This window comes from Cricetulus griseus, chromosome 8 (assembly GCF_003668045.3).
Source record: "Cricetulus griseus strain 17A/GY chromosome 8, alternate assembly CriGri-PICRH-1.0, whole genome shotgun sequence".
NCBI classification, from domain to species: domain Eukaryota; kingdom Metazoa; phylum Chordata; class Mammalia; order Rodentia; family Cricetidae; genus Cricetulus; species Cricetulus griseus.
In genome coordinates this window covers 14,044,434-14,115,498 of record NC_048601.1, presented here as the reverse complement: position 1 = coordinate 14,115,498, position 71,065 = coordinate 14,044,434, and the positions used below count along the sequence as shown (strand labels likewise).

Genomic DNA, 71,065 nt, shown 5'->3' with positions numbered 1-71,065 from the left:
CCGTCAGCCTCGCTCACTCAATGCCCCATTCATAGCATCAGTTCAGCCCCCTCCCCCAGCCCCTCCCGAGCTATTTCCCTGTGGTTGGTTAGAACCCGAGCTTAGCTCCTGTTGCTGTCTCTGTCCAGAGCCTGTAATCTAACCTCTAGAAACCTTCTTTAAGAAAAACAGCATCCCCCACTCCCCCTTTTAAATATCCAGCTTAGTGTTTCATCTCCAGCTGTGTTTTAATCTCTAGCGCGCGTTTGTGATTATAAAACAGTGCTCGTTACGGGTTAATTAATAGATTTGTGGTCCTATCTTCTCCTATTACTCTTGCTTCCCATTTCATGAAGATAGGAGTGGTCAGAGAGTTCCTTATTAATGTTTTATGATGTCTGGGAGTTGAGCCTTTTTATTTTAAGGAGTCAAACTTTTAAATTTGTCTTTGTGGAGCCAGGTCTTGTGTAGCCCGGGCTAGCCTCAAGCTCTGTCAGTAACAGAGGATGGTGGTCTTCGGTTGATCCTCCTGCCTCTTCCACCTGCCAAAGGCTGGGATGTCCAGTGGGAATCTCATGCCTGGCATACATTTTGTCAGTATTTAAAGCTTTCTTCCCTATGCTTTTCAAAGTCTAATGATTCATAGTCTGTTATATTCCTTGGGAGAGCTTTTCCTCTAGGACCACTCCCCCTCATTTTTTCCCTCCGTATAAGAACAAAATTCAGTTGGTCTTAATTTTTTTTTGTTTCACATATCCTCTGGCTGGTTGTTTTATTCTTTATTGGCGTTTCCCTTTTATTGTGGAAGGCTCTAAGAAGAGTGATAGAAGGGAGAGCCCAGTACTGTAATCTGCCTCCTGGACACACCTAGAAGAACCAATGGCTTATGAAATAACAAACCCCTCCTCTGACAGGAAGTGGTATTTTCAAAATAGAAAGGGAGAGTTCTGAAAGTTTTCCAGAAAATATTTTTCCAGTCTTTGCTACCTTGATCTTTCAGTGTTGATTCTGAAATGAAGTCTGTAAACTATATCCATTATCTTTCCCAGAAAAATAATCTCAAGGATGCTGAAGGAATGTAATATTCATCTTTCTCAACTGGAGTTTTCACGGGATGTAATTTCCAGTTGTATTTTTTCCAGACCTTTGAAGTATTAACAGCTTTTTTAAGGTCTCTGATAATTTCAAACAAAAGTACACACAATTTTTAATTACTTTACTTACCAAAAAAATCACATACAATTTTTCGTTTGTTTGTTCTTGAGAGGAGTGTTTCTTTTTAGAAAAAGAGTCTTGTAGCCGAGGTTGGCTTCCCAGTTTTCTGTGAGGTGAAGAACAACCTTGAAGTTTTGATCCTCCTCCCTCCACCTCTCCCGTGCTGGGACTGCAGGCTTGTGCTACCACACCTGGGTGTCTGTGGTGCTGGAGATTGAACCTGGGGCTTTGTGCATGCTAGGCCAGCACTCTACCAACTAAGTTACATCCCCAGCTCCATAGAGGCTATTTTTAAACTAGCACATGGTAGTGGGGTTAGGGGCAATTTAATTTAAAATGCTAGGTAATGGTGATTGTTTGAAACAGTGGCACTGAGATGTACTCAGGCTTCATTAACTAATATGCCCCAGGTGTGTTCACCAGCCAGCACAGACATACTGTTGCAGCTAGGAAAAAAAAAAATAGATCATAAGCTAGAATCTAGCTGCTGGATTGAACACCTAGGAAGGGGGGCTTGGGAAAGTGCTGAGCAATAGACTCAAATACTGATTTCCTAGAGTCCTATTAGGTTAGATAGGAAGGAAAAACTAGCCAGGTGGCTGAAGCTCTCTGAGCTACCTAGTGTTTTAAATGAGGCCAGTCCTTCCGTGGAGACTTGCTCAGGCAGGGTTTGAGATGATACACCTAAAAGTGGTTAGTACTGACTCTCAAAGTCAGTACTCAGCAAGCACAAACTTATCATATTACCAAGAAAACACATCTGTGGGTTCTGAAATCCTTGTTTTAGTCATTCCTAAGTGGCATTTGTAGCCATGTTTTTACTTACACTAGATAGTACCCCTAACTATGCCCCAGACAGGACAAAAGCAGCATGATGGGACATAAAATGAACTTGAGCTCTGTACATTGTGTGACAAAGGGCACTTTCCAAGGCCTCCAGTGCATCTTCCACTAGGAAGGTTTTTGGGTTTTGTTTTGTTTTTGTTTTTTGAAAGCCTCTTTTGACCTGCACACTTGAAAGAAAATAGAGATACCTTATTTTAAATCACAGATGTTCTTGTTTTATTTTTGACTTTTATGTTTACTGAATGAATAAGCTGAAATATTCTAAAACAGATGTGTTCTTGCCAGTCTGAAGACTGGCTAAAGATCTCTACAGAGTATTGCCCAGTCCAACACTCATCAAGAGCAGTTTCAGCAGAGTGATAGGGCAGACGACAAACCATGTCCACTGTGGAAGAAATGGATGGCAGAGAAGCACACACAGTAAGTATAGACCATTGAACCCAGGCAGGCATTGCTAAGGTCTACATAGTGTTAACTGTACAGTACTACTTAGCTCCAGGGTCAAAGAGAATAGCTGTGTGTGGCCCCGGGGTAGACCTGAGGTGGAAATCGGGGTGTGGGAGTTAGAGATGCCTGCATTTTCTTCTTTGTCCTGATAGGAGAAACTGGCAGAAAGGTTAGCAACAGGAAGATGTGGTTACATTCTCTTGCTCTCTGAAACTCTCATTTAAAAAAAAAAAAAAAGTCCTAAGCCACACAGTGAGGGAAGTCCCTCAGAGCTCCAGAGAGAGACACTCTTCTGCCATTTCTTGAAGGTGGAGAAGGGCAGTGGCTAGGACACAGCTGTCTCCTTTAGCCAGCAGGTGCTGTGTGTTTCCAAGGGAAAGGTGAAGTAAGGCCCCTTTTCTCTCTTGGTTGAGGCTGTGACACCACTTCTCTTAACTACTAATCTTTAACGAGTTGCCTTAAAAATAAGCATTATAGTCAGAGATGTGATTCTAGCACTGGGAAGCTGAGGCAGAAGGAATGCTGTGAGTTCAAGGCTATTCTGGGATACACAGTGAATTTAGGTCAGCCTGGGCAATCTCAAAAAGCAACCAACCAACCAAAAACCACTAGAGCATTTGAATGTAAATAAATGCATAAAGGATGACAAAATGAGAGTTTAGCAGTATTTGGTCAAAGTGGATATTGAGCATAGAAGTAAATTTCTGCCTCTTCCTGTAAGCCACCTGAGGTGATCTGTAAAATGGTTCACTGTTCTCTTGACCCAGAAACCTTACAGGAAAGATAGTTCAATCGGTTAAGAGCACTGACTGCCCAGCTGGAGCACCTGGGTTCAGTTTCTAACATCCAAAGGATGACTTATAACCATCTGTAGCTCTAGTCCCAGAGTGGCAGGTGCCTCTCCTGGCCTCCAAGCCTCTGAGGGCATCAGGCACTCATGTGGCACACAGACTTACATGTAGGAAAAACATTCATACTCAGAAAAAATAATTAAAGCAAAAATTTTTAAAGGTTCAAGTTTTTCACATTTACTTTAAGATAACCTGTAGAACTGCCCAGGTTATTAAAGATTTGCATATCTGAAAAGCCACCAAGTATCTGAAAGATGTCACTTTAAAGAAGCAGTATAATAGTAGAGCTAGCTGGTAATTATGCCCAGGCTAAACACAAGAATGCACACAGGGTCAGTGGCCCCAGAGAGGGCTGAATTTTTACTGCACATGGTTAAAAGGACAGAGAGCAATGCTGAACTCAAGGGTTTGGATAGAGATTCTCTAGCCACTGAACACAAAGCACCCAACATGTGTCATTAACCCATGAATGAGCTCCCAGCTCACTGAGGTGATTCTCACTGAACATGAACAAGTTATTCCAAAGCCAGAAGAGGAGGCTGCACAGAAGATATTCCAGAAGAAACAAAAACTTATGGCACAGAAACAAATTTGGCATAAAAATATGCAAGTTGGAGTTTTTTTTAAAAGGATTGGATTTCTCCTCTTTCCCTGAAAAGGAAGAGGATAGAGGCGTCCATGTGAAGGGTGTGGCGTCATGGGGGGGGCGGGGGACTCCTCACTCAAGTCTCAGTCGACAAACAGTGCTTTCTCATGAACAACCTGGTTTAGCCAAGAAAAAAAAAATCATCCTCTTTCCCCAAAAGACTGGAGGTAAAATACTCTAAGAGTCTTTGGAATAGGATAAGGGTTTCTTACTTTGAAAAGGCTGGGAAGTTCCTACAGAACACACAACTACACTCACAGTCTGGCATTTGCAGAAGTCAGAGCTGTCCCCTGAAGCCTGAGCTATCTTTAACAGCTTCAGGCCTTGCAGACTGCTTTCTTTCTGTCTCCCTCGCTGGATCTTAATTCCTGGCTTATTTATTTATTTATTTATTTATTTAACTATTTACTTATTTATTTACTTAGGGTTTTTTTGGTTGTTCTCCTCCCATCCCCCCCCAAGACAGGGTTTCTCTTTGTCACAGCCTTGGCTGTCCTGGAACTCCCTTTGTAGACAAAGCTGGCATAGAACTCACTGAGTTCCTCCTGCCTCTGGCTCCGGAGTGCTGGGATTAAAGGCATGTACCACCACACTTGGCAATTCTTGGATTTTAAATCTCCTAATTAGAACACGTAGGGTTCTCCTGGCCATAGCATTTGTTCTCATACATTTCTTTGTCTATACATCCTGTAATGGGGATGAAAACTTTGTGCATGCTAAACAGTTGCTCTGCTAAGCAGTGTTCTCATCCCATGTGCCTTTTTTTCTTCCCTGTGTAGCTGAGGATGACCTTAAACTCCTGATCCTTCTACTTCCACCTCCTACGTGCTGGGATGACAACAGACAAGTGCACTATCCCAGCTTCGTGCCCTCTCTTGTTTCTTCACTTTCTACTGTTCACTTTGCTTTAAAAAGTTACTGCATTAGTGTAGAAGAGGGGTGTGCACATGCCACTATACACTGATTGAGGTCAAAGGACAACTTGTGGAAAGTCCTCTCCTTCCTTCATATGGGTGCCAAGGATTGAACTCAGACCCCTGACTGGTCAGGCCTTGTAGTCCGCCCCAATGTTGTTGCTTTCATTTTAATCACAGCTTTATTGAAAGGTAATTCATGTATCATAAATTCACTTCATATACAAATCGAGTAGTTTACTTTTTAGTATGTTCACAGTGTTACATGACAATCGCTACTAATTCCATTGTATTTCTGTCTTATGAACGAACTAAAGCATCCATACAATGCAGTATTACTCAGTAACAAAGAGAAACATACAATGCTATGAAAGGTTCCATGGAGTCGTTTAAGGCTCCAGGAGCCTTAAATATGAATTACTAAACAAGAGAAGTCAATTTGAAAAGGCTGCATGCTAGGTACTTCTGTGTGACAGTCTGGAAAAGGCAGAACTGTGGAGAGAGGAGATCAGTGGTCCCATGGCTTCAGAGAGAGGAGTAGGTGGGGCACAAAGGCCACTGCTCTGTGTGACACGGCATTGTCTGGCAGTGGTCCTGTGCCTTTGTCAGAACAGACATGCACAGAATCGTGAACTCAAGTATGGACTCCAGTTGCTGACAGTCAGTCAGCATTACCTCGTCAGTGTTAACCAGTGTCCCGTCCTATCCCATGATGCTCTGAATGAGGTTACCACCCTTTTAATTGGGTTGTCTTTTCATTATTGACTTTGGAGAGTTCTTCAATGCACTGGCCAGCAAGATGGGTTAGAAGGCCAACACAATTCTTTTTCGTGTGTCTACCCAGCTATCCTAGAACTCTATTAGTATAACTGTACTTTTCCCTTTAACTGTTTTGGTGTCAGCTGGGTATGGTGGTGCATGTGTTTAGTCCCAGCAGTCAAGAGGCAGAAGCAGGAAGATCTTTGAGTTTGAGGCCAGCGTGGACTCCTGGAACTCTGAAGTTCCAGACCAACAAGCATTGTATAATGAGACTCTGTCTCAAAACAACAACAATAAATAACAATAATAATAATAATAATAATAATAATAATAATAATAATTAATAAATTAATTATTTTGGTATATTTGGGGTTAGGGAGCTAGATATTAAACCCAAGGCTTTACACTTTCAAAACATATACCTGTGCTAAACTGGTGTGCTACCTACCTGTACATTTTGAAAATTAGTTGACCATGAATGTGAGTATTTTAAGATTCCTAATTGTTTTTCATTGATATATCTGGGGTTTTATTTTTATTTTATTTTATTTTTAAAACAAATTGTGGGCTGATAAGGTGTCCCAGTGGGTAAAAGCACCTGCCATCAAGTCTGACTAAGACCAATTTCCAGAACTTTCATGGTGGAAAGAACCAACTCCTACAAGTTGTCTTCCCATCTTCACAGATGTGTTGTGGTACATGCACATCCATACATGTAAAGAAATGGATAAATAAATGTGTGTGGGGGAACAGGCTTTCCTTTTGACTGAAGCAGCTATCTTCCAGTAACTCACCAAAATGACAAGCATAAAGGGATAGAGGAGGGGCACTTGATAGATATTCACTAGCCTTTTAGGAAACATGCAGTTATTCCTTTGGCCACATACATGTGAATCTACAAGAAGGGTGACATTGTAGATATAAAGGGATGGGCACAGTTCAAAACGGAAGGCAACATAAGTGTAAGCAAAGCAAAACCGGAAGAGTCTGCAATGTCACCCAGCATGTGTGGGCTTCAATATAAACAAGCAAGTTAAGGGCAAGACTCTTGCCAAGAGAATTAATGTGCAGACCGAGAACATGAAGCATTCTAAGGGCAGAGACAGCTTCCTGAAGTGGGTGACAAAGTGATCAGAAGGAAAAGGAAGCCAAGGAGAAGGGCACCTGGGTTCAGCTGAAGCGCCAGCCTGTTTCACCCAGAGAAGCACACTTTGAGGATTAATGGGAAAGAGCCTGAGCTGCTGAGCCCGTTCCATATGAATTCATGGCCTAATGTACAAAGAGATACAAAGGACCTGACAGAAAAAAAAGAAAAAAATGATAAAAATAAAGAAGTGGGTTGCTGCTTTACCACACTGCAGAGAGCAGTGGGTATGGCAGTAATAGAGTTGCTTGCCCATCAAATTGCTTGTTTGCCTTTTTTTAGATTTATTTATTTTATGTGTATGGGTGTCTGCCCACATGTGTAGCTGTACACCATGTACATGCAATGCCTGAAGAGACCAGAAGAGGAGGCTTTATCCCCTGGAACTAGAGTGGCTCACATGTTAAGGGCTGCCATGTGGGCTCTAGGAATCAAACCTGGGCCCTCTAGAAGAGCCACTGTGCTCTATCTTATTTTCATTTTCAGATTTTCCTTGATAGTGAATAGAAACACAATGGCTCTTGTTATGTAGATCTTGTATCCTGCAACCTTGCTGAACTCATTCATTTGCTCTAATAATGTTTTGTGGGGATTCTTATGGATTCTCAACGTACAAGATTGTGTTATCAACAGACAGACAATTAGGCTTTTTCATTCTCTATCGGAATTGCCTTCTGTTTCTTTTTCTTTCCTGTTGACTAAGAGTGGTGAGAGAAGACATGATCCTTGTCTCACTTCTAATCTTCAGCAAAAAGCTTTCGGTCTTTCCTCACCAACTGTGGGTGTTTTGTAGATGATCTTTATCAGACTGAGAAAGTTCCCCTGCATTTGCTATATAGTTTTATCATGTAAAGGCCTGGCACTTAAAAACAATAGAGTTGCACACCAGTGTCTGAGAGGAGCGTGAGGAGGTGGCAGGAGAGTGCTGTCTTTGGCCTAATTGCAATCGATTAGGGATCTCTTCTGAGACTTGAGTTAGACATGGGAGTTCAGGTCAGTGAGGCTGTGCGGCTGCGTTGAACACTTCAGAAGGAGATATCATGGATTTATCAGGAATAAAGAAGAGCTTTCAAGGAGTCAAAAGAAATAAAAAGCCCAGCACTAGGGCTCCTACCAAACCCAAGGACTGCTCCAGCGATGGCTGTAAATCTGGAGGGGCTACTAAGACATCAAGCGAAGAGGAGGTGCACGGATAAGACTGAAGAGGCTCAGTGCTTCGGGTGCAAGCAGCAGCACCCCGTCTCTGTCCAGCTCAGCATCCAGCTGCAGGGGCTCAGGAAGCTCCAGTATGACCCACAGCTACTCTGCTGGCTCATAGACCTCCTTAGTGCTCGCCTGCACATGGCAAGCATTCCTACCCTGAATCCAAACCACCTGAAAGAGGACAAGGCGGAGCCCTTCCTAAACCCCAAAGTGCACTCTGGGAGGCTCAACAGGAATGTGACCAAGGCTCACGCCACAGAGATGTATTCCATCTGTGGGAAAATGAAACTGATTGATGTGCCTGTAGAAAGGGTGCATCCTCATCTTTCCAAAGGCTACACATATGTGGAATTTGAGAACCCAGGTGAAGCTGAAGAGATGCTGAAACACACAAATGGAAGACAGACTCATGGCCAAGGGGATCAGTGCCACTGCTGTCTGCCTCCTTGGTCTTAGCCACCCCTTGGCAATTCAGCCCTTCAGAAAGCTGCCACTGCCTCCCATGTGGTGCAGATCACCCCGTGGATGAAGAGAAGTTCTGCTCCTCTAGGCTCAGATGCCCTTTGTGCCAGGTCTTGCTTTCCTAGTCATCAGTGTCACAAGAGCTGGTGGTAATCGGGGTTACTGAAGCTCTCCCTGTCACTTAGGTTGTGCTCAGCTCAGTTTCATCACTTCTCCAGCCAAAGAATCAGTGAGGAAGGGTCCCTCGACTGAGAAAGCTTCTCTGTCTACAAAGGTACTGTGTGTGTGTGCTTTTATTGTATAGTCTATACTATAAAAAGTTTGTAACTTTACATCATTTTAGATAAGGCTGTGTTTGTACTTTATATAAAGGAAGTGAATAAGTATAATTAAAATGAAAATTGAATCTTGAAGAACACTTGAGTATCTATGTAGGATTTTGTTTGTTTTTTTGAGACAGTTTCTCTGTAGCTTTGGAGCCATTCCTGGAACTCGCTCTGTAGACCAGGCTGGCCTCGAACTCAGAAATCCACCTGTCTCTGCCTCTCAAGTGCTGGGATTAAAGGCCTGTGTCACCACTGCCTGGCCATTTTGGGGGGGAGGGGAAGGGTTGTCTATTTGACATTGTGTCTCACGTAGCCCAGGATACCCTTGAACACTGTTCTGACACCTTTCCTCCATGTTGACACAGTGTTTTATAAAAGATCTCCAGATATTAAACTGTTCTTTATTCCTAGGGTAAATCCCTCTTGGTCAAGGGGTAGAGTCCTCTTTTTATGTCACTGAATTCACTATTACAAGTTTTGTTTGTTTTCTGTTTTGTTGCTTGTTAACATCCTCTTCTGTCCCTCTCCATCTAGTCCTTTGACTCAGGGTTAGGGTTCCTTCTGAACCTGGGATTCATATTTTCTCAGCCAGGCTAACAGCTGGTGAGCCCCGGTGATTTTCCTGCTCCTGCCTTCCTTAGAGCTGGGGCTTACTGGCCTATACTAAATGCCTTGCTAATCCCTGGGTGCCGGGATCTGAACTTTGATACTAGTGATTGTGCAGCAAGCACCCTTAACCTTTGAGTTATCTTTCCAGTTCCCCTTCACGATTTTTGTGAGATGGAGTCTTATGTAGCCCAGGCTGACCTAATACTCCATATGTAGATAAGGATGATCTTGAACTTCTGATCCTCCTGCCCCTACCTCCCAAGTGCTGGGATTACAGGCATGTGTTAGCACATTTAGTTTATGTGGTGCTGGGAGTTGAGCCCAAGCTTTATGCTAGCTAAGTGCTCCACCAGCTGAACTGCATTCAGAGACAGAGTCTTTCTATATAACTCAGCCTGGCCTTGAACATGTGATCCCCCTGCCTCAGCTTCCTGCAACCTAGGATTACCATCCCTGGCTCCTTCTAGTGTTAGCCTCATTGGAATTGGGAAGTGTTTTTTCCTATTAGATTCCTTGAGAGAGTTTGTGAAGGGTTAGTGTTAATTCTTTGGTTTTGTGTTTGGGGCAGGGTCTCATGTAGCCCAGAATGGCCTTGAACTCTGACCTTGAACTATACTGAATAAGTGCTCAGGTTATACACATAGGCCACTCTTCCCAGCCCAAGTGTTCACTATTTAAATGTTGGTATAATTTACTGGTGAAGTCACCTGAAACTGGCTTTTCTCTGGATTTTTTAGAACTAATTGAGACTACTTGTTAGAGGTATACCACAAGCACTCTGGTCTTGAGCCTGCTTTGCTGCCTTGCTTAGGGCTCCCCTATACATGTTTTTACCATCTGCCTTTGCTTTGACTCTGATTTTCTGCTCTTTCTCTAACTTCTGAAAATGGAAAGTTTGTTGATGTGGAATGTCCTCCGAGCACCACTTTCATTACATTACATAAGATTTGGTATTCTGTTTCTCATTCTCATTCATCTTAAAGTTTTTTTTTAATTCCCTTATAATCACAATATAGTCTGTTTTCTCAAAATAGTTTTTTTTAAATTTCCCAGTCTTCTCTTATTATTAAGAGATATTTTTATCACACTAAATGTGCATTACCATGTACTCAGAATTATGATATTGTCCCAGGTATTTAGTTTCTAATATTCATGACATTTTAATTTTAGCTTAACTTAAAAGAGAAAAAAATGTTTTGTCTTCTGTGACATGGTTTCTCTGTGTAGCCCTGTCTTGAAACTCACTCTGTAGACCAGACTGGCCTGGAACTCAGAAATCTACCTGCCATTGCCTCCCAAGTGCTGGGATAAAGATGTGTTCCACCACAATTGGCTAAGAGAAAATGTTATAAACAGATAGTTAACAGACATGGGTCTGTAAATCCTAGCACTCAGGAAGCAAAGACAGGAGGATCACTTCAGATATGAGGCTAGTTTGGTCCATATAGTCATCCTAACTAGCCAGAAAGAGAAAGAAACAAAGCCAATCCTTTTTTTAAAATATTATTTTTAAAATTTTGTGCATGTATGTGTGTGTAGGGGTGTGCACATGTGTGTCTGTGTAGGAGTGTGCACATGTGTGTCTGTGTAGGGGTGGGGTGTGCACATGTGTGTCTGTGTAGGGGTGGGGTGTGTACATGTGTGTCTGTGTAGGGGTGTACACGTGTGTGTGCAGGTGCCCACAGCAGCCAGAGGCTGCTGTACACTGGTACAGTGTACACTGTACACTGGTATACTTAAGTACTATACCGTGGCTGCTACAAAAAGCAGACACTTTGGCCCAGTGCAGAAGCAGTTACGCTAGAGAAGTAGTGGTTATATGACATTAAATCTAATTGTATTGATAACGAAAAGTACAGAGTCTCCCTGTTAATTCACTGTGCCTTTCAACTTTAAGAAAGGAATACCTGGGCTGGGGTTGGAGAGATGGCTCAGCAGTTAAGAGCACTGGCTGCTCCTCCAGAGGACTCAGGTTTCATACACCTGCTTCTAACTCTAATTCCAAAGGGACCCACCACCTTCTTCTAATCTTCACAGGCATTGGGCACATAAGTGCTGCACAGATATACATGCAAGTAAAATGCCCCCACACACAAAAAAAATAAATGAACTACAACAATTGCATATTTTGCTATGAAAGTGAAATAGATATGATTTGTGTATTGACTGTGCTAGATATAATTCAGAACTCAAAGAAGACTGCTGTACACTCTGTTGTCTTGCAGCCACAGACGGCTGTTCTCAAAGGCAGCCATCCCTGAATTAGCTAGAACAGCAGTGGGTGAAGGAGTGGATATAGCACGGTGTGATTGCTGACTAGCCTACACTGTAACATAGATTGCCTTTTTTAAAGGAATTTTTGTGTGTATATGAGAAAAGACTTGTGACACTTGTGACATGACATGCATATGAAGTTCAGAAGCCAACTTTTTAGGAGTGGATTTTCTCCTATTCTGCCATGGAATTGAACTCAGACCATCAAGTTTATGGAACTAGCATCTTTACTCTGTGTCATTCATACATTTGGAGATAAGGTCTCACTATGAAGTAAGCCCAGGCTGCCCTCAAACTCCTGAGCTTCTTGCTTAGTTACCTGAGTGCTGAGATTATAGGCATATGCTATGTTCCTCCTCTCCGTGTGTGTGTGTGTGTGTGTGTGTGTGTGTGTGTGTGTGTGTGTGTGTGTGTCTGTCTGTCTGTCTGTCTGTCTGTCTGTCTGTGTATATCTTTTGAGACAGGGCCACATTTTGTAGCTGAGGTCGATCATGAACTCAAAGCCATCCTCCTGCCTCAGCCTCCTGGACACAGCATGTTCTACCATGTATCTACCATGTATTGCATATGCATATTGGGAAAGTTCTGTACCTCTAATGCTTTGTCAAACCTAGCCCTCCATATTGCTTTCTAAAAACTGTAGCAATCACAAATTGAATGAAGGATGGTTTCAAAATACTGCTTTTAACTTGTATAGTTTATGAAATATAAACATAATGCTGAGGTCACTGAGGCCATTCTGCAATTACTAACAAATATTCTGCTCTGGAAAGATTTCTGGTTATACTGGAATATAAACATGAGGGTACAGACCAGAAAAGCTTTCAAAGGCCAATTTTTGACAAGTTGAAACTTACCAGAGGTAAGTATTAGAGTAGCTGGCTTTTAAAATTTTTAAATATTTGTGTTTTGCATGCATGTAAGTATGTGCATCCAGTGTATGCAGTGCCCATATCAGCCAGAAGAGGGCATTGGATTCCCCAGGGACTAGAGTTACAGCTGGTTATAAGCCTCCATGTGTGTGTGTGCTGCGAATTGAACCCTGATCCTAGAAGAATAGCCAATGCTCTTAACCACTGAACCATCACTCCAGTCCATAGCTACCTTCTAAAATGGTAGTGGGAATGGCACTATTTCCCTACAGCTATTAAGTAGCCTGTCTCCTTTCAAAGCTATGCTATAAGACTCTAGAAGCAGAGAAGTGTAATTTGATAACGGTGTAAAAGCGCCGTTTGTTTTTAAAGTATGGAGGGTGTTTGTTTTGGTTTTTAGGGCTAAGGCTTTGGGTTGGAGCTCCAGAACCAATAAGCAAATAAATACGGTTTGGTTTTTTGTTTGTTTGTTTGTGATTTGTTTTGGTTGGTTGGTTAGTTTTTAGTTTGTTTTGAGTCAAGGTCGCTATGTAGCCCTGAAGTTCACAAAGGTTCACCTACTTCTTCCCCTAGTATTCAGGGGTTAAAGGTGGGTGCCACAAACACTGGCCTTAGTTTTTTAAAAAAATGTAACCATTATATTCAGTGGTCTGTTTTTATAGTGTGCCTGACATTGTTTGTATGTGACACTGTTAATGATCTCAGATAAACAAATGAGCACTGCCCTTTCGTTTTATTGCCTTGCAGGTTTTACATTTATTGCAGTGATTAACTGCTGATGTTTCATTTTATACCTTTGCTTTTAGAATTGCCTTAACAGCATTCTGTACATGAGAGTATGAATGTGCATTCTTGAGAGTGATTGTATGGGTGGTGGTGAGAATCGAACCTAGGGCTTTATACAATGTTGGATTCTATCACTGAGCCCCCACTCTGTCACTGAGCTCCAGTGCCAGCTTTTCTCTGAGGTGGTTTTCAGGGGAAATGGGGCATCATTTAGTCTTGTCAGACAAAGAGATGGACAGTCAAATAGTGGAGAAATTTAAAGAGCTCTGAAGTAGTGAAGCTTGTAAAAACTGTATCCAAACAGGACTTCCCCCCAAGAAAGGTATGAAGGGTGGCATTGCTGGACTGTGACTTGGTTTCAGAGCTAAACAGTGAAGAAGTTTAAATTTCTCTGGCAGCCTCCTAATAATTGCACCTAAGCAGTTAGTGAATGCAGATCTGGAGTGCAAGTCTGTGACACCAGTGGGAACAAACAGAAACCTGAGGTAGTCTGGGGCAATGATTACTGACTTCTAAAGGCAGGAGGGAAGGACTTCTGAAAATTTCAGGGTCTTTCTGATTCTTCCTATGGACTCAATAAATTTGAAGAGGAAGCTTATAGCTAAGCCACTTAAGATGCATATGAGCTTATGTCTACATGCGATTTAATGTAGGGTTATGTCTACATTCGATTTAATGTAGGTTTATATATTTTATCTCATTGTAAAGCTAAACATCTTGAGACTAGAGAGTGCGTAAGTATGCATGCACAGGTCATTCAGTAGCACACGCTAACCCCTGCAAACCTGTGATATCCCCAGCCTGCAGGCTCCAAAGCATGGCAGCCATCCCTTCCAGGGGCTTGCTCCTGGTTATCCGTGGCCAGCATCTGCGATGCCTGGTCTCCTCATCCAGCAACAGCTCCTGTAGAAATGATTAGTGCCCTGGGGACACCTTGCCCCTCCACTGGTGTCTCCCCAAGGCCAGTGTTAGAGTTTCCTGAGCACTCAGCATGGTCCCCACCCCCTACCCCAGTCCTTCAGAATCGGGATCACCTGTGCCTGGTTCCTGAAACCATGAAGGAGCAGCCAGTTATCTGGCCAGGCCCCATCCTGACATGGCAGAACCACCAGGCAACCAAGGCGTCAGTGGTGCTAGGCCAGGGCCCCATTCACCCACCCCACCCTGTAAACTAGGCAGGCTGCTACAAGGCAAGGGCACCAGCAGGAACTGGAGAGAGCCCCTTCTTCTCTCACAGTACTGAGCTTTCCTGAACCCATAGCTCTGCCTTGCACCAAGCAAAGAATAAACTCCCAGCAACCATCCTCAAAAAAAAAAAAAAAAAAAAAAAAAAAAGAGAGAGAGAGAGAGAGAGAAAGAAAAGAAAAAGAAAAAAAAAATCTTGAAAATGAACACGAGATAAAAACCTGTTCATAATCATACATACCCAGCAAAAGAAGTCCTCTTTTGTTAACTTTCTTACATTGAAGTCATGATAAACTGAGCTGGAAAGCCGGCTCTGTGGTTAAAACCACTTGTTCTTACAGATGACCCGGGTTTGATTCCTAGTACCACATGGCAGGCAGCACACAACTGCCTGTAACTCCAGCTCCAAGAGATCCAGTACCGTTTTCTGACCTCAGCAGACACCAGGCACACATGTGCTATACAAGGTATGCAGGCAAAACACCAATACACAGACCACTTTAAAAGATGTCATGATAAACTTATTCTTATTTTTTAATTATTTTGTTATTTTCTGTGTATGTGTTTTACCTGCATGTATGTCTGTGTACCACATGCATGCTTGGTGACAGAGGAGGCCAGAAGAGGGTGTCAGAGCCCTTGAAATTGGAGTTACAGATGGTTGTGAGCAAACCATGTGGATGCTGGGAATCCAACCTGAGTCCTCCACAAGAGCAGCAAGTGCTCTTAACCTCTAAGCCATCTCTCCAGCCTCAGATTTTGAACGTTTTTACTTATTTTGCTGTAGTCTTCTCGAAGCAGTAAGCATTGCTGAGATGGCTCAGTGGTTAAGAGCAGGTACCGCTCTTTCATGGCAATGAGTTCAGATCCTAGCATCTGTGCGAGAAAGGCCACAGAGCTCCTCTTGTTGGGATCCAATGCCCTCTTCTGGTGTCCATGCGTCACTGCTCTCATGTGCACAAACCTACACACACACATAATTTAAAAACATAAAAACTGTAAAAATATCCAACTTCATATGGCTTACAGTATTTATTGTTAAACTATTTAAATTTTATTATTATTGAAGAACTAATAAAAGCTTGCATTATACCTGATCTCACATTCATGATACAAAAAGTATGAAAAAAGTGAGGACCCAGAAAGATTATGAGATAGGATTATGCTTTCTTGGCTCTGTAGGCTTCACTTCCTTATTATTTATGAACATTCTCTTTGCTAATAGGCAGCCATAGTTGCTTTTTCATAAAGAAAACTAAAAGGAAAAAAATGATGTCTCCTCTCTCTTGCTGAAGGTGGTTGGGGGCAAAGTGAAGAAGCCTGGTAAACGAGGGCGGAAGCCAGCCAAAATTGACTTGAAAGCAAAACTTGAGCGGAGCCGACAGAGTGCAAGAGAATGCCGGGCCAGGAAAAAACTGAGATACCAGTACTTGGAGGAGTTGGTGTCCAGCCGGGAAAGAGCTATTTGTGCACTCCGAGAGGAACTGGAAATGGTAAAGTCTCAGCAACGGGACCAACATGAGTGTACAGTAAAACAGGAGTTACATCAGTCTGTACTGTCTAATTGGCAAACATTGGAAAGCATGTTAATCTTTTTCCACATTGTAGGCACATAGGCACTTTTTAATACAGTGCTTGTGGACATTAAGAACATTAAGATATTGTTTATGATAGAAAAATGGGGGCTGGAGAGAGATGGCTCTGTGGTTAAGGGCACTGGCTGTTCTTCCAGAGGACCTGAATACAATTCCCAGCAACCACATGGTGGCTCCCAACCATCTATGATGGGATCCAGTGCCCTCTTCTAGTGTGCAGAAAGTGTGGTGAAAGTTAAAAGGATGGGGATGTTGCTTAGTTGGTAGAGTGCTTATTTAGCATGCATGAGGCTCTGAGTTTGATGCCAGCACTGCATGAAATGGGGTGTGATGACACAGGCTTGGTATCTCAGCACTCAGGGGATGGAGGATCAGAAATTCAAGGTCATTTTTAGCTACATAATGAGTTGGAGACCAGTCTGAGCTACATGAAACCTTGTCTTAACCCATCCTCAAATAAGGAAAAAAGTGCAATAGCAAATTGTTTAGATATAAGTCACACTGCATTCATATATGAGACTACTTGTGACAGGTGGGGGGAGCACAATGCAGTCAAGCTTGGAGAAGCACTTAGAAGGCTGAGGCAAGGTACCAAGGGCCTGTGCCCCCAAAATCACAGTGCATGTATGTGCAGAAGGGCGCTAAGTGGGAAAAGCCACACAGCAATCCACGATTATGCATGGGAGGCTGCCATTTGTGTTCACATGTTTTTATTCACTTTGCATTCAGAGTTTATGGAGATTGTAGAAACGCAAGAATAGAGAAAACTCTTTAACTATGAACTCAGGGATGAGGTAACAGGTGAGAGAGGAGAGGGTACCACCATGACTGTTGCAAAGCTGCTTTTCAAAAAGGAAGGAAGTTGGGCATGTGGTGCGTGCCTGCAGTTCCAGCACTTGGGGGATAGAGACAGGAGGATCAGGAGTTCAAGGCCAGCCTCTGAATTCTGAGTCTGTCTAAAAATAAAATCCACAGGGCTGAGGAGATGACTAAGTGAGCAAAGTACCTAAGAGCAGATCCTCAGGATAGTCACATCCATAACCCCAGTGCTCCTTGGCAAGATGGAGGACAGAAACACCCCCCAGATGCTCGGGGGCCAGCGAGGCTGGCATGTGCACCAGGAAATGACAAATGACCCCTATCTCAAGGTGGAAGAGAAGGACTGACACCCAAGGCTGTCTTTTTTTCCTGAATAAAATGCTTTTTAGTTTTATTTGACAATAAATAGACAAGATTAACACACCTAGCAACTCCTGTGACTTTTCTCACACTACTGAGAAGCAAGACTTAGCCCCTCTCTCCATGGCCATGCCTCAGCACAGAAGCCCTGTTCTTTGATGTTACAGGACATTGATGCCCGTGCAGCCACCAAGGCTGTCTTATAGAACTTCTACACATGCAATTGACACCAGCCTAAAGAGTTTAGAAATAGGGAGAGGCTAAGATGGCTCATTGAGTAAAGCGCTTAACACAGAAGTCTGTTGTCCTGAGCACTGTGAACCTCAATCCACATAAGGGTGAGAGATGAGAACTAGCTCACAGCATTGTCTTCTGACCTCCACATAAATGCTGTGCCATGTGAGCTCATACACACAATAATAATAATAATAATAATAATAATAAAATTCTTAAGGAGCACTGAGAAGATGACTGGGTGAATCACTTGCTATGCAAGCATGAAGACCTCAGTCCAGTCCCCAGAATTCACATAGCAGGGACAATGGCACACACTTGACATCCCAGTGCTGGAGGCAGGGGAGATGGAGGGTCCCTGGGGCTGTCTGGCCAGCAGTCTAGCCAATCAGTGAGCTCCCAGGTCAGGGAGAGACCTTGTCTCAAAAAATAAGTGGGGAGTGATTCAGAAGGCACCAACATGGACTGCTAGTCTCTACCCGAACTCGTGTGCAGTGAGAGTCTCATGCACACACGCATGCACACGCCTTACCATACACAAAAGCAAAGAAGCAATAAGGGCATTAAGATGCTCCAGATGGGTGCTGTTCTGTTTATTTCTTGTAACACATTGATATTGATTTTTATACTGAATTTTGTCTGTTATATGTGATATTATTATTTTGGCTTATGCAGTATAAGTTGCCTGAGGCCAGAATCTTTGTATACCCCAAAGTCTATAGTGTACACTGTGGTAGGATGTGTGTGTGTTCTCATACATGTAATAGTAGTGTATACAGCTACCACAGGTAGTTGTTTGGTGAATATTTACTACAGAGAGTCTCCCCTCACTTAGTACTGGATATCAAACCCAAGGCCTCTTGCATGCTTAGCAAGTACCCTAGCAGTGACCTACAGCCAAGCCCTCGGGGGATCTCCTATGTCTAAGATTTCCACACATGCTATCCCAACTCTGGCTTAGCATTTTACTTAACTGTATTAAATATTTCAGTACAAGCAATGGTGCATGGCAATGGACCAAGGGAAAATACCTTCTGAAATAAGGGCCCTACTCACTGGAGAGGAGCAGAACAAGTCTCAGCAGAACTCAAGCAGGCATCCCAAAGCTGGGAAGACAGATGCTAACACCAATTCGTGTGAGTACCGTCTACAGGAACATTCCTATTAAGCAAGCATCCCAAGGTAGAGTGTGTATCAGCCACCAAGCAGTGTGACTTGAAATAAAGTGGAGCACTAATGTCATTTTAAATATGCTAATCAGCAAGTGTTGTGGTGGAAGATCCTAAACACTGCAGTGAAGGCCAGCTGAAGGCTGGGTGTGGTGGTATACACCTGCTCTGCCATCACTTACAGAAACTTCAGGTTGGAGGCCAGCATGGGCTTCATAGAAAGACCCTATGTCAAAAGGCAAAATGAATAACCCAGCTAGCTGATGAGTATGTGGTAGATAGTCCATAATTTAAAGTGGCCCTCAGAGTGTTGTTAATGCCACTTTCTTTTACTTGTGCATTTACTCACAGTTATGAGGTATTTTAACATTTAACTTAGACATTTACTCCAATAATAGTGCTAAAGAGCTGTATTCTTAGGTGGCTGCAGTTTAGCAACAGGCTATGTGTTAAGAGCTAGCATGCTCTAGGCCGGTGGTTCTGAACTTTCCTAATGTTGTGACTCTAATACAGTTCCTCATGTTATGGTGATCCCTATCATAAAATTATTTTCCATTGCTACTTCAGAACAGTAATTTTGCTACTGTTATGAATTGTTAGCCAGGTGATGGTGGCACATGCCTTTAATCCCATACTTGGGAAGCACAGGCCAGCCAGCCTGGTTTACAGAGGGAGTTCAGGACAGCCAGGCCTTCACAGAGAAACCCTGTCTTGAAACAAAACAAAACAAAAACTCAGAAATAAAGACTAATTGTAATGTAGATATATTTGGAGATAAAGGTTTGTTAAAGGAGTCTTGACCCATAGGTTGGGAACCATTGCTCTAGGCCCAGCATTCATTCCCAGGACAAAAACCAAAACAGGAAATGAGAGGAGAAGCAGCAGAGTAGCTGGGTGAGGCCCTGGGCCTCTCAAGTGTAGTTTTAGAGGCTGCTCTCACAAACCCAGGCTCTTGCTACAGTAAATTGTAACTGAGGATGTGTCTCTTCTTTTGCAGTGCTGGGGAATTGAATTCATAGCTTCAGAAATGCTAGGTAAGTTCTCTACTTGCCCAGACCAAGGTTGTTTTAGTTTTTGTTGAAGTGAAATTCATGTGACATGAAATGAATAACTTCCAAAAAATCTGCCATTTTAAAATGACAATGCAGAGGTATTTAGTATATTTGCAGTGTTATACAACTGTCATCTCTAACCACAAATATGTGATTACCCTAAAGAGAACCCTGGACCATTAAACAGCCCTTTGCAACCATGGACCTGAGGTCCTAATAGATTAATCCATTGTAGATATTTTGTATAAATGGGATCATTATTATCTTCTGCATCTGACTTCATTAACCTAGCCTGGTCTTTTCATAGTTGATTGATGTTATGCCATGTATCAGAACTTCATTCTTTCTTATGGCCCATTATTTTATAAGTGCACGGTTGTTTGTCCATCTGTCCATTGATAGACATTTGTTTCTACCTGCTGGCTTCTGGGATACTGTCAACATGGCTGCTATGAACATCTTTACACAAGTATCATGTATGGGCTTGACTGGGGGAGGGGGTGCTTCAGCTCACTGTGTAACTGAGGAGAACCTGAATGCTGATCCTGCTGCCTTCACCTCCCAAGCACTGGGACTACAGGCATATGCCACCACAGCCTGCTCAGCTTTTCTGCTTGTATCCCTGGGGTCAAACTTTGGGCCATAAGGAATTCTCTTTAACTCTTTTAAGAACTGCCAAACTATTTTCTTTGGTGGCCAAAGTATGTTCAATTTCCACTAACAGTGCTTTTTCTACATCCCATCAATTCTTGTTATTTCCTAGCTTTTATTTTATTTTGTGAGAGATGAGATCTCACTATGTTGCCTAGCACTGAATTCTAGGGCTCAACTAATACTTCTGCCTTGGCCTCCCTGGTTGCCAGAGTTACAGGCATGTGCCACTGCGGCAGCCCTATTTTGGATTTTGTTTTATTTTAATTTATTTACTTATTTATTCGTTTTTCAAGACAGGGTTTCTCTTTCTAGCCCTGGATGTCCTGAAACTCACTCTGTAGACCAGGCTATCCTCTAACCCAAATTTGCCTTCCTCTGCCTCCTGAGTACTAGGATTATGGCTTTATTTTAGTTTTTTAAAGATAGGAGTCTTGTTATCTTGTAACCTTAGATGTCTAGAACTCATGTTTACTATGCTGGCTGGCCTTGAACTTCCTGCAGTACTTCTGTCTCTGCCTCCCCTCCCAGGTGACAAGGTTACAGGTCTGTGCTACCAGCCACCATGTCCAGTGTCCAAGCTGTTTGTTTGTTTGTTAAACTATAGCCCTCCTGGTGAGCATGGTGTAACTCATTGTGTTTGGGACTGTGTGTGTGTGTGATGAGGTGTGTATGTGCACAGAGCATGTGTGGAGCTCAGAGGACCATTTGTGGAATCTGTTCTCCTTGTTGTTGATTGATTGAACTCTTTACTCTTTTGGGGGACACCACCCAGCTCCCAAATACATCACACACAAAGGCTTATTCTTTCTTATGAATGCCTGGCCTTAGCTTGGCTTGTTTCTAGCCAGCCTTTCTTTTTATTTTTTTATTGAGTTGTACATTTTTCCCCACTTCCCTTCCCTCCTCCCCTCTCCCTTCCCACTCTTCCCCCTACCCCCACATTCCCAATTTACTCAGGAGATCTTGTCTTTTTCCCTTTCCTAGGCGGATCCATGTATGCCTTTCTTAGGGTCCTCTTGGTTACCTAGGTTCTCTGGAGTTGTGTCCTGTAGGCTGGTTATCCTTTGCTATATGTTTAATATCTACTTATGAGTGAGTACATAATATATTTGTCTGAGTCTGGGTTACCTCACTCAGGATGGCTTTTTCTAGATCTACCCATATGTCTGCAAATCTCAAGATGTCATTTTTTTTAACCACTGAGTAATATTCCATTGTGTAAATGTACCACATTTTCCTTACCCATTCTTCAGTTAAGGAGTATGTTGCTGGAATTTTCTTGTCCTACCAGGTCCCACCTCCTTTTCTCAGCCCCAAATAAGCACCTGGACACTGTTATTAATTATAAAGTTGTTGGCTGATGGCTAGGGCTTCTTACTGGCTAGTTCTCTCTTAATTATTAACCCATAACTACTAATCTGTGTATTTCTACATGGCCTTATCTTACCAGAGAACACCTGGCACATCCTATCTTCCTGGTCTCTATATGGCATCTCTCATGGCACTTCTCTGCCTCTCTCCTCAACATCCTCCTTGTCTCCTAGCCCCGCCTATCTTCCTTCCTCTATTGGATATTGGCCAAACAGTGTTTTATTCATCAACCAATAAGAGAAACATATATACAGAAGGACATCCCCCATCAGGGGCATCTAGGTTGTTTCCAGGTTCTGGCTATTACAAATAATGCTGCTATGAACATAGTTGAGCAAGTGTCCTTGTGGCATGAATGCGCATCCTTTCAGTATATGCCCAAAAGTGGTATTGCAGGGTCTTGGTGTAGATTGATTCCCCATTTTCTGAGGAACCACCATACTGATTTCCAAAGTGTCTGTACTTACTCCCACCAGAAGTCCCCCTATTGTTCAGAGTTGTTTTGGCTATCCTGTGTTTTTTGTTTTTCCATATGAAGTTGAACATTGTCCTTTCAAGGTCAAGGAATAATTTTGTTGGGATTTTGATGGATATTACATTGAATCTGTAGATTGTTTTTGGTAAGATTGCTGTTTTTACTGTGTTAATCTGCCTATCCAAGAGCATGGGAGATCTTTTCATTTTCTGATGTCGTCTTTGGTTTCTTTCCTCAAAGACTTAAAGTTCTTGTCATACAGCTCTTTCACTTGTTTGGATAGAGTTATCCCAAGATATTTTATGTTATTTGTGGCTATTGTAAAAGATGTTTCTCTGATTTCTTTCTTAGCCTGTTTATCATCTGTATATAGGAGGACTATTGATTTTTTTTTAGTTAATCTTGTATCTTGCTACATTACTGAATGTGTCTATCAGTTCTAGTAGTTCCATGGTAGAATTTTTGGAGTCACTTATGTGACTCATATCATCAGCAAATAGTGAAAGTTTGACTTCTTCCTTTCCAATTTATATCCCTTTGATCTTTTGTTCTCTTATTGCTCTATCTAGAACTTTGAGTACTATATTGAATAGATATGGAGAAAGTGGACAGCCTTGTCTTGTTCCTGATTTTAGTGGGATCGTTCTGAATTTCTCTCCATTTAGTTTGATGTTGGCTATTGGTTTAGTGTATATTGCTTTGTTATGTTTAGGTATGTTCCTTGTATGCCAACTGTTCCCAAGACCTTTATCATGAAGGGCTGTTGAATTTGTTGAAGGCTTTTTCAGCATCTAATGAGATCACCATGTGTTTTTTTTTCTTCCAGTTTGTTTATATGGTGGAGTATATCGATGGATTTTTGTATGTTGAAACATCCCTGCATCTCTGGGATGAAGCCTACTTGGTCATGGTGGATGATTTTTCTGATGTGTTCTTGGATTCAGTTTACCAGTATTTTTGCACCAATGTTCATTAGTGAGATTGGTCTATAATTCTCTATCTCAGTTGTGTCTTTGTGGGTTTTGGTATCAAGGTAACTGTAGCCTTGTAAAAAGAGTTTGGCAATGTTCCTTCTGTTTTTCAATGAAAAAAATAATGAATTTAAAACTGAGTAATCAAACCTCATGACTAAAAACATTCTCATGTTGGTATATTTGTTTTCTGTCCAGGGTGAAGAGCATATAAATTGCAGTTAGTGGTCTAATGACTGTGGAGGACAGATGGCCAGGACTTTGCTTCTTGGCTCCACCTACCGCTTACTGCTCAGTAGGCATCTCTGTAAATCCGAAGTTTCTACCAAAATGTGTGATCATACATCACGAAGGCCTTTGCTTTAATTTTCAACACTTAGAAGATTTGCCAACATTCAGACCTGCTCTGTATTGTTCTCCATGTTGGTCAACAAGTTATGATGCCTGAAACCACAGGAATAGAGGAAAGTGGATGAGAAGCGCATGTTTGCACCTTAGCCGTATGGCTTTTTTGGTTAATTTATATTTTTCCTATGTAATTCGTGTATTTGTTTGTGTGTTTAGTTGTCACTTCTCTTCATGTTTTTAATCACCCTGCAAAAAGAAACCAAATAGGCTGTTTGTTTCCTGTGGTTCTCAGCCTTTATGGACCCAATGTTACTCCTTTATATTTACTTGAGTAATGTTTGATTGTCTGTGAGCCATTCCAGCATAAGCTGTGAGTATATATTAACAGATATATACATTTCTATTTTTATAATCCATAATGATATGCCTGTTTTAAAGAATGTACAAAAGAAACCCAACAAGAAAGCCCCTGACAGCCTCTTTTTGCTGTTTCCTCAGACTGTGTTTATGAAAGTTGGCTAGGGCCAAATCCATGCTTGGAGAATTAGCCATGTTTTATTTTTAGGTGAAAGGTAACCTTCAGTAGCATTCATTATCTTAACCTGCAGTATGTGTGCGCACATGTGTTTCTGTTGTATGTCTACATATACATGGGGTAGACAGGAGCGAGTGTTCACACACGTTTACTTGTGCACTCAACTAAGGCATGGATTTTTTTTTTTTTTTTAAGAACATAGAATGAAACTAGCTGCTGAGACTGAGTATCTGCCTTCCTGCCTGTCAGAGCACAGGCACCCTGCTGGCAACGCTAATGGCTGTTGCGGTTAGCAGAATACTCCATTTCTTCCTTGACATGAGTGTCCTTGTGAATGTGTTCTGAGCCAGAAAGAAGCCCACTGTGTGCTTACACCCACTTTGGCCTGTGCCTCCACTGTGGTGGGGCACCCTGAGCTGTACCTTACACTGCAGCTTGGGGCCTGGCAGGCATGTGGAGTGGCAGGTGGCTCTGTATGGGCTCCATCCCAGCTGCATTTGCATGCTAGGGAGTGATATTTGAGGGGCAGAGCTCATAGTAGGATGCACTGAGAGATGAGGAATCTCTACTTCTTCACTCTCACTAGTTCAGTCAGATATTGTGTTCCCTGTTGCTGCTAAATTACAATTGTTCCTCACTCTGATGAGGCAGGAACTTGGCTTCCAAAGAAGAAGTGTTTGCTACGGACTGGCAGTGGGCGAGGAGGTGTCATAGTCTTCAGGCATGTCCAACCTTTTGACATTGTGACTTGAAGCCTGAGAACTGAAAGTTATAAGTGAGTTTACAGTTTTGTGCTGGGACACATTCCTAGCTATTCTGAGGCATGTGCAGCTTGCAAGCCATGGTTCATATATGCCTGGCAGGTTGTCTGTGAGATGGAACAGGAGACGGATCTTTTGGCAGGCATTTAAACAGATGCCTCCCCTTAGCTCAAGATCCCTGATCTCGAGCTTCAAACTTAGATCCCATGTTAGGTGTGTGTGACCACCAACAGACCACTAGCCCAGCTTGCTGGGGTTCTCTGTGTTTAAGAAAATGGGCATTTAAGGGTATTTAATGTCTTCTTAGGACCATAAATGTAGACAAAGGATAGTTGGTATTCAGACCCTTCAGAATTTAAGTGTTTTCAAATATAGTGTTGAGACTGTCCTGGGGGTGTTTCTGCCAGCTGGTCTACTCAGTCATTCTACTTTGCAGAACAGCCCGTGACTTTATGTTGCTTTGTTCAGTACCTTTCAATTCTCTAGGAAAGTTGTTTTCAAAGCAAACATTCCAGGATGAATGTGGCTCCTCAGTGGAATGTCTGCCCTGTGCTTGATGATCCTCAGGCTCTAATTGTGATGCAGGGTCATCCCCGAGCAGAGGAGATGGACTTGGAGTGCAAGTAGAATATGCTTCGAGTTGATTCATGTGCCTATATCGCTTTAGTGTTCTGTAGTAATCAAACCAAGAGAATGGCCTTAGTGTTTGAGGGGGACGTGTTGATTGCTCTGGGAACTGTGCTACCCTTCTTCCTCAGAAGCCTGCCATCTAGTCACTGGTCCTGACTCCAACAGCTAGGGCCTCTCCATCCCATGGCACTGCAGGCAACTGCACTTCCTCCCCAGAGGATAGCAGGCTGAGAGGACAGAGCCCAAGGCCTTCGTCCAGGGCAGAAAGAGGCTATGTGCCTCCGTCAACAGAGCTTGTCTCCTTTTTCTTTTTATCTCAAAAATTAAGGAGAAAATGTATTTGTGAATTCACACCAATCCACCTCTATCATTTTAGAACCCACCTCCCCCATATCAGAGTAACTGGTGCAATATGGAATTGATCTGGTCTGGTCAGCTTTTAGGCTGTAGCTGAAGTTCTTCATTTGTTTTCTATCTTACCTAAAATGTTTCTGTGACACCTGAATCAGAACCTTATAGCAGCCATCCCTGTCACTGTTTGCCTTGTGGACAGTGCTCAGCACCACCATCTAGAATTTACTATCTTTGAACTGCGATGGGCTTGCTTTGGCTGGTTATAAAAAAATATACAGTTTTATACTGGGCTTCACTTTTAGTTAAAGGCAAGTAAAATTAACAAAAAGAAATATATTTCACAGAAATCAGCTGCATGTTGTTACAAATTTTAAAATACATATTTTGTTTTTTAAAGATGAGAGATAATTAAACCACATGGTATTTGGGGGCAATGAAGGATGTTTTTTTCTCAGAAGAGCATTGTACAATTATATTTTTTATGAAAAATAAAGTATATTCACCAAAATCATGTCACACTGCCTATTTCACAATGCTGAAATATCTCTGTATACACTGAGAGCAGCTAAAGAAGAAAGGGGACTGGACCATGGAGATGGCTCATCAGGTAAAGGCACTCTGCCACAGGTGGAAGGGAGAGAACCGACTCTGGTGATCTAGCCTCTGCTTCTGCACTCAAGTGTGGTTAACACTGCTTGCTGCTCCTGCAGAAGACCCAGGTTCAGTTCCCAGCACCCACATGGTGCCTCACACAGCCTGTAACTACAGTTCCAGGGGATCTGATGGGCTCCTGCACATAGGTGGTATGCAGACACATAATTCTTTTTTATTTGAATGGGACTAGGCAGGTCCTCATCCCATTTTCTGAGTCACTCTGAATTATCTAATCAGTGGACTTCTCATCTGTCCAAACAGAGTCACTTTCACAGGGTAGCTGGCATGATAAGTTGGGGCATTTTAGCCACTTTTCTTGCTGCTATGACAAAATACCTGATGAGGGGTTTATTTTGTCCTATGGGTTAATGTTCAGTACAACCTAGGGAAGCCACTGCAGTAGGGATGTGATGCAGCCGTCACTGCATCTGCATTGAGGAAGTGGGGTTAGTGTCACTGCATCTGCAGTGAGGATGTGGGGTTGATGTCACTGCATCTGCGGTGAGGATGCAGTGTTGATGTCACTGCATCTGCAGTGAGGATATGGGGTTGATGGCACTGCATCTGCAGTGAGGATGCAGGGTTAGTGTCTCCATCTGCAGTGAGGATGCAGGATTAGTGTCACTGCATCTGCAGTGAGGAAGCAGGGTTAGTGTCACTGCATTTGCAGTGAGGATGCGGGGTTGATGTCACTGCATCTGCAGTGAGGATGCGGGGTTGATGTCATTGCATCTGCAGTGAGGATGCGGGTTAGTGTCACTGCATCTGCAGTGAGGAAGCAGGGTTAGTGTCACTGCATCTGCAGTGAGTATGTGGGGTTGATGTCACTGCATCTGCAGTGAGGATGTGGGGTTAGTGTCACTGCAATTGCAGTGAGGATGTGGGGTTAGTGTCACTGCATCTGCAGTGAGGATGCGGGGTCAATGTCACTGCATCTGCAGTGAGGATGCAGGATTAGTGTCACTGCATCTGCAGTGAGGATGCAGGGCTGATGTCACTGCATCTGCAGTGAAGATGTAGGGTTGGTGTCACTGCATCTGCAGTGAGGATGTGGGGTTGATGTCACTGCATCTGCAGTGAAGATGTAGGGTTGGTGTCAGTGCATCTGCAGTGAGGATGCGGGGTTGATGTCAGTGCATCTGCAGTAAGGAAGCAGGATTAGTGTCACTGCATCTGCAGTGAGGATGCGGGGTTAGTGTCACTGCATCTGCAGTGAGGATGCGGGGTTGATGTCACTGCATCTGCAGTGAGGATGTGGGGTCAATGTCACTGCATCTGCAGTGAGGATGCAGGGTTGATGCTTCTGGTGAGCTTTTCTTTTTGTCCTGGGTCCAGGTCCCCAGACAGTGGATCGTGCTGTCCACATTCAGGGTGAGTGCTCCCTCCTCCTAACTCCTCTGGAAATGCCCTCATAGACACACTCAGAAGTATTTTCTGGGTGATGAAATCTCATTAGATTGACAAGATTAACCACAGGGTATGAAAGCCAGCCTGTCAAATAGCATAGTACTGGGCTGGCAGAGTGACTCAGCAGGTATAGGCACTTGTCACCACACTTGACAAGTTGATCTCTGGAACCCACACACACAGTGGAGGGAACAACCCTCTCCCCCAAGCTGTCCTTTGAGCACACACACATATACACACTAAACAAATAAAAATATTCACAGTATCTAAGGATTTAAGTTACCAAAATAAAAATGTTTAATGAGCTCAAATCAAAATGTGTAGTGTTAGCCTATCCCCAGGTTGTTTTCTATATATTGATATGCTTGTCCTTTGAATTGGTATAATTGGAGGCTTTTTGTGGCAATAATAGCCTTCAATTAATTGGGTTCATTTTAAGAACCACTGATGTTCCAACCGGTGTTATTATGCTCTGACTATCAAATACAATGATTTCCAGGCTGCTGCTGTTGTTCCATTTCATCCATTTTACTTAATTACAAGTGGCTACTAATTCAAGTCTGGACCATCATGTAAAGTTGTGCTGACTGTGCAGTGCACAAAGACACACCGTGAAGGTGGCTGATGGGCTCACATTCCCGCTTAATAAACCCTGTGGGAGAAAGTCACCTGCCATCCGTTCATTGAGCCATGCCCGTTGCCCAGGTCTGTCCAGAATTTACCCAATCAGCTCACCTTTTCAGTTCCTCAACTCACTAGAAGTGCCCTTCTGAAAAGTGTGCAAAATAATAGCATTTTACAGATGGCTTTAGCCCAATTAGGTGTGTCTCTTCTACTCCACGTTCAGTGACATCCATGTGGTGTAGTTGCTCAGCAATGCTAGGCATGTGTACTCTACGGAAACCAGTGAATGCTACAGATCATGGACAATCAGTCTCCCCTGAATGGCGGCTAGCACAGCCCAGCTCAAAACAGGCATATTTGAGGCCCCAAAGTGCAGGCTTCCAGAACAAGTGGGCTGGAGGAACTTGGGAACTAAACAGCATGGATCTGCCCAGAAGTTCAGACTCTGTTGCAGGACAGATTGTAGTTATGATTTGGAAGCGATTGAAACCTCACCCATTCTAGGATCCTGGAGCAGAAGATTGGCTGAATTGCTTTTTCTTTTCTTTATTGAAATAAGGTCTCACTCTTCAGCCCTGGCTGACCTGGAACTTGCTAAGTAAATTAGGCTGTGCTTGAACTCATTGAAATCCACCTGTCTTTGCCTACTGACAGCTGGGATTGAAGGCTTGTGCCACTACATCCAGCTGAATTCTTAAATCCTGGGGGTTACACTTACTGTGTTTGACACAGAGTCCAAAACACTGGGGCTGGCCTGAGCAAGATTGGATTGGCCTGGCCTGGGCTGGCCTAGGCTGGCTTGGGCTGGCCTGAACAAGCCTGGACTGGGCTGGCCTGGGCTGGAGTTGGGCAATGAGCTGTATCTGAAAGACCATTTTGATCATTAAAGATCTGAACAGGAAAAGGCCAGTCCAGCCTTTCATCCCTCAGCACCCCCTTCCTGGCAAGCACTTGTAAGACCCTGAGACAGATGACAATGACACTGACTGGAGTCTAAGGCTGGGACAGCTCAGAATCAAACAGGGCAAAGACCACACCAGACCATCCCTTCCAGGGCCACAGGAGAGAAGACACAAGGTCTGTGGCAACAGACGAGAAATGAGCTCATTAAACCTATTTGGTCCCTTACAGCTGAACAGAGAAGGATCATCCTCAGGTACATAACAATTTGGGGGCTAACCTGGGCTAATGTGAGATGCCATCTTTTTTGTGAGATGCCATCTTTTTTTGTGAGATGCCATCTTAAAGAACAAAAAGATAAATGCATATAGTGAGTTTTGGGGCAGCCAGGGATATATATCGAGAGAGATCCTGTCAAAACAAACAAACAAAACACCCAAGACTGACAGTAAACTGCAGTTGAAGCTGTAGCAGCCAGGCCCCAGCAGTCACACAGAAAGAAAATGAAGTATCACAGACAAAAGGAAAAAGTTGGTCAGGCCTTTATCCAAAGGCTGGATTCTGTGAGGACTAAGAGACACAAGCTGGGAATGCCCCTTACCTTGTTAGTGTATCCCTATCTTTTTACTAGTGAAGACCAAAAAGTAAAAATCCAGGTGAACGTGAGCTCTTATTTATTTTTTAGTTTTCCAGCCAGGATTTCTCTGTGTAACAGCCATGGCTGTCCTGGAACTTGCTTTGTAGACCAGGCTGTCCTGGAACTCACAGTGATCCACCTGCCTCTACCTTCTGAGTGCTGGGATTAAAGGTGAGTGCCAAAACCACCACCCAGCAAGCTTTTTCAATCAGAAAGACAAAGAACTATGCTTAGCATGGGCAGAAAACAAACAAACAAACAAACAAAAAGATGTTTTTGAAAACTTTGAACCCTGTCCCTGAAGCATCATGAAAGGGCCTTGAATACAAATGAGAAGCAGCCTAATTCAAGAAAAGACGTCACAGCCAGGGCATGGGCTCGATGGGCAGAGAGCTTGTCTAGCAGACACCAGCTCAAACCATGCCTGGCACCACACTAACAGTGCAAATGGGGCCGGCTCATCGCAGTCACCCCACGCAGGATTCAAGGGACCACACATCTCAAAACGAGGGAGCGGGCAAGGAGAGGGGCTCAGGAGACAGGGCCCATGCCAACGGGGATAGGTAGCTGGATACACTTGAAACATGGAGGGAGGAAGGCTGTCATCAGGTCTTTGCAATCCCTCTGCACCGTCCTTTCTCACTCAATCTGGAGATGACTAATTTCTGGCCAGCAAGTCCCAGGGATCCTCCTGTGGCCCTCCTGGGTTCCAGGTTAGAGGTACGAAACCACAACCAGGTGGCCATGACTAAGTAAAAAGAACAGTAAGTTACCTTCATTGCAGAGTCACTGAAAAAGTTCCTTAAAGGGACATTAGTCTTCAGTGAGTCAACAGCTGGAAGATCCTAAGAGCTGCCACACACTCCACATCCTGTCCTCAGACCCGCCTCCTCAGTCTGAAGCTCCTCAGGCATCGGTCACCCTACAGAGCTAAAATCCCACATCCTTCAAGTGTGAAGTGAATCCAGATTCTGTAATCTCTACTGCATAACTCAGCTGATGAGGAGTCCATAAGAGTCAGTGATCCAATACTTGTGTTTTGTTTTGGGTTTTCCCCCAAGCAGGATCTCCTGTAGCCAACCCTGGCCTTGAATTCCTGATTTTCCTGTCTCCACCTCCCAAATGCTGGGATTCCAGGCATGGGACACTGTGATGAGGGTTAGTGTGCTCAAATTGATGGAACCTAGGATTGCCAGGCCTCTGGGTGAGTGTACGTGGGGGATCGTCATGATCGTGACTGCTGGATTTAAGGTGGGGAAACCCATCCACTGTGGGTGGTACAATTCCTTCTGCAGAGGATCCTAGAGTGAATGAGGACTAGAAGGGTCTTCTTGTTCTCTCTCTCCCTTCCTCCCCTCTCCCTCCTGTTCTCTCTTCCTCACTCTGTCCCTTTCTCAGTTTCTTAGCTGCTGAGATACGATCAACCCCTTCAAATTCCTGCTGCCCCTGGTTAACTTCCATGAACTGGGAACTAAAATAAAAGCTTCTTCTCTAGAGTTACTTTTGGCAGAGCACAATATCACATGAACAAGAAATGAACTAAGAAAGACACCATGCCCAGACACTCTTAAGAAGCAGGGTCTTTCCCTGTGGCCCACACTGCCCTTGAACTTCAGAGATTTTATTTTTGTTTTCATGTATTTATTTAGGGGTGCGTGTGTGTGTGTGTGTGTGTGTGTGTGTGTGTGTGTATGTGTGTGTGTGTATGTGTGTGTGTGTGTGTGTGTGTGTGTGTGTGTATGCGTGTGTGTGTGTGTGTGTGTGTGTGTGTGTGTATGGTGTGTGTGTGTGTGTGTGTGTGTGTGTGTGTGTGTGTGTGTGTGTGTGTGTGTGTGTGTGTGTGTGTGTGTGTGTGTGTATGTGTGTGTGTGTGTGTGTGTGTGTGTGTGTGTGTGTGTGTGTGTGTGTGTGTGTGTATGTGTGTGTGTGTGTGTGTGTGTGTGTGTGTGTGTGTGTGTGTGTGTGTGTGTGTGTGTGTGTGTGTGTGTGTGTGTGTGTGTGTGTGTGTGTGTATGTGTGTGTGTGTGTGTGTGTGTGTGTGTGTGTGTATGTGTGTGTGTGTGTGTGTGTGTGTGTGTGTGTATGTGTGTGTGTGTGTGTGTGTGTGTGTGTGTGTGTGTGTGTGTGTGTGTGTGTGTATGCCACAGCATGCATAGAGGACAGAGTTCAAACTGTGGGAATCTATTTCCTCCTTCCACCTTGTGGGTTTAGAGATCACTCAGGTCCCCGGCTTGATGTTAAGCAACTTTAACTACTAAATCATCTCACTGCACCCCAAAACAGTATTTTTAACAAAAGGTTTCTGAGAAAGAACATATAACACTCTTGAAGTGTCCACATTTGGAAAAAGTCCAGAACTGCCAAGATTGTAGTAGATTAAAAAATTATAGTGTCTGCAGTCAATGAGATGGGCCTAAAGTGAGTTCATTCCACACTAAGTTAACATGCACATTTTCTGAACGCCTCAGAAGAGGGGTGGGGTGTAGCTCAGCTTGCAGGGTGCTCTCTGAGCAGATGCCGGCAATGAATAAAACCAGGAGTGATGTAATCCCAGAATTTGGGGTGGGGGTGGAGGAGCAGAAGCAGGAGGATAATTCATTCAAAGCCAGCCCAGGATATAGGAGATTCTGACTTAAAAAGAAAGAAAGCGAACAGAAAACGGAGAGGCTGGTGGTACCACTGCCGGTTTGGTGATCTATGGGATTTTTTAAAGCATGATCACATTTGTAAAATGAATTTAAAACAATATTTTGAATAGCGATTTCGCGCCTGTAACGGGCATTATTTGCTAAGGAATGTCCTCCGATGTTTAGAGCACACTGATTGATTAACCCACAGCTGAGTATGGGTGCTAAGCTTGCCTGTGTGGTTAAGATGTCTCTGAATTCCGGTGACCAGCTCCGTGGAGAGGCCGGCTCTGCCCGCTAGGCACAGCGCCACCAGGCGGCGTCTCGCAGAACTGCGTCGGGGTTCTCCAGCCTTTTCCTTGTGAAGAATTAGAACAAAGGCAGATCGCATCCTTTCAAGCCCAGTCCTCAGCTAGGACGTTTATTCTCCAACAAGTGCATCCTGAGAGACACAGAACTAGTTGCCATATTTATTTAAAAATAAATTTTGTGGGCGAGTGGTGAACCATAGCAGGTGTGTGGAGGTCAACTTCCAGGAGCTGGCCCTTCCCATCCAGAACTGAGAAAGAACCTGAACTGAGAAAATGCCTCCATCAGACTGGCCTGGAAGTCAATCTGTTGGGGTGTTTTTTTTTAATTGATGATTGATACGGGAAAGCCTAGACCACTGTGGGCAAGGCTACCCCTGGGCTGGTGGTCCTGGGCTGAGCAAGCCATAGGAGCAAGCTTCAGTTTCCAACTCCAGGCTCCTGCCTTGGCTTCCCTTCATGATGGACTGTGAGAGATGTAAAACGGAGTAAACCCTTCCCTCCCCAGGTTGCTTTTGCTCATGGTGTTTATCACAGGAACAGAAGCAAACTGGGAAAGCAGCTGCGCTTGCTGAGTGAGCCTGGCCTGACTCTGCACAGACATCATACATACACACAATAACAACAATAAAGTTAAAATAAACAGGGCCTCGAGAGATGACTCAGCAATTAAGAGCACTTGCTGCTCTTGCAGAGGACTAGAGTTGGGTTCCCAGGCGGTTCTGATGCCCTCTCCTGGTCTCTATAGGCACTTGAACACATCTACAATACAAACCACACACACACACACACACACACACACACACACACACTGCAATCAGTCCTTAAATAAGTGCCAGTTGGTGGTGGCGCACACCTTTAATCTCAGCATGAGAGAGGCAGAGGCAGGTGGAGCTCTGTGAGTTTGAGGACAGCCTGATCTACAGAGTGAGTACCAGAACATCTAAAGCTACACAGAGAAACCCTGTCTTGAAAAACAAAACAAACAAAAATAAATGAATGGAACAACTAGAAGGGTCCTTTCTACTTTAAAGTCTGAACCATAAAACGCAAGGGCTGAGTGAGGCAGCATCTGACTCATTTCAGAGACATCTGCCAAGCATGTGAAGAGGGAAGAGGGGGGGCAATGGGGAGTGCTAGATCTTATTTTCTTTCATATTTTTAGTCTTTTGAATTGGTTCTTTGAAGGAAGCATCTCGACTCAAAAGCATTTCTGAAGGCATTTCTGTTGTCATTTGTTGTTGAGAACAGTCTCACTATGTGACCCTGCTCACTGTGTACACCAGGCCGACCTTGAAATTCCAGGTCCTCCTGCCTCCTGAGTAATGATGACAAGGGTGTGTCAGCATGTCCAACTTCTGTAGATGTTTTAGAGCAAGTATCTTACTGTTTTGTTTGGGTTTTGCCTTGGCTTTTGAGACAGGCTCTTACTATGCAGCCCTGGCTGGCCTGGATCTTGCTATGTAGTCCAGGATGGCTTAAACCTGGGGATCTAGCTGTCTCTGCCTCCTGAGTGGTGTGATTTAAGGTGACTGCTTGCATTGCTGTCCTTTGTCACACATCTTGTCTTACTGGTGTTTAAGAGGCTAACTTCTTGATCTCAAAACATTCCACATCTAAGACTGAAGAATCAATCAATGGCCAAGAGAAAGGGGAGAGCCAGCTCATTCAACTCCATCTTGACCTTACCGGAACAGCCAGATTATTTTAGACCTTTTGGGTCTACCAACGTCATGATCAGGCCAACAGGGCATGTCTCAGTGGGGCAGTTCATATTCTCTAAGGAGACATCTGAAATGGTAAGGAATGAGCCACAGGAGCAGGGCCTGAGTCAGAATGCCAGCTGTCACATTCCAACCTGACAAGCTGCCTCACTGAGAAGATCCAGTCTCCTCGTCTGGTAAATAGAGACGATTATGAACTCATCACAGGTGAGGCTGAGGCAAGATTGCCTTGAGTATGTAGCCAGCCTGGGCTATAAAATATAAAATATAAAAAAGACCCAATATAAAAAAACACAAACAAAAACCATAAATAGATCATGGAATTGTTGAGAGGATGAGCTAATACAAGTAGATTGCTAAACGATGAGTTATTACATGCAGCTTGTGTTAACCAACTCCTGGAAATGCAAACCAGGCTTGTCTGTAAGCCCTTATTTCATCAAAACCAAGTCCTTTTGCCTTGTGGTGTATTGCCTTTGAGTCACCACATACGTACCCAAGGATGATCTTGAACTCCTGATTCTCCAGAGGGCTAGAAATATGAGTGTGTGCTATACCCAGCTTAGAAAGAAAAAACAAAGAACAAAAAACTTCCTAGCTGTACTAGTGCTAGATTTCAAATAATGTGCACCTGGGAATAAAGGCGCCGAATCCTAAATCACACAGGAAAGGGCAGTTTTGAGTTTGGAAGCAAATCATGGTTCATTCTAGAGAGAAGAGGACGTCTGACTAGAGATGCCCTCATGGGTCTGCAGGGTTGGCTCAAGGTGACTTAGAGAAGAGAGGTATGGGCCCTAGGAACTGTGTGGATGGGTCACAGGTATGGGGGAAATAGTACATTGATTTCAAGGCTTAGACCAGTAAGAAAGTTCAGTGGAAGAAGGTGCCTATTGCCAAGCCTAATGACCTAAGTTCAAGCTCCAGAACCTACAAAGTGGCAGGTGAGAGCTGACTCCTGCAAGTTGTCCTCTGATCTCTCCAAGGGCACCCCACCACCACCAATAAATGAAACAATGAGTTTTCAAGGCTTCACCAGCTGCTTGGATTAAGGATGAAAACAAGAAAAGGCAAGGAATGGAGATGACTCTACCGTTCTCTCCCAAAGCAGGATTAAGTCCATCACAGGAGGCTTCCCAGCTAGTTCCATCAGGCTCCAGTGGATGGGCAATGGGCAGTGCCCCCCCCCCTTTCAGGAGGTAACAAGCAAATGTGTACTGTGTTGCTTGGCTTCGAAACACAAGTTCTTGAAATGTACCACTTATGGGGGGATTTCAGTGGAACAGGAGGCCACAGTTAAAAAATTCAGTAGAGAGAAGAAAAGAAAAACAACATAAGGCAAGAAAGAACCAAAAAATAGAAGAGTGTGTATACTGACGTGGTGATAGAGCAAAAATAACAAAGAGTTTTTAATTTTTCTTTTACATGTATAAAGTGTGTGCACACAAGTGCATTCATGCCACAATACTTGTATGGAGACCAGAAGACAACTTGCAGGAGCTGGTTCTCTCCTTCCACCATGTGGATTACAGGGATTGAACTCAAGCTGCCAGGCTTGGTAGTAAGAGCCCTTACCCTCTGAGCCATTGTCCCCATTCACGGAAGAACTTTCAAACAGACGAACAAACACATTTTTGTTTTTACTTTTATGTGCACAGGTGTTCTGTCTGCATAAATGCCTGTGCACCACAAGTGTGTAGAATCCAGAGAGGCCAAAAGTGGTCACTGAATCCCCTGAAACTGGAACTAATGGTGGCTGTGAGCTGCTGTGTGGGTGCTGGGGTTTGAATTTGGGTCCTCAAAAGACCAACCAGTGCTCTTAACCACTGAGCCATTTCTCCAGGAAAGAACTTCTCATGGGCATCTGATGGTGTGAGCATTACTGACCAGCAAAAAGCAACTAGAACAGAAACCAGTCAACCATGGAAGCACTTTACAAAACAGTTGAGTGAAAACTAAGTAAAACTCCTTTTTTATATTTAAAGCCTTTTAATCTCTGGCACATAACAGTGAAGGAATTCTTAGAAATCAGACAAAAGTGTTTGGTGGGTTTGAATTGATGGGCCAGGCAAGCTTCTTTTCCCTGGCCTCTCGGTCAAATGAGTCATAGATGGAGTCTTTGGTTATCGTCCTGCTCATGGGAGGGATTTCCGAAATGCCAACATAGTTTCTTTTGGCCATCCTTGAACTGGTTGTGATGGTGTAGGCATTGCTGCGGTAACACTTCATCGAGGACATGCAGAAAGTCTCTTTCATCCCTCTCCGAAAATTGGCATTATAAATGGAGTAGAGAGTGGGTTTCGAGGCTGAAGAGCTAAAGGATACCCACGTGACCGCTGTGAAGACAAGGGAGCTCTTCTTGTAGTCTTGCTCATGCGGGTGCCAGAGCTGAGCCACGTGGAAAGGCAGCCAGGAGAACAGAAACACCACATTCAGGAGGAGAAACATCTTGACCGTTTTCACCTTTGTCCTGGGGACAATGTTCATCGTCCTCCTCAGGGTCCGCCCATCAGTGCCTATTCTCCAGATATACTTTATGACCTTCTGGTAAAATAAGATTATGAGGACGGAGGGAATGACAAAGCCCACCAAGAAGTGGATGACCGTGTAGGCAGTTCCCTCCCAGGAGGGAGGGAGGAAGTAGTTACAATGGCTGTCCCAGTTGGAGCCATAGAAAAAGAAGACAGGAGTCAGGAAGGCTGCGTGTAAGATCCAGGAGGCGGCGATCATCTTCTTGGCCTTCTCTCTGGACACCTTGAAGCTCAGGGGATAGACGACGGTGTAGAAGCGGTCTATGCAGATGGAGAGCAGCACGTACATCTGGACGCCTGGAGTGAGGTACTGGAAGTAGCGAGCCACCTTACACATGGCGCTGCCGAGGGTCCACCTCCCAGTGGTGAACTGCAGCACAACAAAGGGTGTGCTGGCCACGCTGATGAGAAGGTCGGCACATGCCATGGAGACCACAAAGTAGTTGGTGGTGGACTGAGTCCTCCGGCTCCTGTGGATGACCAGACACACCAGGGAATTGCCAAAGATAGAGAACAACCACAGAGCGCCGAAGAAAATGCTGGCTGTGGCCACCTCTCCAGGGTTGAGTGCATACTGAAGGTCTGTCCTGTTGTTCATCCAGCCATGCTCCTCAGGGAATCCCATCAGGCCATGGGGCAGCAGGGCCTCAGCTGCTTCCACGAAGCTGTGGTTCTGAAGGGGCACCAGCAGGGTGGCAGCAAGCACAGGTGGTTGGTCGTTATCCATTCTGTGAGCAAAGACCATAGTCACTCTGTTCCTCTTAGTTCTGAATAAGACAAGAAGAACGAAGCCTCCAGTTAAAATGGTGTCATGTAAGCTGCCTACTAACAAGACAAGTCTTTGCAGAAAACTCACCGCCTGGTACTGGGTTTCATAAAGACATTTCATTCAAGCAAGTCATGTGCTTGACCACATATACCCTCCAAACCCTTTTCCCCTTCTTTTACTAGTCTCTTTCTTCTCCCAGACAATCTTGCTTCTGTCCTCTCTCTCTCTCTCTCTCTCTCTCTCTCTCTCTCTCTCTCTCTCTCTCTCTCTCACACACACACACACACACACACACTCACACACACACACACACACACACACCTACACACAAAATCTAGGATGTAGAGATAAGAGGAAATGTGATACTTGTCTGTGTCTGAGTTGCTTGTTACTGGGATCTCCACTTCCATCCACTTTCCTGTAAATGGTATCATTTCACTCTTTAATGGATGACTAGGACTCTAGTGTGCTCATTTATGTATGTGTGTGAATATATATATGTGTGTGTGCACGTGTGTATATCACATTTTCTTTATTCATCTGTTGACTGATTCCATATTTCCATATCTTGGCTGTGGTGACTTGTGCTGCAGTAAACACAGATATGCAGGTCCCTCTGTGGTGAGCCAACTTACAGTCCTTTGTGTGTATTACCCAGGAGTAGCAAAAAGACTATCCACTGTATTTGACACTGAGCTTGGTGGTCATTTGTCAATGATTAGAACTTGTGCACTACTGGGCTGAGTGTGGAGAACTCTGAGTTTAGGGATAGGTATGGTGACATAGACACAATGTCTCAAAAAAGGGGGAAGGGAGGGAGGGAGGGAGAGAGAGAAGGGGGGGGAGGGAAGGAGGATCCTCAGAAAGGCACGGGAGAAAAATACCCTGGTAAAATAGCACAGAGGATAAATTCAGAGGCCTCTTTCTCCTTAAGGGACACAGCTTCCTTCGCAGCACACATCCTAAGATATTTTTCTTTGTGTGTGTGTGCATTTGTCTGTATGTGGACATCCAGCGTCTCCCTCAATCGCTCTCCTCTGTGTTACATTTTAAAATACATATGGGTAAGCTGTAATAGGCACACATAGATTTATGTGTATGAGCATTTTTCTACTTGTATGTATGTGCAATGTGTGTATGCCTGGTGTCCTCAGCAGTCAGAAGGCCTTGAATCTCCTGGAACTGGAGTTACAGGCAGTTAGAAACCACAATGTGTGCTGGGAACCAAAGCTGGGGTAGCTGCATGAGCAACAACAGCTCTTAAGCAGAGCCGCCTCTTGAGGCCCTCCACTGCAGCTTGTACATAGGTCTCAGTCCTCCTGTCCCCTCTCTGCTCCAGAGACAACAGGACCATTCTGCAGTGCCAGCCCTTCAATTGGGTTCTGGGAGATCAAGCCAGGTCCTTGTGCTTGCATGGCCAGTACTTTACTGACTGAGCCATCTCTCCAGCCACCAAAAGTGTATGTTCCATAGGTGCTTTGCAACCAAATTGACCTAAGACTTCCCATGCTATCTATCAATGAAAGGCTGTGCTTTCCTCACTCGTAGGCTGAAATGTGACTGGAAGGTGGGTGAGCCTGTCTAGAATGGCTATGGCACCCTGTTGATTCAGCACTTAATCCTTCACTAAGTGTTCCCAGTTTGTTTTACTCTGGCTTAGCAATACACTGGACTCTCCCAGAAACCTCTAAAACATGCTGATTTCTGGGTCCCTTCCCCCAGCCCTGGGATCCTGATTTAATGACTCTGGAATGCAGAAGGCATCAGGATGTTCCAGTGCCCCAAGTGACCCTAGTGTTCAGTCACGATTAAGAAACACAACTTTGTATGGATTTCCATGCTTCTGTCTCCCCGCTGAATTCTGGGTTCTGGGGGAAATATTATTCTTTTCTCCAGGCCCCACAGAGTCTAACTGGAGGACTTTGCATTAGTAATTGCTTGTTAAGTATTAACTAAATTGGATCCATAAGGACGGAGAACTTAAACTCCTGCCAACCATTGCTCTGCAGAATTCAGTGGGAGCGGAGAGAAGACACTGTGTCCACAGGGAGCTGAGACACTGGTGACCACAGGAATAGAGGAAAACATGACTGCTGAAAGAGAGGCCAGTGAAACTGGTCACTCAGTTCCACTGCCACACTGAGGCAGAGGAGTGACAGCTTAGGTGTCCTCAGACAGGTCTACCCCAAAGCAGAGAAAAGCCTGCCCCTGGTCATTCTGGCATCCCAAAGTAAAAGTTCTCAAAGGCCTCTGCTAGTATGGAAATAAATGCCTTTCAGGAATGGTTCTGAAATAAAAGGACTGTTTAATTAGTAACTATGTCTAGGGTCACCTATACATGGTAATTTTAGAAGTTATAGATACACTGTGAAGTTATATGTTAACTTGCTTATTCCTGTGTAGCTGGACAAATAATTCCAAAAGTTAGGCCCTTGCTGCCTTGTAGCGCATTAATCAGTTTGCATCTAACCAGCTGATACTACTCTAAGGGTGACGTTTCTTTCAATACCTCTAAATCTGCACTCCTCCAAATGCTCTTAGAAACATACTTAGCTCAGCATCTCCTTCAATAGTAAGCAAGTAAATCTTTCATGTGCATCATGTTTGTGTAAGTTACACATTTAACTTTCTGAAACTCATATGTAGTGGAAGCCAGGAAGGAAAGAAGGATGGATGGATGATGGATGGGAGGGAAGAAGGAGGGAGGGAGGGAGGAAGACTGGACGCTAATCAGGTGAAGAGAAAAACCACAAAGAACAGAGGTACATGCATTTAATCTCAGCACTAGGAAGGCAGAGGCAGCTGATCTCTGAGTTCAAGGCCCACCAGAGCTGCATAGTGACCTAGTTAGTTTCTACACCATGCAACATCACACCTAGGGAGTTTAAAAAACTCTAGTAAGGGAGCTGGAAAAATGCTCATTGGATGAAGTGCCTGCCACAAAGTATCAGACAGGAGTCTTAGACTCCAGACTGCACTTAAAAGCATGGAGGCCTGGCTATAATGCCAGCACTTGGGAGACAGAGACAGGATTTTCAGGACAACCTAGTAAGCTGGACTAGCCAAATTGGCAAGCTCTGCTTCAGTGAGAGGTCCTATCTCAGTAAGTAAGGAAGACCAGAGGAAGACACCTAACATCAGCCTCTGGCTTCTACACACACACACACACACACACACACACACACACACACACACACACACACACACACACAAGCTCATGCCATACACACATACAAGAAAAATCTAACAATTGGCTTTTTTCCTCCTGAAATATCCACAAATTTTATTACAAATATTCAAAAGCATTCTCACTACATAGGAAGATGATTCTTTTTTGTTGCTGCTGCTCTCTTTTGTTTTCTGAGAGAGGTTTCTCTATGTAGCCCTGGCTGCCCTACAAGTTTCTCTGTAGAAGGCTAGCTTCGAACTCCTAGAGATCCATCTGCCTCCCGAGTACTGGGATTAAAGGTGTGCACCATCCAGCTAGGAAAACCATTCTTATATCTAAGTTTTATTGAAAATTTTAATCAGGGAGTGGTAGTGCATGCCTGTAAACCAACACTTGACAGGCTGAAGCAGGAAGATTTATTTGAAGCCAACTTGAATGACATAATGAGATTCTGTCTCCAAAGCAAAAAAAAAAAAAAACTTTAAAAAATTCAGCGGTAGGGGGTGATGGCGCACACCCTTAATCCCACCACTCAGGAGGCAGAGGCAGGCCCATCTGAGTTCAAGGCCAACCTGGTCTACAGAGTGAATGGCAGGACAGGCTCCAAAGCTAAACAGAGAAGCCCTGTCTTGAAAAACCAATAATTAATTAATTAATAAGGAAAGGAAGGAAGGAAGGAAGGAAGGAAGGAAGGAAGGAAGGAAGGAAAGAAGGAAGGAAGGAAGGAATCTGAGAAGGAAAGAAAGAAAGGAAGGAAGGAAGAAAGAAAGAAAGAAAGGATCTGATCTTAGCTTGGGATTTTTAGAATGTTAGTTTTTCACATAATTTAGTTTAGGATGTTTCCTATAAAATGGTAATATGGACTTCAGCACCTAAGGTCATTTTAAATAGCAGTGATAATTCGATTACAGTGGGGCTATGACAACACTAATATTATCCATAGTTAATACTTCTTGTGGCCAAGGATGGCCTGTGTGTAACTCTCAGAGGCAGGTGATATTACTAGTGGGTTTCACAAGTAAAGGCGCCTGAAGCTTTCCCCTAGGTCCCACAGTTGGAGCTGCCTCTGCAGGTGTGTCACTCCATCTGGGTGAGCATCATGAAAAATCTGCTTGAGGCTAAAGTGAAGAGTTTTGGATTAATTCCATTGGCAGAGGAAATCTCAAAACAGCTTAGTATAGACCCTGTCATGTGGCTATTACTGGTAACTCTAATGAAGATTTATAATGAAAAGGAGCAAGCTGAGCAGGATGGAATAAAGGGAGATGTGACTTCAGGGCAAGATCTCGCCCAGCTAGGTTTCCAACTTATAAAAGGGAATTAAAGAAAAGCTTAGAGTTTGGCGTGGTAATGCACCCCCTTAATCCTGGTACTTGGGAGGCAGAGGCTGGTGGATCTCTGAGTTTGAGGCCAGCCTGGTCTACAGAGAAAATTCAAGGAAAATCAAGCTTGGGCAATGAAGGTAACAATCAAAACCAAAAAGCTGGTGAAGATGTAACTGAACAAGGAGGCCATCTTCCAGCCCCAGAAAGCAACAGAACTTGGCAGCTTTGGCCATGTGGTTCTGGGTTTAGAGTTAAGGATAGAAGAAAGGAGTTATGGAATCAACCCACTGAGACCAGGCATGTGTCAGGGATGTCCCTAAATAGAGGCCTAAAGAGACCATTGCATGAAGCTGGATTGCCTTGAAGACCCCAAGATATTAAAAATGCCAGAGCCATGGGATACCTGCTGAGGAGAGCTGCTAACAGAAAGTGGAACTAGCCCAAGAGAAAAAAGTGTGTTGCAGTCAACAAAGCTAAAAGGAATTGGAGATCTGAAGAGCATTTTGACCTCAGACATGGAGATGCAAAGTTTGGAGTTTGCCCAGCTGATTGTCATTGGTTCAGTATTTGCTCACTATGCTCCCTTCCCTACATTTTGGAATGGCGATATGTATCTTGTGCCATTCTATGTTGGAAATATGTAATCTGCTTTGTTATTTTAGTTTTATAAAGAATTAAAGTTAAGAAAGTATATAAATCTCAAAAGAGACTTTGAACGTTAGACGTTTGAACATTGATGTGACTGTAATAGGCTATGGGGACTTTTGAAGTTGGATTAAATGCATTTTGCATTATGATATGGCTATAAGTCTTTGGAGGCCAGGGAGTGGAATGTGGTGGTTTGAAAGAAAACATCCCCTAAAGGAGTAGCACTTTTAAGAGGTATGGCCTTGTTGGAGCAGGTGTGGTCTTGCTAGTGGAAGCCTGTCTGTCACTGTGGAGTTGGCTTTGAGGCCTCATATGCTCAAGTCACACCCACTGAGTCAGTCCACTTCCTGTTGCCTTCATATCAAGATGTAGCCAGCACAATGCTGCCATGTTCCCTGCCATGATGATAATGGACTGAACCTCTAAACCATAAGCCACTCCCAATTAAATGTTTTCCTTTATTGGAGCTGCTGTGGTCATGGTGTCTCTTCACAGCATAGAAACCTTAACTAACATATATTCACACCACAGAGATAGACAGATTTTTTTTATTCCTCTTTTCTACAGGGCCAGTTACTGAACAACAACTAGCAAGCCACTTCCAGGAAAACAGGTTCACAGCACACCCCTGAATTTGCAGAAGATTCTGGAAGGCTGCTGTCTGGCCCTGAGCTAAGACACTGGTGTGGGGACACTGAGATAACGTTTTATAGAACCCTTGAGGTAGCCACCAACACACCTGCAGGGAAAAAATGGAGAAACCAATGAAAAGTCCAACCAATTCGACTAATATTAGTGACCACTGGAGTGCATGTGTGCTATGGTTTCAAAGACTTTAAGAATTGACAATACTTAAGGTTGTGGTTTTTTTTTTTTTTTTTTCCACATAACCCATGACAATCAAAACTAACCACCACATACATTCTAAAATATTAGAAGACAAAGTCTGCATGTTTAATGTGATTTTAGGTGGCCAGGAAAGCTTGTATCTTCCAGTCTGTCTCATAACTACAGCATTATTCTCTCAAAGTCAAGGCCTCCACCGGCATGACATGCCTGTAATGCCAGCGCTTAGGAGACAGGAGGACTACTGAGAGTCGAAAGCCAGCCTGGTCTATGCAGCAAGTTTTAAGCCAGCCAGTTTCAGACTGTCTTAAAAACATAAAAAGGGCCAGTGATTCTCAGTGGGGCATTTGCTGTGCAAGCCTGAGAAGCTGAGACAGAATTCTAGAAAGCATCTGGAGAGCCTGAGAAGCTGAGATAGAATTCTAGAAAGCATCTGGAGAGAGAAACAGTTTGTCCTCTAACTTCCACATGCACTATGGCATGCATACCCCAGCCTGTACATACATCATACACACACACAATAATATCTTTTTAATTTAAAGACATAAAACTTTATTAAAATGAAATTCCTTTTTAAAGAACATATGATACACACAGGTGCTCATCTCTAGGACCCATTCACTACCAAAGTCCATGGTTTCAGTGAAAATGAATGCAGGCTTATCCTGTGACACCCTGTGTTGGAGGGCAGGGCAGTGTTGCAGCATTAGCAATTAGCAACTTATCAATGATTCTGCCCAGAGCTCAGCCAAGCTCCACAGTGTGGGACCACAGGCCAGGGACTGAGGATGAGACATATGAACCTACCCTTGGCCCCAGACATCAAGGGAAGGACTATCCTTTTTTTAGGTGTCTCATGATGAACAATACACCAACTACGTACTTGAGGGTGGCCTTGGAGAGCCCTCTAGGGCTAAAACAGTGGCAACTCACAAAACCATGGACTAGAGTAAGTCCAGCCTTAGAATGCCATCTAGTGTGTAACAACAGAGTGTCCACAGATATTCAGGCTTGTTTGAACTACAATGACAAACTAAACAATGCCAGAGTATGAAGACAGAGACAGACAGCTAACCTTTCAATGTCCAGTCCACAGCCCACACTAACAAGCATTAAGAACGTTTGAGAGTTAGGGAACAGGGGTGCAGCAAGATGGCTTAGTAAGTAAATGTGTTTGCCTTGAGAGCCTGGATACTTGAGTCCATTGCTGGAACTGAAATAAAGAGGGGAGGAGAGAACCCAACTTAAGAAGTTGTTCCCTAGCCTTCACACTGGGCCATGACACATGAACACCCTTCTCCCCACAAAAATAAAAACTGTTCAACAGAACTTTCAGGGAACAACAACAACAAAAAAAAAAAGAACTTGGTTGGTGATGCAGCAGTCACACAGCGTTTTCTTAGTGAACTCTACAGAGTCTGGGAGTAGAGGAGGGAGACAGTCAAAAGAGGGCCACAGAAATTGACGACGCAGAGTAACCCTTGTGCCAACTCTCACATAGTGTTAATTAGTTATCTTTTATGGAACTGGGGACTGAACATAAGACATTATGCAAAAAGCTTTTCAAAGTTAAACATTTAAAATGGACATGGTGGTACAGGCCTTTAATCCTAGCATTTGGAAGCAGAAGCAGATGGATCTCTGTAAACCAGAGTGAGTTACAGGTCAAGCAGGGCTGCATAGTGAGACCATGTCTCAAAAAATTAATTAATTAACTAATTAATTAATTAATGTGTGCATGTGCACATATACACCTATATATATGTGCAGTGAGAGAGAGTGTGTGGCCAACATAATAACCAATGGTGACTTTAGTAGCCCATTTTCTGGAATGGACAGGTCCTAAATGTAAAATTAGTAAGTAGGGGCTGGAGAGATAGCTCAGAGGTTAACAGCACTGGCTGCTCTTCCAGAGGTCCTGAGTTCAATTCCCAGCAACCACATGGTGGCTCACAGCTATCTATAATGAGATCTGGTGCCCTGTTCTGGCATGCAGGCATATAAGGAGGCAGAACATTGTATACATAATAAAAATAAATCTTAAAAAAGTAAGCCAGGAAAGACAGGATGCTGATAACACAGAAAACAATGGCAAAATTGGACAGACAGATGGGAGAGACAGAGTGGTTCAAGAGTGCTTGCTGCACACCTGCTGCTCTTGCAGAAGACCAGTTCTCTTCCCAGTACCCATGCTTGCCAGTTCATCTGGAACTCTAGCTACATGGGATCAGACACCCTCTTCTGGCCACGACGGGCACCTGTAAGTACAAGTACATACATACACATATGCAAATAGACAGAAATAAAAATAATATAATCTTTCTTTAAAAAAAAAAAAAAAAAAAGGAAGGAGCCAGGCATTGGTGGCTCATGCCTTTAATCCCAGCACTCGGGAGGCAGAGGCAGGCGGATCTCTGTGAGTTCGAGACCAGGCTGGTCTACAAGAGCTAGTTCCAGGACAGCCTCCAAAGCCACAGAGAAACCCTGTCTCAGAAAAACCAAAAAGAAAAAAAGAAAAAAAGAAAAAGAAAAGGAAGGAAGGAAGGAAGGAAGGAAGGAAGGAAGGAAGGATTGTCTGTCAGATTAAAAGGCTCAGTTAGACTTCTAGGGAAGGAGGATTAGAAGCTGCTTCATGATAAAGTACAGAAGAGTCTGGGTGAAAATTGATTCCAGCTGAGTGGTAGCACAAGCCTTTAATCCCAGAACTCAGAAGACAGAGGCCAGCAGATCTCTGGGAGTTTGAGGCCAGTCTGGTCTACAAAGCTAGTTCCAGGACAGCTAAGGCTATTACACAGAAAAATCCTGTCTCGAAAAAGAATTGATTCCAAAGAGGAAAAACCCTGGGAGTTCACAGAGGATGTGGTAGGACAGCCAAACAGTTCAGAGAAACTCAGCAAAAAGAACAGAGCTGCCCCAAGGACCTTCAGATTGACATCAATGTATGTAGCATGAATAAACATGCCACTGTCCCCAGATGAGAGACATCCAAGGGGGCTGGAGAGATGGCTCAATGGTTAAAAGCACTGACTGTTCTTCCAGATAACCAGGGTTCAATTCCCAGAGCCCACATGGCAGCTCACAACTGTCTGTAATTCCAAGATCTGACACCTTCACACAGACATACATGCAGGCAAAACACCAAAGCATGTAAAATAAGAATAAATAAACTATTTAAAGGGAGACATGCGCGCGTGCACACACACACACACACACACACACACAGAGAGAGAGAGAGAGAGAGAGAGAGAGAGAGAGGAGAGAGAGAGAGAGAGAGAGATCCAAGGGATGCAAATGTGGAGAACAGGGCAGCTGGGGGCACAGAGGGTCTGCTTATGCAATGGGGCCTCCAGGGGGTGGTAGCTGCTGAGTGGTTAGGTGCTGACCTCATCAATCAAGAATCACTTTGGAGTTTAATAGCCCTGAGTCCAAGGTCAGTTTGTGGGTCAACTTCTGGACTGACCTGCTTGCCATGAGGGTCACTGCTGTAGACTGGAAACTGTGAACTCTAGTGGACTATATGGAGTCCAGAGCCGCACCCCTACAGGAAGGTGATGAAGGCTTGATGTGTCCGGAGTAAGGAGAATGGTCTGCCTGTACAGATCTCAGAGCTGTGGTTTTCTCCCCTACACCAGCCAGCTACAGCAACAGCCACCACAGGGTCTAAACACTGAAGAGCCTTGGGAGGGTGGGAGCGCCTGCCCAGACAAGACTGCAAAGCTAACTATGGCAACAAAGGCCTCGGGGGTGCACCCAGGGAACTCCTAAAGTGGAGACAGTGCTGGAGGACATCCGCCACTTGTCCAGCACAGGCCACACTAGCACACATCACCAGGAAGACACGGCTTCAAATTCACTATTGCTGCCCCTGGCTTCAGCCACCTGACAGACCCAGAAAGGAGCTCCTCCCAAACTTGCTTTCCCCTAGTGTTTCCTGTTTTCTTCTTTTTTGCTGTATGTTTCAGTGTTTTGCTTTGTCTTACTTCCTAGGGGGATCACATCCACAATGCCTGCATTCTTAACCTGCCCAGCAAGTTACACAGGTGCTAGGGAGTAATTTCAGGTCCTCTTGCTCTCGAAGTGAGCGCTTTACTTGATGAGACCCCTAAACTCCTTTACCTTCCTATTTTTACTTAAAAAAACAAAAACAAAAACATTTCTCTGTTTATCATGTATACAGTGTCCAGCCTGCATATATGTCTGCACTGCCAGACAAGGGCACCAGATCTCATTACAGATGGTTATGAGCCATCATGTGGTTGATGGGAATTGAACTCAGGACCTCTGGAAGAGCAGCCAGACAGTGCTCTTAACCTCTGAGCCAACTCTCTAGTCCTACCTTATTTTTTTTTTAAGTTTTTGTATTTTGTTTATTCAGACAAGGGTTTAAAGCCCAAGCTGGCCCCAAATTTGAGATGCAACCATGGATGGCTCTTAAACTCCTAGTCCTTCTACTTCTACCTCCCAAATCCTGATTTTGGCAAGTGTGCACCCAAGCCTGGCTTTTACAAGAAACTGTTTCTTCCTCCCACTGTGTGGGTCCCACTGACCCAGTTCTAGTTGTTAGGCCTGGCACCTTTACTGGCTGAGCCACCTCACTGGCCCTCAATGTACATTTTGAGGTATGAAGGTATGAAGAGAAACCAGGGGCTGAGCACTTGGGCTTCAGTCTGCCAGTTCTTAGGTGGGAACAACTTTATCTCCCAGAAGACATATGGCAATGTCTAGAGACATTGGGTTCAAAGGGGTGTGTTACTGGTATCTGGGAGGTAGAATCCAAGGATGTTGCTAAACATTCTACAGTGAACATCAAAGAATTATCTGCCCCCAAATGCCAAATGCAGTGAGAAAATGCTCCAGAGCTAGCCTGTCTGGGTTTCAACCCACTTACAGTTTGTGTAACCACTGACAAGCTAATTGTCTTTGTGCTTATTGTCCTCATCAATAAAATTACAATATCTACTGATTTGTTGTCAGAATAAACTATATGAGAAAGGGGTTAATGCGGGTGTGGCATTGCATGAGCTTCATTCCAACACTTGGAAGGCAAAGGCAGGAGGAGAAGCAGTTCATTTCTAGCTCCAGGGATCCAATACCCTCTTTTGGCTTCCAATGGCCCACATACAAATAAAAGTTAAAAAATAATGACAACAAAGAAAGGAGGCCAAAATATTATCTAGAACAAACCAAGAGCTCAACAAACACCTGCTTGTAATGATACAAATTTAAAAAAGACTACAGAGAAACACAGCAGGACTGAATAGATGTTCTTGCTTAGTACTCTGCATTTTCCCAATTTACTTTAAAAAAAAAAAAAGCATGGTGTTTTGCCTGCATGTATGTCTATGCATTATCTACATGCCTAGTTACCCTCAGAGTCCAGAAGAAAGCATCAGATCCTCTAAAACTGGAGTTACAGATGTTTGTGAGCCACCATATGGGTGCTGGGAATCGAACCTGAGTCCGATGGAAGAGTTCCAGTGCCTAGCTGTCCAATTTTTGAGAACTATGTTTTTATTAGTCTAATTCCTAAATATATTATTTTTAAAGAACAGAAGAAAGAACAAAAGAGAACTAGTTTAATGCTGGCTACTAGTTGTTGTAGGGAGCCGTTCCTGCAGGCACCATTATTGTAATGGAGAATGCAGGAACGGCTCCCTACAAGTTGTGACTTTAGACAGGTCAGTTAATCTCTCTGAGCTATAGTTTCCTTAGAGCTAATAATGTATCTCAGAGGGTTGCTATAAAGAGTCAATATGACAGCTGACAGCTGACAGGGAGAGCCTGTCAAAAGACTCTCTGCCAAGGGCAGGTGACACCACAAACAGGAAATAGAATTGTGACAGTGACTCTTCCACTCCTAACCGAGCGCCTTAGAGAAGTCAACCCCACCTCATTCCATCTTTGCCATGGGTCGTGGAGGACACACCACCCACACTTGGTCCTTGGCGCTGTGCTCTGCGCTTTTGATACCCACACCCCACAGAGGCAGCCACAGCCTGCAGATGGGACCCGCCATTGCTCTCTCTGATTCTGCTCAGAGTTGCTGCCCACCTCCTCACGGATCTTTCACATCAACCCTCCAGTCAACCACTCTGTGAGGCAACGGTTCTCAGCTTTCTCTGTTGTGTCTTCTGTTCTGCCAGTTGGACGGGTTGCTCCTTTCAGATTTTAGGGGGTAGGTAGAAAGCCCAGCTGGGCGTCAGCTGTGCTGCCCTGTGTGTGTGCAGTTTGCAAGCGGTGCAACTGCTCCTCCAACAGGCTGCTATTCTACTGTGTAGCCAACTTAGTGGGTGATGCTGGAGGGAAGGAGCTTTCTGTCTTCAACGATTTAATTAGATAGCAAACTAATAAAGGCTGTATTATGTGTCTGAACATGAGGGTGACTAGTTTAATCATAGTTAGCTTGCACACTTGAATTCAAATCCTAAGCAAGCTTTCAAAAACACTGTGGGGGCTGGAGAGATGGCTCAGCAGTTAAGAGAACTGGCTGTTCTTCCAGAGGACCCGGGTTCAATTCCCAGTACCCACATGGCAGCTCACAACTGTCTATAACTCCAGTGCCAGGGTATCTGACACCCTCACACAGAGTATATACAAGCAAAATCCCAATGTACATTAAAAAAAAAACAAAAAACACTCTGGCAGGACTGGGACTGTAGCTTGCCAATACACACAGGCCCTGGGCTTCACCCAATGTCACAGAGGGACTATGTCTTGAGACAATATCTTTCCTGTAGTTCCTGACTGCCACATTTTGGCTCATACTTGAGCTGACACTCAGGATCTTCCTCAGGGTTCCTAGGGAAGGGTCTTTTCAGTTTTGTGATTCCTCTGGACAGTGTTCTGTGACCTGGGTACCAGACTAGATAAAAGAATGCACAGGGCAGAACCACTGGAGATGCTCACTTTCAGCCTGAGGTGAGCTGTTTAATGACAGGAAGAAGTGTTAGACAAAACATATGGGGAAAGTGTGAGACTGCTGGGGTTGTTCCCATCTAACTCCCCACAGCACACTCTGAGAATTTCACCCTAAGTACAAATGAAGTATGAGGAGGACCACTGACGGCCAGGGAAGAATTTATGGACACTACTGAGTTCTGGTTCATGATGAACCTAGCTAATATACATAAACATCAAGCATAGCTTTGGCTACTGCCAACTTCCTACTGCATGTTTACTGCCTCACTATAAACATGTGCAAATAAAATAGGCTCAGAGCTCGGCATGGTGGTACATGCCTGTAATCCCAGGATCAGTTCAAGGCCCATGCCAGCTACATGGCAAGTTTGAAGCCAACCTAGGCTACAAGCAATCCCATCTCAGAAACAAACCAAATAAATAAACAAATAAAATAGACATAAGCACCAAAATTAGTTCCATTAGAATGTTGCTAAGAGTCATGAGTCTTCCATTGTACGTTCACATGTGTACTGAGAGGTTACCACTCACTAGGCCACTTTTTAGGTTACCTGTCCCAGAAGAACGTCTATGTCACCGAGGAAACAACTACTCTTCAAAGTGCTTTGCAATGAATTAGAGGGAAACACAATGTTTTGAAAAGAAGTTTGCAAATCTGAGCTTGCTGCTATCTTCCTAATTTCTTTCCAACACCTCTTTCAGTTTTCCGCAGCATGGAGGAATAAGACCAGGCATCTTCTACTATCAAAGGTCAGAAGGAAAACCACAAGACCAAATCTTTCACTTTTTATGTTTGTTTTTGTAAGACAGAGGTCCACTCTGTAGCCCAGGCTACCCTGAACTCTTGGTGGTCCTCTTACTTAACATCTCACTCCTTACCTGAGACTGCAGGCACTGTCCACCACTCACAGTGAGAAAATTGTGTGTGTGTGTGTGTGTGTGTGTGTGTGTGTGTGTGTGTGTGTACATGTCCATGTGAGCCAGAGGTCAGAGGTCAAGGTTGACAAGCCCAAGAGGCCCTTCTGTTTCTGCTTCCCAGTGCTGAAATCACAGGTCCACATAGCCATATTCAACTTTTTTTTTTCTAACTATAGTGCTGAATATCTGAAATCAGATCCTCACACCTGCCAACCACTTTATACACTGAGCCATCTCCCCAGCCCCAGAAATTCCTAACTTATAAAAAAAAAAAAGTACTAGCAAATTTCTTTTGCCCTCAAAAACCTTAAATAATTTGCAAAGAGAGATCGCCTTGTTCTAAAAGCATATTATCTTTAAAAAAAAAAGTCAGGCATCATAGTTAATATGCATAATTTCTTTAAGGTTTTCTTCTTTTTTTGAGACAGAGTTTGACTCTGCAACCTAGGCAGGCTTCAGATTTGTGGCACTCTTCCTTCCCCAGTACTAGGGTTACAGGCACGAGCCATCATTTGTCTTGATATATTCATTTTCTTTTGAATCTGATGAAGGCAATATGCTTAGGCTAGGCTTGCTACTAGGTTCTGATTTAAAAAGTCAACCATAACATAATTCCAGACTTATCTTTTTTCCTTTAGACATCAGTGATCACCATAGTAACACCATGTTTTACTACTAGGTATCCATGCAGCACAGAGGCAGAGAACAGACAATTACTTACTGGGTTATTTGGGGGTACAGAACATGACTATTGGGATAATTCAAAATTAAATATAGATTTCACTGGAGATCTGCTTTAGCCAGGCAAGCTGACTCAATCTTCTAGTAGCGTCAGCTGAACAAAATTTGTAGCCCAATAGACTGTTGACATCATTGAGATAACACAAGAAGGCAAGCAGCATAGCTCAGTGGTTAAGAATGAGGACTTCAAGATCAAAAGACTTAAGATTCAGTTCTTGTTCTATTTATGATGTGCAATCTACATGATCCTAGATTAGCTCCTGAACTAACTCCTCTATGCCTGGGTTTCTTTATCTCTAAACTGTATTCTGTAAAGATTAATGATTACTTATGCTTGGAATCATGGCTTGCACAGAGTAAGAACTTCTTCAAGTTATCTGTTAAACGAAATTAAATGTGAATTTTCTAGCTCTTCCCTTTGTGCTGGATAGAAATATTGAAAGAAACCAACATGAGTGCATGGCTGATTGTAGCCTTTAAATTTGGCAGATTCCTGTAAGAGCTTCCCCGGGGCTTTCCATAAGATGTGGAATTTTGTGGCGGTCCAGTGTCTTAACGCAGAGCTTGGGGAAAATCATTGGTGCTCCTGGTGTCAGGGACATCTGGAGGATGAGCTAACAGCACAAAGGAATAGCAGGACTGCCCACCCAGGCTCCCTAAGCTACTGCCAGTAGCTCGGGCACAGAACAGCAGCTCAGAAGGATGAGATAGGATTTTCTAACAGTGACAATGAAACCTAGCTCTTCTGAGTGATGATTCCCCCACCCATTCCAGGATTAAGCAGGAAGAAATCCTTTCATCAATGAGTTTATGGTTTTATTGTCAATTACTACATACAATTTCCAACCAAATTTTTTTCCTCAATAGGAGCTTACTCTGGAGAAGTATTTATTTTACAGAACTACCTAGGCATCTTTTCTGGACCTGTAACAAATCTAATGTCCCTAATGAGCGTTCAAACCCATACAAAATCTCCAAGCTGCCTGGAAATAAGAGAAAGAGAAGGTATTGTGTCCTCTGAGCCAAATTTCAGCAGTGATAGAGTGATCTCGAACACATACCTTCATCAGGACTTGATCTCAGAGACAGTCTCTGTAGGTCTTCTTGGTCAGGAGCAGCTCTCAGACAGGACTTTGGAGGATGCCATAAACCACCAGGAAACCTTCGGAACACGTTCATATCTGTCCTCTGCCTTCCCTCAGCTCACAGCCTGCTTCCTGGTAGGAGACGAGATGACGCTGTGCTGGGTTGACTGTTAAACCATCTTCCCACCCCCAGCCCCACTCTCGGGGAGGGGGGGGCCTCTTCTCCTTTCCAAGGCTCTGGAATTTGTCACATGGGCAATGGATCATGTGGCTTGGGGGGAGATGTGGCCATCGTCTCTCTCCCTTCCCCCGCTTCTCTTTTCAGGAGCAAAGCAGCAGAAATCTCTGAGCTGATTGGCTCTGATCAGAAAATCTCCATATGAAAAGGGCAAGATCAGCGCAGACCTCCAGCTTCCCTTCCTGGCTTCCCTTCCGCCTTCAGGTAATCTCGCCCCCAGCTTTCGCAGAGGAAGAAAAGGGGGCTTTCTCTGCAGTTCCTCACCCTCCTCTCATCGGCATGCGGGTGTGGCTCAGTGTCCCTCAATCTATCTGGGGGCACCTAAAAGCCATCAGGGCAATGGAGTGTTCAGCACCACGGACAGCATTGCCCTCCCTTCCGCACTCCCTAACGCCATTGGCCTACTTCAGGTAAATAAGAATATTTTTCAAGCTTCTCCCCAAAGTCTTATATTTCAATATAAATTACACCATGTATTTGGGGCTCAGACTTCCTCGACTGTCAACTTACTTTCTTAGGAGAACAAGTGATTTATTCCATTAAATCTACATCTGCTTGCTAGCCTCTATTCTGCAACTCATCCTGCCTCTTACCCTTTCACTCTAGTCTTTCGGTTTTTTGTTTTGTTTTGTTGGGGGGGGGGGCTCAAGATATAGTTTACTATATCATGTTCGTACAACTCTACTTATGGGAAAATCCACATCAACACACAGAACGGTGGGGTGTACAGGCCTTTAGCTCCATCAATGGGCCCCAGGCAGAGTTGAACTGGAAAGGCAGGATAGAAGCCTGGTTGCAGCTATTTTGTGTGGGTCTACCCTGCTTTGCTGACGTCCTGGTTGCCATGGTGCTGGGTGACTGCTGAAGGGGGCTATTGCTTTCAAAATCGGTCACCATGTGACCCTGCTGACTAAAGAAAGGGGGAAAAGGACTGAATTGTTGAAGAGAGCTTTCAGTGAGCACTTGCAGAACCAAATCTAGCTTGTAGACTTCTTCCTGACTGGATTGCTGTGGGCCTACATACTGCCAGAATTCTAAGAACCCATATTTACACTAAACAGTGAGTCCTCCCATCCTCCCTTGCTTCCTTAAAAATCTATTTGGACTGAACTGAAGATGCCAGCTCTGTAGAGTATCTGAGGGCTGTTTCCACAGAGCGGTGGGAAGAACACACACAAAGGCATTTCTCTTTGGAAGGCACTCACGTAATTCCTAATAGCCTATTGCAGTTATATAAGACACACAAATGCACGTTGACCATGAGAGCCAGCTTGCAAATGCTTTGCCATTTTACAGGGAAAATAAAAATACAATTTGACTACAGACTGCTAAATTAATTTTTAAACATAAATTCAGGTAATAATTGGAGGGCATTTGGATTACCCCAAATCAGGAGTTTAAAGCAGTTATACCTTGGCTGCCAATATAGCTCAGGGTGTAAAGGCCCTTCCTGATAACTCAAGTTCATTTCCAGGATCAACATGCAGAGTCAATGCCAGATAGTTGTCCTCTGACCTCCACACATGCCATCATGTCTCTCTGTCTCTGTCTCTCTCAAAATAAATAGCTGGAGACATGGCCTGATGCTTTTCCAGAGGACTTAGGTTCAGTTCCTAGTACATACAAGATGGCTCACAAAGACCTGTAGCTCCAATTCCAGTGGATCTGACAGCCTCTTCTGGCCTCAACAGGCACCAGACACAGACATGGTACACACACATACATTCCGCCAGTTGTACACAGAAAATTTAAAAGTCTCTTTTTAAAAGTAATAAGTTAATGTAAATGTGTAGCTATATTGTTTCATAGGCCGACATATAATTTATTATTTCTCACCAAGAATACAAACCAAGGCACTCCAAATGTTGTTTTGGAAAAGAAATGCTGATTTGCAAGATGTGAAAATATAACTTAAAGCAGAGAGACAGCAGGGCAGTGGTGATGCACGCCTTAATCCCAGCACTCAGGAGTCAAAGGCAAGTGGATCTCTGCAAGTTCAAGGCCAGCCTGGTCAACGGAGTGGTCCAGGACAAACAGAGCTACACAGAGAAACCCTGTCTTGAAAAACAAAACAGAGAGAGGTATCAGCCCCTTCCTGGCTCAATATCCACAACTAAAGATGTATTTCTTTCTCTCTCTCTCTCTCTCTCTTTCTCTCTCTCTCTCTCTGTGTGTGTGTGTGTGTGTGTGTGTGTGTGTGTGTGTGTGTGTAAGCACTTGTGCACTTATATACATCTGTGTGGGAACCATCCTCATTATTTTCTGAGACAGTGTCTCTTTCTCACCAAACCCAGAACTCACCGATTTGGCTAGGCTCACCAGTCAACCAGCTCCAGCTTTTGACGTGGGTGCCTGAGATCCAAACCCAGGTCCTCAAGCATTCTACTGACCAAGTCATCTCCCTAGCTCTGTGTTTTCTACTTTTATTTTATCAAAAAGGCCACGCCAATCCCTTTTTATATAAGATTCAGAATACGCTTGCTATTTAGCTCAAGCTAACCTCCAACGAACTCATGGTTCTTCTGCCCTTGTCTCCCAGTGCTGGATTTATTGGTGAATACCCCTGTCCTCAGAAATTCAGCTCTTAATTTTAACATTTGCCACATTTAAATTGCCTAAACAAGCTAGATACGTGTTATCGATTTGTTTAGTTTTGTTTGGGTTAGGTTGTCCTCAAACTCCTCATCTTTCTAAATTGCTGCCATTACAATCATGTGCTGCCGAGCTAGGCTCTAGATGTGTCTGGCCAGTCAGCAAGCAGGCTAGTCAGCACTTACAACAGCACCAAGAGCAACTAAACTGGATATGGAGGTAACAACCTATACCAGAATTTGGAGAGCAAGAAGATAACAAGTCCAAGGCCAGCCGGGTGTTGGTAGCCCACGCCTTTAGTCCCCAGCACTAGGGAGGCAGAGGCAGGTGGATCTCTGTGAGTTCGAGGCCAGCATGGTCAACAGAGCGAGTTCCAGGACAACCTCCAAAGCAATTAAGAGAAACCCTGTCTCGAAAAACCAGGAAAAATATAAAAACAAAAACAAAACAAACAAAAAACAAGTCCAAGGCCAGCCTGGGTTACATAACAAAACTCTATCTCAAAACAAACGAACAAAATCTACCATCAGTGGTGACGTAGATCCATTATCTCAGCACTTGGGAAGCAGAAAGATCTTATGTTCAAGGCCAGCCTGGGCTACATACTAAGGCTTCATCATTAAAAACAAAACACTATATTCACCCACTGTTACCTCAAAACCTCCAAGGGTTATATTCTTTGAACTTATAAACCTCCTGAGAACCAAACATGGTAAGTGAATGGCTCATATAACTGGGTAACTAACCTTTTGAAGAGAAAGGATCAGAATGGCTTGTAAAGGTGCTGGCTACCAAGCCTGACTGCCTGAGTTCGAGCCCCAGGACCCATGTGGTAGGAGAGAAATGACTTCCATAAATTGTCCTCTGACCTCCATACACACACACACACACTGGTGTCTGTGTGCATTCACAGACACACACAGATACAGTAAATGCAATCAATTTTAAAATACAACAGATCTTCCAGATTGCTTCAAACATGAACTGAAAGAAAACCACTATCCAATTGTCCCTTAGAAACTCATTAAAATGTTTTTCTTTTTTAAGTTCTCTCTTATGCCTCTGTGGTTTAGGCTTGACAGTTTCTGTCTTATCCACTCCAAAAACAGATTAGTCTCTCAAACTATGATTTTGGGGGTTTATTTTGTTTTGAATTCTTCTCTCATATAACACATCCCGACCAACCACAGCTTCTATTCATCCCATTCCCTGAGCCCTGCTTTAGTTGATTGTGTGGGCCATGCTCTTCTGATGTCCTCGAACCCTCTGGCTTCTATAATCCTTCCTCCCCGTCTTCTGCAGGGTTCCCTGAGCTCTGCCTAATATTTGAGTATGGGTCTCTGCATCAGCTCCTATCAGCTGCAGGAGGGAGCCTCTCTGCTGACAACTGGACTAGGCACTCATCTATGAGTACAGCAGAATATCATTAGAGATCATTTACTTTTTTCCCCAGGCAGTATCAGGCATGGGCTGGCTCCCTCTCATAGCTTGGACCTCAAGTTAGACCAGTCATTGGTTGGCCATTCTCACTAGCTCCAAGCCATTATTGTCCCAGAACATCTTGCAGGCAGGACAGGTGTGAGTTGAAGGTTTTGTGGCTGGGTTGGTGTCCCAATCCCACTACTGGGAACCTTGCCAAGTTGCCAAAGAAAATTTGGTATTCCAAAGAAAATCAGGGACTGGGGAGATAGCTCAATGGGTAAAGTAGCAGTCCTACAACATGAGGGCCAGAGTTCAGATCCCCAGCACGCATGTAAAAACTGCTAATCTGTAATCTGTACTCTGTAATCCCAGTGCTGGAGAGGCAGGATCCCCTGATCTCACTGGCCAGCCAGCCCCGATAAACTGGTGGGCTCAAAGTTCAGTGAGAGACTATCTCAAATAAAACATCCACTATGGGTATAAAACACACACGCACGCACGCACGCGCGCACGCACACACACAAACACTAGTGAGGCACACCTTTTGAGTTTATCTGTGCAGGTGCTCCTGGTGGTTTAACTGAGGAGGGAAGACCTACCCTGAATTCGGTCCACATCAGCCCATGGCTGGGGTCCTGAACTGAATACAGAGAGAAAAGGAGAGAGCTGAGCACCAGTCTTCATCTCCCTGCTTCTTGGATGTAGATGCCATGCCAGTGTTCAAGCTCACATTGAATGCCTTCCTCTCTATGCTAAACCACATCCCCTCAAACTTTGAGCCAAGGCCAACCCTTCCTGTCTTTAAGTGTTTGTCAGGTGTTTTCTCACGGTGATAGACAGCAACTCAGACAGTACCCTCCAAATCAAGTTACTCATGTCTTTCTTCTTTTATCTTTGGTGCTGCGCACTAAACCAGGGCCAGGGCCCAAGTAAGCATTCATTTTATAGCATGCTACACCCCAGACATCTCTTTCTTTTTACCATATACTACTTAAATCTTCACACATATTACTTCTATTGATGAATCTATTGCATTTCCATTTTTTGGCTATAAAGGTTGTTTCGGTTATTTTTGAGACAGGATCTCATAAGGCCCAGCCTGGCTTGGAGGGAGCCTATGTCACTTAGCTGACCTTGAGCTGCTAATCCTCCCCTCTACCTCCCAAACGATAGAATGTTTGTGGAGACATTTCATCCTGTTCAAAGACGTTTTAAGGGAGGATCCTAGTCCAATCAACTTTACAGCTTCAAGATTAAAAAGAAAATTAAAATTTTCTTAAAATTTGTTTTATTTTATGGGTATTCTGTTTGCATGTGTGTCTGTTCACCATAGGCACACCTAGTACGAAAGGAGGCCGGAAGGTGTCAGATCCTCTGAAACTTGCGTCACAGGCAGTTGTGAACCACTGTGTGGGTGCTGGGAATCCAACCCAGGGCTGTTAACTGCTGAGTCATTTCTCCAGTGCCCACAAAATTAAAAAATTCTAAAAAGCCAGCTACACGCTCACTAACTTTATGTGCTGGCATATTAGATAAATATGAATTTGGTTATTACCCTAAAGCAAATTAATTTTTATTTTTCACTGTTACTTTAAAAGCATTTTGTACATGTTGATCCTCTTATCCCTGAATTAAAACTTGGGTAGTCTCATTATTTTTCCAGGATATTTTTATTCAAAAGATACTACTAATTAAAATATTCTGTCTTTGTTTTTTGAGACAGGGTCACATGTAGCCCAGGCTGGCCTTGAGGGCTCACTGTGCATCCTTGAATGACAGTATGCATCACCAATTATGGGGCCTAAACCTATAGCTTAAAACATGCTAGTCATCCACTCTACCAACTGAGCTATATTATCCCAGCCCATTGAGGTTTATGTAACTTTTTTTTTTGGTAGTGACTTATTTATGTATACAGTATTCTGTCTGCATGTATACTACAGGGCAGAAGGAGGAACCAGATTTCATTACAGAAGGTTGTGAGCCACCATGTGGTTGCTGGGAATTGAACTCAGGTCCTATGGAAGAACAGCCGGTGCTCTTAACCGCTGAGCCATCTCTCCAGGCCCAGTATGTGTATGGGTAGATTTTTTGTTTTGGTTTGTGTTTTGTTTGTTTGGGTTTTGTTTTTGTTTTTAAATTTATGTCGTTTTTCAAGACAGGGTTTCTCTGTCAAGTTTTGGAGCCTGTCCCGGAACTGGCTTCCAATTCACAGAGATCCACTTCCCTCTGCCTCTGGAGTGCTGTGACTAAAGGTGTGAGCCACCAATGCCTGGTCGCTTGTGTAACTTTTGATCTGCTTCTCTCTTCATCCCTTCTCCTGTCTTTCTATCTCATTCCACAACTCACTTTCCGCAGAATCTGTTCTTCAGCCTCTTCATCGGCCTAGTGACTGTGCCTCTGCAGTCTCTGGACCGTTGGCCTCCTAACCCCAACACGACTTAGCCATTTACTAATGTTCTCGCTACAGTGGGACACACTAAAGCTTTTGTCTTTTCTTAATACCACTTTAGCAACCTCCCTCTGAAACCTTTCCCTTCTGTTCTTAGTCTCCTGAGTGTTCGGAGTTCCTGGTGCTATGCTTATTAGATTACCACAGACTAAAGTGCTCTAATCTCAGCTGGGCCAGCTGTGCTTTGAGCAAGCTGCCACACTTCCAGATGACACTTCATTTGGTACAGGAAGCTGCAACTTCAATAATGGCAGATACGACACAGCCTCCATCTTCATAGCACCAACCCCCAAATATTTTCTGTAGAGAAAAAATAATTCATTATAAAGAAAAGTCGATTGTACCCAATTCTAATCTACTCTCATTAGGATTCTATTTCCAGCATCCCCTAAAGAAGCAGAAAGATGGACTGGATACCCGTTTGTGAAGGACCAGAGTCTCATATTGGTATAGTATGAAACTTTGAACAAGGTCCAATAGACATTTTGTTTTCTATCTTCAAAGCAGAAAGCACAGAATTACCGGTCTTGATAATTGGGAGGCAGGGGTGGATGGCGTTTTGAGCTGATCATCTAATTCAGGGCTCCGTGAATAGAATAGTAAGCATGTGCTCTACCCCTAGGCTATAAATCCAAACTTCATAACTTTTTTTTTTCCCCCCAGTTGGGCCTATCTTTTCCTTGTTTTGCCCCCTATGCAAAAGCACTGATCTCCAGCAGATGAAAAAAATCAGTCATGAACCTCAAGCATTATCTGTCTTTGGCTCACTCAGACTCACAAGAGTCATCTGAGAGTGATGAGACAGCTCACGAGGTAAAGTGCCATAGAAGCCTGAGAGCCTGAGTTTTTGGTCTCTGGAACCTACGTAAAGGTGAGAGAGAAAACTGTCTCCAGAAAGCTGTCCCAAGACCCCACAACACACTCACACATACCAATAATAAATTAATTCAAATTTAAAACAGAACTACCTGAGCCAGACACCAATATCTCCTGAACGCCTGTGTGTTGCACAAGGACTCCCTTTCACTTGTTTGCCTGATTCCATAAAAAATGGGGGTCCGAGGCTTTGGAGATCACTCAGGGGTTAAGAAAACACACACACACACACACACACACACACATACACACACACACACACACACACAGGAAATTCTTTCCCAGACATTCCCCTTCCCCAAGTGACTTGTATTCACTGAGAAATGTCTGTGTAACGATAGGCTTAAACCTTACTTTTCTCATCTGTCAGTAACAACAAAGCCACTGGTGTGGTCAGATCATCCTCATCTCTCTGATAGGCTTATGGAAAGGCTTCATTATCGATGCCTACTAAAAAGGCATTCCCACCTGCCCTCCCGGGCGAGAAGACCACCCGGGCGAAAACACTTTAATCATGCCTTCCCCAATCAATGGAGCAGAACAGCTCCAGGTGGCAAAGAAACCTGTGCTAGATCAAAGGGCCAGCTTGGGAGCTTCAAAGTATGCTAGTATGTTCCTGGCATCCACAGTAATCACAGCACTAGCGGCTCCCAAGTTAGGGTACTTATTTCAATGCCTTTCCCCCACAATCTGCCTCACTGTGCCCAACTCATGTGCACATCTCAAGCTCTTGCCTTTATTCCTCCAGAAAATCTCCAAGTGTGTAACTATGCAGAGCAGGAGGTCTTAAGCCACGGATCTTAATTTCTTCTTGTTTTCTAGAGGGAACTCTTTAAGTAGTGGTTCTCAACCTTACTTAAAAAAACAAAACCAAACAAAACAAACCCAGAACTTTAAAAAAAGAAATATATTAATGGAGGCTGGGCATGGTAGGGTACACACACACCTTTAATCCAGCGCTTGACAAGAGAATCTGGGAATCAGAGAATCTGGTCTCAAAAAATAAATAAAATACTGATGGGCCAAAGAGGTAAAGGCTCCTGCTGCCCTGAAAACCAAGCCTGACAGGCTGAATTCCATTCCTGAACCCACAGAATGAAGGAGAACAGACTCCACGGTTGCCCTCTCACCTACACATGCACACTGTGACAAAAGCAAAGGCATCTACATCACAAACACTTACACAGTAATTATAAAGATAAACTAAAAGGTACTGATGCTGAGCCACTCAAATGGCTCAGCTGGTAAAAGTTTGCGGTCAAACCTGATGACTTGAGTTTGGAACCTGTGACCGATAATAATGTTGGGAAAGAGCTAACTCCTGCAAGTTCTCTGATCTCTACACACGAAATGTGGCATGCACATACTCTCTCACTCACATGTGCACGCACACGTGAACAGACACTAAATAAATCTAAAAATCTTAAAGAAAAAAAAAATACTGATGTCTGGGAGCACACCACTCCCAGACATTCTGATTTAACTGATGTCGGGTAAAGCCAGGCATTAAAATCTTTCAAAGCTCCCCAGGTAATTCTAATGTGCAAACAAGATAAAGGACCTTAAGGCTTTCTGATACAGACAGACTTACGCTCCTTGCAGCACCCACAAGTGGGTAGATGGCTAGCACAAATGCTGCTCAAGAAAGAAACTCTCCCTTACTGATCACATAGGGTATAATTCTGTGCTGTTAAGTCACAGTCTTTCCAATAGTAGCTCATTTTGTTATCACACTAATTCTTTTAAGTTTGGAGAGATGGAGAATGTAGTAGTTAAGAGTGCTGGCTGCTCTTCCAAATGACTCAGTTTCAATTCCCAGCTCACAGCCATCTGTGACTCCAATCTCAAGGGACCAGATGTCCTCTTCTGGCCTGAGGGCATGAGGAACAAGTGGTACGGGGAAAACACTCACACAACTAAAATAATTTTTAAGAAAAGATACTCCTAGCCAGGCAGTGGTGGCGCACGCCTTTAGTCCCAGCACTCGGGAGGCAGAGGCAGGAGGATCTCTGTGAGTTTGAGACCAGCCTGGTCTACAAGAGCTAGTTCCAGGACAGCCTCCAAAGCCACAGAGAAACCCTGTCTCGAAAAACCAAAAAAGAAAAACAAACAAACAAAAAAGACACTCTTGGCCTTCTGTTACTTTAATCTTTACTTTATAAATTGGGAAAGTGAGCCTCTGAGGCGTCATGTGTCCTGACTGGGGGATCCAAGAGACCAGACTCAGGTTTTGGGTCCTTGACTCTAAACAGTTTCTATATTACACTTAGATGGTGGATGATTCCAAACCAAATATCTAGGCTTCAACCCAGAAATCCTATTCTATTGTATCCATAAGTTTCTCCTGCATTTTTCTGTGAATTCAGCACATACAGCCTACAGGGCAGAATACAGAATACAGGAGAACTTCCTGTTAGGGTCTACCTGGCTGGTCCTTTCTTCCTTCCTTCCTTCTTCCTCTCTCCATCCACCTCCCAGGCTCTTCTCCAACTAGGTTCAAGCAGTCCCCCTGCCTCAGCCTCCTTGGATAGCTGGACTGTAGATTGTAGATGTATGACTCCATACCTCTTTTCCAAGCACTTTCCTCTGTACTAGATCTTTCTCCGTCACTGCCAGCTTTAATCCTAAGGCATTCCATTTTTGCTTTCTTACAGACGAAGGAAGCTTTATTGCTCACTTGCCACTACTATTTTGTCGGGCCCCATCGGTCTTCCTATGTTGACTCTATAGAGCACACAAAGGATTAAAATATATTCAGCACATGCCGGCAGTGTCAGTTATGGAGGAAGCTGAGGCAAAAGGACTACCCGAGACTAGATTTTTGAGTCCATTTAGGCCAGTCTTGATCCATACAGGGAGATAACTGTTTCACACAGAGAGGGAGAAAGGCAGCGCCTCCCGCATCCGTGGGTTTCACATCCTCAGATTCAGCCAAAAGCAGACAAAAAATATTGAGAAGAAAAATTTGCATCTGTACTGAATGCTTTTCTTGCCGTTATTCCCTACACAGTATAGTAAGGAGCTATTTACTTAGTATTTACATGGATTTACATATCACACATAATCTATAGTTTACAAGATGTACACAGGTTACACGCAAATAGTTCATCTTATTACATGGGAGACTTGAGCATCATAGATTTCAGTATCTGTGCATGGTCCTAGGAACAATCAGTGGGGGACAGTAAGAAATGACTGAATACTGACTGTATTACATAGCACTGCTCCCAATAGAAAGGTGGATCCCAAGATCTACAGAATTGAGAGGCTGTAGACTTGTAACATGTAGTCTTATAATGAGCCAGAGACACCTCTGAATAAGTTGTAGGCTAAATTTCATTCTGGCCAAAGGGTGAGGCTGGTGGGAGGTGCCCGGGGATTCTATTGGAAAGAGGTCACTTCAGGTGTTGTTGGATGGTACCTTTGAGATGTTGCAGGACAAAAATCCAGTGTTTGTGCAGGTGTTCCATGTGCCCTGGGAGAGAAAAGAGGCCAGATCAGTGACACCCCTCCAGATTATTACCTGTTTTACCCCCGCCCTAACCTCAGCTCTTGCTCATAACCCTTTTTAGAAATGTCTCTGAGACAGACACTCCCAATCCACACTTTGCCGTCATAGACCAAATGGCATCTTTCTGCTTTCTGGTTCACGAATGCGCATAGATTATCTTAGGCTAAGCTTCCTCTCCTACCTACAGCTCCTTCTGGGCTCATCTCTCAAGCATGGGGTACTGTCTCCGTTGACCTCTTCCATTTCTAATACTTCCCATCTTCAGCCCAGTTTACCTCGGTCCACATTCACAGCCTCTCAAGGTCTTCAAGAAAAAAAAAAGAAAAATACTCCTTTCGTCCCTCAGAAGATCTATCCTTCTACGCTGCTCGCAGAGTTAACCATTCTACACAGCCAAAACCCAAGACGTTTTGTTTTAAAACCGTGCTGGGCTCGCCCACTCCCACTCCGGCTATCTGACTCCAGACCCCCAACGACTAACAGAAAAGAGGGGACGAGTTACATTCGCGTGGGATTTCGAACGAAAACCTCCCTAAGGGCGTGAGTGCGCGCTGGGATGCTGACAGAGACCTTCCTCGGGGGCCGAGTCTGGCCACCTGTGACCGACCAGGCAGGAAGTTTTGAAACCCGTTTGCGCGCCAAAAAAAAAAAAAAAAAAAAAAAAAAAAGCCACAGGCATGCGCACTGGACCTCAGGGGGAGGGGGCGGGGCGGGGTGTGTGCGCAGTCACGTCCAGGCGCAGGATCTCGCGTTGTCTGAGGCAGGGCCAGCGCTGAGGAGGATTTTATGTGGCGCTGTGGGGACCGCCCTCCCTCCCCCCCCAAAAAAAAAAAAAAAGATTTTTTTTCTAATTTGTTTGTCTCCTCTTCCTTTCAGCCTCAGGGCAGTCAGGGGCGGCTCCGGGCGGGCCGGCAGCTCTGTGGAGGATTTTGGCGCCCACGGTCGCGCAGCCCGCAGGGGTTGGCCGGGCGCCCCCGTCCCCCTTCCCTTTTTACTATGCAAAACAAAGACGGCGCCCTGGGCCCGCGGCGCATGCGCGGCGCTTGTTTACCGCGGGCCGAGCGCCCGCCCCTTCCCGCCGGCGTGAGGCTGCTGCTGCGCCTGCGCGGGCGTGAGGCTGCTGCTGCGCCTGCGCGGGTGACGTGGACCCCTCTCTGCCGGGGAGCCGCGCCTGCTCGTCCCGGGACGGGGGAGCGGGGAGCGGTGCGGCGGCGCCGTGTGCACTCGAGCTCCGAGACCTGCCGTGCACGCGCCAGGCCCGGCAGCCGGTGCGGTGTCCCAGACAGGGACACAAACGGTCCCGGTGCCCGGCCCCCGACACTAAAGTGAGCGGCGGAGCGCGGGCGCCTCCCCGCTCGGGGATGGATGGATGGATGGATGGGTGGATGGATGGATGGATGGACGGACTTTGCCACCTCCGAGATGCAAATAAAGTCTCTGCCCGAGGCCGCCGACCGAGTTCGAGCAATCCCCACACGGCCTAAGGCTGGCTCTTGAAGCAAACCCAGAAAGGCAGCCATGCAAATTTTGAAACTAGAAAGAGCTGACCCTAGAAACGGTAGCCAGATAAAGCAGAAGCCCAATTGCCCTGTGTTTTGTTTTGTTAAGAGTTTTTATGTCCTTTACAAGTTCGCTTCAAGTGGATTCAGACACACAATGCTTTTAAAAATACGATCTGACGAGCACATTTGATTTAGATTATTTTAGGTCTGATGATCCACTTGCAATTGGAGGCAAGGTGATTTTTTTTAAGTTTTGTGAAAGAATTTCTATCGACACATTCCAGTATGCTCAAAAGCCATAAATAAGGGGTAAATCCCCTAAGTCTGGATGTGTTTCTAGGTTTAAAAACAATTGGTGTTTTTGACAATTTTGTTACACCCTTGTTATTTTTTGACTGGTGAACTTGAAGACTTTGCTCCCCAAAATCAGTCACAGGAGAAGCCATCATCTCAAAAGCTAGCCTCTGGATTTTCTTCATGTTCAGTATGATAGTTAGATTAAGTATAGAATTTTAAACAATTTTTCTGTACAACCTGGGTATGGTGGTACATGGCAAAAGAGAGACGGAAGTATAATAAATATGGCTGGGGTTTGTAGCTCAGTTGGTGGGCTCCTTGCACAAAAGCCACAGGTTTTGTCCAGAACTGGATGGAATGGGGACTGGTATTCCCAGTTGTAGAGGCTGGGTCAGAAATTCAAGGTCACCACCTATACACCAAGTTCCAGGCCAGCTTGGGCTACATGAGACCCTGTCTTAAAAACAAATACAGGTGGGCACTTACTTTAAAATTCTCTATTACCTATAGGAACAATAGCTGACTTGAGGTAAGATGCTGACCAGTTTTCGGAGCCTGTGTTGAACTATGTTGAAAAAAATACAGAAAAGGTGTATTCATTTCTGGTTCACATAGTTAGATTAACTCAAAAAGAGGGCTTGCTTTATCAGTACTGACAGCTATCATAAAAGAACAGATTGTAATGGCAAAAATTTTGTTTGTTTTTGGGGGGTTGGTGTTTTTTTTGTTTTTGTTTTGTTTGTTTTGAGAGAAGGTATTGCTTGTAATCCTGGATGGTTTCAAAGTTGGAGCCCTCCTGCCTCATTCTACCAAGTGCTGGGGCTATAGAAGGGCACCACCACAGCCACCCTGAAAGACTGAACATTATATGTCTCTGATGGGAATTCTGTTAGATGAAGAGTTCGTGCATTCAGGGCTGAAGAGATAGTGGTTAAGAGTACTTGCTGCTATTGCAGAGGGCTGGAGTCAGGTTCCTAGTGCCCATATGGCAGTTACAACCTCTTGTAATTCCAGCTCCAGGGGATCCAGTGCCCTTTTCTGGCCTCTGTGGGCACTCCCTGTGATGTATATAAGTGCATGCAGGGAAACTCACAAACTAAAAAGCTTTTCTTTCTTTCTTTTTTTTTTTTTAAGCAAGGAGTAAATAAATCATGGCGGTGGTGCATCTGCAATGCCAGTCCCTGGGGCTGGCAAGATGGCTCAGTGAGTAAAGGCATGTCCCACCAAGCCCTGATGACCTGAGTTTGGTTCCCTGAACGGAAACAGTGGAAGAAGACAGCAACAGCCTACTCCTAAAGATTGTCCTCTAGCCTCTACATGGTGGGCTACCGAGTCTGCACACTCAAACACTAAGTGTAAGATATCTGAATTTAAAACAAAATGAGTCCTTCGAGTTTCCAGCTCACCTGCATGTGAGTGGTGGCTCACTCCTTTAATCCCAGCACTCGGGAGGCAGAGGCAGGCAGTACTCTTGAGTTTGAGGTCAGCCTGATCTACAGAATGAGATCCAGGACAGCAAGGGCTACAAGAGAAACCCTGTCTTGAAAAACCAAAACAGAAAGAAGAAAAGGAAGTGAACCAGAGTAATGGTCATCCATTTAGTCTCCTATGTAACTAAGAAAACATACTTAAAGGTTTTCACAGTCAGTAACTGAAGCACTTCGCAGTGCCATTTCTTCAGCCAGCTTTCTGGGCATGTGTCTTAGGGTTTCTATTGCTTTAAAGAAACACCATGACCAAAAAGCAAGCTGGGAAGGAAAAGGTTTATTTGGCTTACACTTCCAGAACAGTGACTCAAGCAGGGCTCGACCTTGGAATCAAGAGCTACTCACTGACTTTATCCCCCTGGCTTGCTCAACCTGCTTTCTTATAGAATCTAGGACCACCAGCCCTGAGATGGCACCACCCACCGTTGATCACTAATTGAGAAACTGCCTTACAGAAGGCATTTCCTTAACTGAAGCACCTTCCTTTCTGATGACTCTAGCTTGTGTCAAGTTTACACACAAAACCAGCCAGTACAGCATGTTTGCCTATGATTATCATGGCATTGAAAAAGCACTGAAAACTTTGGGGGGCTGGGGAGATGACTCAGAGGTTAAGAGCACTGACCACTCTTCCAGAGGTCCCGAGTTCAATTTCCCAGCAACCACATGGTGGCTCACAGCCAACCATAATGAGATCTGATACCCTGTTCTGGCATACAGGCAAACATGCAGACAGAACACTGTATATATAATAAATAAAAAAATAAAGCTGCTGTCACTTGTGTCTGCATATTGAGTGAATACATGGTTTTCGACATTTCTGGTGGCGAATTGGGAAGGTTATTATTATTATTTTATCTTTGCTATCACTTTTAGCTCCACACTAAGTTCTTATAGAACCTAGTGTACTGGGGGATAATCCAACACTCTTGTTATACCTTAAGAAGAAATGATATGGGCTGGGTGTGGTGGCACACACCTTTAATCTCAGCACCCCAGAGGCAGAGGCAGGAATATCTCTGAGTTTGAGGCCAGCCTAGTCTACCTATCGAGTTCCAGGACAACTAGAACTACCCAGAGAAACCCTATCTTTAAAAATAGAAGAAGGAATGATGGAGGAAAGAACCTTTCACAAGAGAGGGAAATGGCAGGAAGAGGGGCAGGTTTGGGTTGTTACTATTTAGGCGAAGCCCATTGAGGACCTTGCTGACGCACTCTTCCTTCTGATAGGGAACTCTGTCCTGTGTCTGTCTGCATGATTGGCTTCATAAATTTACATCTCTGATAAGAAAAATGCCCTTCTGTTATCTTCACTGTGTTAAAGAATCTTTTGTCGTTATCCCAAGGTAGTTGTCACACCCCTAAGCATGTTCTCAATAGGAAATATTCCAAAAAGAAAGAAAGAGACAGCTGGGCATGGTGACATTTGCCTTTAATCCTAGCACTCAGGAGGCTGAGAGAGGAGCCAGCCTGTGCTGCTTAATCTTTCTGAATGCCAAAGGGATAAGGAGTGTGGGTAGCTTTCCAGCATTCCTCTTGAAGTCACTCTCATAAGCACAGTTTCTTTCCCATATGACATAATAGATAATCATTTGTGTTTTATTACTTACAACTCCATCATATATTGAACTCACATACTGAGCTACAAGTACGTGCATAGAAAAATAGCATTCTTTAACATTTTAAGTTGAACACAGTGATGCACACCTGTTGTCCCAGCAGTTTAGAGGCAGAAGTAGGAAGATCAGGCGTTCAAGGCTAGGCTGGGCTATGTGAGACCCTGTCACAAATAACTGCCTTTAAAAATAACAAGTTTAGCCGAGCAGTGGTGGCGTATGCCTTTATTCCTAGCACTCGGAGGCAGAGGCAGGTGGATCTCTCTGAGTTCGAGACCTGCCTGGTCTACAAGAGCTAATTCCAGGACAACCTCCAAAGCCACAGAGAAACCCTGTCTCGAACCATCACCCCCAAACAAAATAAATAAAAAGTTAGAAGTAGTTCATTTAAACTTTACCTAGGAACTTTAAGAATAGTGTAGTGGTGAAAAGCACACAGTGAAATCTCAACTGGCATTTGGACTTAACTATCCTAGCCTTTTACGGCTTCCTGCCCACTGTGATAGAAAAACACGCTGTTATTGACCAGCACCCTGGCTATGGAGCACTGCACTGTGCTGATCCAAGTTAAGATGGACTGTAAGCATAAAATATACTAGATTTAAAGACATCAATATGAAAAGGGAAATAGAAAAGTCAAGAAGCTGGATGTGATGAGTCATCTGTAATTCTGAGACCTGGAGGCTGAAGCACCAGGAGGGCTGTAAATTTAAGCCAACCAGGGCCACATACTGAGACCTTGTCTCACCAATGGCAACAAAGTCCTGATAAAATGTATATTCATTACATGCTGAAATGACTTGTATTTTTGTTTCTTCTTTACTTTGTAAAAATGTAGCTATTAGGAAACCCAAATTGCCTGTATCCCTGTTTCTGTTAGACAGTGCCACCTAGAGCCTTAAATCCTGGAGCAGGGGCTGCTTCCTTGAACATACATAATCTTAAGAGTATTTGTTACAATTGACAGCAGTTTCAGGCCAAGTGTAATGACTTATGCCTGTCTGAGCCAGCCTGGGCTACAGAACAATATTATCTCTCAAGAAAACAAAAACAGTGCAGTTTCATCCAGACATAGGTCATACATAGGTCTACATAGGCCTATAACCCCAAGTAGATAGGAGCATGAGATAGGAGGATTGAAGTTCAAAGCTTGCCTGAGCTACAGAAGGAGTTCAGGGCCAGCCTAGGCCTTTGTGAAACACTGAGTCAAAATAAAAAGCCAAACTGAGACTGGGGCTATAGCTCAGTGGTAGAGTATTTGCCTAGAATGGACAAGGCCTTAAGCTCAATCTCTAGTACTGGTTTCACACTAAAGTAAACAAATGCAGTTTCATCAAAATTTAAAAACCTGATTCAAAAGTCTGCTTTAAAAATTTGTGAGTGAGGGCTGGAGAGATG

General features: G+C 44.1%; 2 protein-coding genes across 14 annotated transcripts in view; one reads left to right on the top strand and one right to left on the bottom strand.

Annotated features, from left to right (window-relative positions):
• Positions 1-26,357, top strand: part of Crebl2 (cAMP responsive element binding protein like 2) — a 27,052-nt gene extending 695 nt beyond the window's left edge. Inside the window, exons 2-6 of one of the 3 annotated variants that reach the window (XM_027429877.2) lie at positions 2,326-2,460; positions 15,814-16,011; positions 18,518-18,662; positions 19,693-19,729; positions 23,417-26,357. In XM_027429877.2, the coding sequence (XP_027285678.1) occupies positions 2,419-2,460; positions 15,814-16,011; positions 18,518-18,662; positions 19,693-19,706 (399 nt within the window). In that variant the 5' untranslated portion in view covers positions 2,326-2,418 and the 3' untranslated portion in view covers positions 19,707-19,729; positions 23,417-26,357. Of the gene's footprint in view, positions 1-2,310; positions 2,461-15,813; positions 16,012-18,517; positions 18,663-19,692; positions 19,730-23,416 lie in introns of all 3 variants that reach the window. The other 2 variants (XM_027429876.2, XM_027429878.2) reach the window with 2 other exon arrangements.
• Positions 26,358-36,345: 9,988 nt separating this feature from the next.
• Gpr19 (G protein-coupled receptor 19) lies at positions 36,346-65,407 on the bottom strand. 11 transcript variants are annotated; one of them, XM_027429886.2, is made up of 6 exons: positions 65,041-65,407; positions 64,676-64,729; positions 63,820-63,978; positions 60,276-60,678; positions 53,651-53,806; positions 36,346-38,022 (listed from the first exon to the last, which is right to left on the bottom strand). In XM_027429886.2, exon 6 carries the CDS (start codon positions 37,998-38,000, stop codon positions 36,753-36,755), a length of 1,248 nt encoding a protein of 415 aa, XP_027285687.1. In that variant the 5' UTR covers positions 38,001-38,022; positions 53,651-53,806; positions 60,276-60,678; positions 63,820-63,978; positions 64,676-64,729; positions 65,041-65,407; the 3' UTR covers positions 36,346-36,752. The 11 variants fall into 11 exon arrangements, with proteins under 11 accessions (XP_027285687.1, XP_035304575.1, XP_035304573.1 ...); XM_035448684.1 differs by lacking the exon at positions 63,820-63,978; XM_035448682.1 differs by lacking the exon at positions 65,041-65,407 and having other exon boundaries at positions 60,521-60,678.
• Between the last annotated feature and the right edge of the window lie 5,658 nt (positions 65,408-71,065).

Bases quoted from the DNA above. Each gene is read 5' to 3' on its own strand.
- Gpr19 (XM_035448679.1), bottom strand. From the start codon at position 65,008: ATGGAAGAGGTCAACGGAGACAGTACCCCATGCTTGAGAGATGAGCCC. The intron at 64,730-64,946 runs GTAGGAGAGGAA...TTTCTCTCCCAG, and splicing joins GAGCCCAGAAGGAGCTGTAG to GGCACATGGAACACCTGCAC. The intron at 38,023-64,675 runs GTACCATCCAAC...TGTCTTATTCAG, and splicing joins TGTCCTGCAACATCTCAAAG to AACTAAGAGGAACAGAGTGA.